Source organism: Teleopsis dalmanni, chromosome X, assembly GCF_002237135.1.
Source record: "Teleopsis dalmanni isolate 2A chromosome X, ASM223713v2, whole genome shotgun sequence".
NCBI lineage: Eukaryota > Metazoa > Arthropoda > Insecta > Diptera > Diopsidae > Teleopsis > Teleopsis dalmanni.
Window position 1 is genome coordinate 23,202,827 of NC_051848.1, and position 72,089 is coordinate 23,274,915.

At 28.6% G+C, this 72,089-nt stretch overlaps 2 protein-coding genes across 3 annotated transcripts; one reads left to right on the forward strand and one right to left on the reverse strand.

The window, feature by feature from the left end:
• Positions 1 to 4,506: 4,506 nt before the first annotated feature.
• LOC119688239 lies at positions 4,507 to 6,010 on the forward strand. Its single transcript, XM_038102919.1, has 3 exons — positions 4,507 to 4,787; positions 4,854 to 5,644; positions 5,999 to 6,010. Exons 1-3 carry the CDS (start codon positions 4,577 to 4,579, stop codon positions 6,008 to 6,010), a joined length of 1,014 nt encoding a protein of 337 aa, XP_037958847.1. The 5' UTR covers positions 4,507 to 4,576.
• Positions 6,011 to 17,949: 11,939 nt separating this feature from the next.
• LOC119689699 (excitatory amino acid transporter) lies at positions 17,950 to 41,071 on the reverse strand. 2 transcript variants are annotated; one of them, XM_038104588.1, is made up of 8 exons: positions 41,048 to 41,071; positions 37,085 to 37,529; positions 24,081 to 24,266; positions 21,973 to 22,306; positions 20,965 to 21,543; positions 20,037 to 20,366; positions 18,654 to 18,765; positions 17,951 to 18,237 (listed from the first exon to the last, which is right to left on the reverse strand). In XM_038104588.1, exons 3-8 carry the CDS (start codon positions 24,247 to 24,249, stop codon positions 18,082 to 18,084), a joined length of 1,680 nt encoding a protein of 559 aa, XP_037960516.1. In that variant the 5' UTR covers positions 24,250 to 24,266; positions 37,085 to 37,529; positions 41,048 to 41,071; the 3' UTR covers positions 17,951 to 18,081. The 2 variants fall into 2 exon arrangements, with proteins under 2 accessions (XP_037960515.1, XP_037960516.1); XM_038104587.1 differs by lacking the exons at positions 37,085 to 37,529; positions 41,048 to 41,071 and having other exon boundaries at positions 17,950 to 18,237; positions 24,081 to 24,753.
• Between the last annotated feature and the right edge of the window lie 31,018 nt (positions 41,072 to 72,089).

Here is a 72,089-nt window from a genome sequence, read left to right on the forward strand (position 1 = left end):
CGTGCACTGCTAACTTCAGATAATTTTGGATTATTTGATGGTTTTGTAAGCAAATCGTACTTTGTATAGCTTTGCTTATAAGGTGTATGGCTTGCATCAGGGCCAAGATTTCGTTTTTCCATAATATCCACGTATTTGAGTTTTTTCTCAGCCAACGATTTGAGTTCAGATTTTGAACATAATGCCTCTTGCTGTAAGAAAGCATTGAGAGTTTCCTGATCAATTGTCCGTTCAAATTGTTGTGATGATTCCAATTTCAAAGATGGAATCGTTTTGTAATCAAGTTTATTGTTTTGCAAATTGCTTTTGGGTGGAATACTTTTCTGTGGAGTTTTCATCGCATCATATCGCACGGATTTTTCATATGTTCGAAGTTTTCTCATTAGTTCGATGTGTTGTTTGTTTGGTACCTTTTTAGGTTTTCGTTGTGCTTTAACATTGAGTTTGATGTATGGTTTTGGTTTACTCTTTACAATTGAAGGGATTTTCTCTACTCCTTGAGTTAGATCCTTCCCTATAACGTTATACTTGCCGGATTGGCTAACATTGTTTTGCATAATTGAAAAATATTTTTCTACTTCTTGAGTTAGATCCTTTCCTGTAACGCTATACTTGCCAGATTGGCTAACATTGTTTTGCATATTTGAAAAATATTTCGCTACTCCTTGAGTTAGGTCTTTTCCTGTAACGTGATACTTGCTAGATTTGCTAACATTATTTTGCATATTTGAAAGAATTTTTTCCACTGCTTTTTCTAGTTCGCCTTCTGTAATGTTAAACCCAGTAAATTGACGTGATTTGTTGGTTTTATTGGAGTAAATCTTTTTGGCTTTTTCTTTTTCAAAGAAATTCTGTTCTGCAACAATAGGTTTGTTCATTTGACGTGGTTTATTATTCACTGCCGATTTGATTTTGTCTGTAGCTTTTTTCAGTTCATTTTCATCTAGACTTACTTTATTGATCTTATTTGGTAAAGGTTTTCCCAAAGTTTTTTTTTGTTCCTCTCCTGGAACTTTAAACTTAACAGGTAGAATCGGTTTCTTTGTTTTATTTAGTATACATTTTTTCACTCCCTTTTTCAATTTCTGCCCCGGGACTTTAAGTTTAACTGTTTGATTTGGTTTATTTATTTTTTTTGAGACGTTTGTAATCACCGATTTTCTACGTTCCTCTCCTCCAATATTATGCTTAGCTGATTGACTTAATTTTTCAGCTTTTTTCGACCTGTTTTTTTCTACTGATTTTTCAACTTTCTGTTCTGGCGTTTTGTAAACAGAATACTGTCTAGGTTTAATTAAATTACGTGACAGTATTTCTTCAATTGTTTTGATTGGCCTTGAGTGCTTTTCTGGTAATGCCTTAGTTGTAGATGATTGAGATAAGGCTTTCTTCTTACGACATTCTTCTTCATAACGTTGATCAAAGTTTTCAACATCTTCCACTGGTAGAGCATCTTTTGGTATATTTTGCACCCATTTTGCTGTCATTGCAAGTCTATATTTATCAACCTCGTAACGATCCCTTAACATAACAGTGTATGCAGAAAAATAAGAACTTTTGCTTCTGATTACTGAACACATTATTATAATTTTAATTCAAAATATAATTCGAAATGGAAGAATCTTGAAACTAGACTTTTAATTTGATACAGAAACTTTCATCTGGAGAAAAATATTTATAATGGGTTTAATATTTTTGAATTTATTTGTTTTAATTTTTTTTTTCAAAGCTAACTATTTTTATTATTATTTATTATTTTTTTATTCTACTATTTGCTAGCTAGAAATTGCACAAAGCTTTGAGGCTTTGAGACAACTTTTCAAGGTGCCATGGTACATAAGAACGAATGATATCCTCAGGTACCTCAAGATTAATCCGATCAAAAAATACATAAAGGATACAGCCTTGAAGGATACAACTTTTCAATAAATAACTGCGATTATGGATTTAGCTCAACTGTGAATATACTGAAGAGTATAAGAGAATGTCTTCTATTTATAAAAATCTTTAAGTTCAAAGCAACTGCAATCATAGTTCCAAAATGAGAATGAAATCCATAATCCTTAACAAGTCAACAATAATGGAATTGCTATGAATGATTTATTTCATTAAGGACGTTCGTCAACAACCTAATATAATACGTAATTGAACAACCTAATATAATACGTAATAATTCCCGTTTAAGTCGTTATATTTCTACGTATCTGTATAAATTTCAATCGTGTATTTCTTATTAGGTTTGCTTGAAACAAAGTACATATATGAATATCATATCTTAAGATTATTGCATATAGTACATTTATGACTACATTAGGGTTTTTTTAATTACTTTGATTAAATTACATTACATTAAATGCTTATAAGAATAAATATTAATATTAATAAAAAAAATATGAAAATTTGAAATGTAAGCATCATAATTGATGCTGACTGGGTAAATATATAAGAGAATTAATTCAATTTATAAACAAAAATAATACGACTTTTTAACTATTTATGGACAAATTAATATTAGTGAGCTTAATATAGATATTCATAAAACAATTTATGGTTTTTATATTGTGGCTACAATCCAACATGTTGATTTGCCGAAGCACTTGATTGTGCAGTAAAATTTGCAGAAAAAATCTCAGTACATTTCTATTACATTTCGTCTGTCCTTTTTAGCAGTAGCAGCCACGAATTTTTGCCGCTAGTTGTGCGGGGTAGTTAGCCGTACATTCATACATTGGAAGTGTGTTCGATTATGTTTGATCACTGCGTAAACATGCATGTTTCTGAGTACAGACTCTTTTGTTATATAAAAGTTGGTTTGATGTTATGAAAAGTATGTGAAAAGTATTTTCAAAAATCACAGCAATTCAAACCCTGGTGAAAAGTTGTTTATTCCATATTGCTTTCAAATTAAACTTATATATATATACATAAATTTGACCCACACTCAAGTGCTAAAAAATGTGACAGCACATCGTTACAATAACAATGTATACAACGTTGTGACGTTTAATATTAAGTACATTCTTAATGTACTCAATCGTTTAAATTTCGTTTAATGTATACCTTTTAATTCTATAAAATATTAAAATTTCTTTGAAACACTTTAATCAAAACAAAGAAACATATTATTTTAATATGATATACAGTCGAACTTCCATAACTCGAAGTACCATTTCGTAAAGAAAAGGTTCGACTTATGTCGACGTCGAATTAAAGTTTTTTTTTGTGATTGTAAGTAATTTGTTTTTCAAACCTAGTTGCACTCTTTTATCTTTTAATTATAGAAAACACGAATTACAAAAGTTCGCGTTATAGACGTTTGACTGTATATTTCATTCAAACTATCAATCTAACTACAAATTATTATTATAAATCATAGACTACAACCATAAACCACAGACTAAGACCACCTCTAAAACAATATTTATAATGCTTAGGCCTATGTTATGTAGAGTGTCACGAGCACGTCAAAATTGGTTCTTTCAAACTACGATGAAAATGTATGTTATGCAGAGTGTCACATCAGTTTGTCAATTTTAAATTTTAAACGAAATATATACACACATACATACAACGTGGTTTGACTGAGTGACGAGACACAAGTAATCTATCATGACCGAATTTTAACCGAAATTATTCATTTCTCTCACACTCAGTTTTTCATTTGTATTGAAAGCAATAACAATTTTATTTTGATGTGCCGTGACACTATACATAACATGGGTCTGACAGAACCGACATACTCAAAAAATTAACCGAAGTATGCGTTGAAAAAAAGTATTTGGACATGGCCCATGAGGGTGATGTCCCCTTTTTTACTAAACCACATATTATTGAACTTTATTCATATAGTATAGCAGATCAGCTGATTTTTCACAGCACAACTCAAAAATTACTACATATATGACATTCAACTTATTTTTTACATATTAATAATACATGCATCGGTGTCAATATTTTTCCTACATATATATATATATATATGTATATTATATACATACCTATATTCGTTTATATGTGAGTATATACTTTTTCAACAACTCATATTCTGCATAAGATATATTCTTTTTGCTTTGCATGTTAATTTTTAAGCGATACGTGTTCTATTCGATCATTCATGATAGATACATTCTATTATACCATATTGTATTTGCAAAATGATATCTTACTTAGCGCTGGATTTATATTCTTTAGAAATATTTTATTTACTTTGGTTATGTATATTATTTTTTCTTTAGGTATCATAGTGATATTCATATGAATATAAGGCACTGAAATAATTAGTTAGAAGCTATTTAACTTATATCCCATATAAGATACAATGTGCCATTATAGCCTGGACTTATTGCTATTTTCCATTTGATTTAACAAAATGTTAATCATATTAAGTTGTACACATAACAACATATAATATGATTATGTATTTGCAAACAAATTATAAATAAGTCTAAAATTATTATGCTCAATTAAAGCTAAGTGGCAACTTTAAAAAAATTTATCGAATCCTTTTTTAACGAAGCGCTTTAAACGCGTAATTGACTCTTCTTCAAACGGTAGAAATTTTGTGAGTTGTGTTAAAATGTCTAACGAGGTGGAAGATTCAAATGCAGATGCTGAACTGCAAAATAAGTGTGCTGAGAATGGCATGAAGACCAGTCCAGTAACTGATGCAAGCCGAGGTAGACTTACCAAGAAGTGGCGTGCCATTTTTAGTGGAACTATGCCAGACACGCCCACCAATCGAAACAAACGGTACTACAAAGCACCAACAGATGCTGACAAAATAGAGGGCAAGTATAAGCGTACTTACAGACGCACAATTGATATTACTAAACCTTTTTGTGCCACTAAAATAGGGGATACAAAAAAACGCGAAGATAGCGCACAAAAAGTTTTGCCAGTAACCGTAACTGATATAAAACCTATTGAAAGTAGTGACGAAGAAGCAGAAGCTGCCGATCGTGATGTACCGGTACGCGAGCGTACCACACGTTCTGTGTCTGTAACTAAGAGCTACATACCTGTGCCCGTAGTAGCAGCAGCTAAAAAAGATGTTGACACAATCATCGAAGAACAATCACAAGTAGAGCCTGCTGTGCGTCAACGTTCAACAGTTTCCTTCGATGAAGAACCAATTATGTCATTTGCGCCAGTTTCACACCATATTGATATATACTCTAAATTTGAGAAAAAACAATTTGACACAACTAAAGCCAAACAATATCCAGTTGGAGATTTTAAAACCTCACAACTTGTGACCCCAACTACTGGCTACGGTTCAAAATATGCTTCGCCCTTAAGTCTTGGTACTGCATACCTTTTAGATGGCACACCGTCGTTATTGTCAGGAAAAACGAACGCTTATTATAATGAACAAAGTGATGACACAGATTCATACGACAGGCCGTTTTTAAGTAACTTTGCACGTACTTTGGATCGCTTGAAGTCTTCACATGTGCATCACATTTCTGGCGACAAATACAGTGGTGGTCCACGTCCACGTAAGTTAATGGTACATGAGAAACGCCGACGTCCTTCGATCATTGAACCACGTGTTGAACGTTTCACAGCAATAGATAGGAAGTACCTTATCCGCCGGAACTTATTGATCACGTTAATTGCTTTGACGTTCATTGTTTTTATATATGTGTTTTTTCTTTAATTAAATATAATTTTCTAACGTTTATTTTATAATAATCAGTTAATTCAAATTAATAAATTTAAATGCATTAATAAAGCCCTACAAAATAATTTAGTTATGTTTTATTTATATTAACTTGATTGATTTTTATAATTTATGTTAATGTATTTTTATATTTTTGTATATAACTAACCTTAATATTAATGGCTAAAGATCGATAGAGGGGTTGGAATTAAAGTATATATTTGCCTTTAAGAAGGAAATCCATAATAAAAGTATATGGTTATTCCTGTGTATTACTGTATGTGCTTTATTTATGATACTTTATTAATATATATTTATTCCATAATATAATGTTAGAGGCAATTATAAAAATTATTAGATTATATATATACCACATATATATATATATATATATATATATATAGTATATTTTTTTTGGTACAATTTTATAACAATTAATTCGAAATTGAAGATTTAGGTAAAAAAATGAATTAGTCTTTGTGATAAATCGTATATTCGATTGCAAGCTAAAAAAATATTCATTCTTACAGTACATCACATATTACTCAGTTGACTATCTAGGGAAGAAACTGAATCCAATGATTCCAAACGAGTAGTAAACAAAATGAATATTCGTCGAGGAATTGAAAATATTTTCTAAGTCCTAAGAATGTTTGTCCTCATTATTTTGAAAATCAATTTCATCTACCAACTCATCTAGAAATAATTTCGTATTATTTGTGGCAAATAAAGTTTTGAGAGTTTTATGTTTTATGCTGGAAAAATAAAATTACTTCATCTTCTGTGTCAGAATAAGCAGTTAATAGTACGTCTTGAATTCACTTGGGGGAATATCAAGAAGACGTCATACTTTCAATAGAATTTCAAGTACTCTAAAGTCACATTAGATCTCATGATGAAATACTTTCAAAATTATTTCTAGTGACTTTCTCATATAAACACTTAAACACTTAACACGCTTGCTTCCCTCCATTGTAGAATAATAATCCTAAAAATTCGTTTCTTCCCATATAACAGATTATCAAATTCGAAATACTGCAATTCAATTCTGTCCCCAGTTTGATCACAAAGGGGCGGATGAGATACACATGTTTTTTCACTTCGCCTTTAATTTTATTTCATTTTTATATTTCATTTGATTAAAAATATTTGTTAATTTTAGTTTTTGTAATTATTTTTGATACTATTTATAATAGTTTATAATTGTTTATTGTCATTCGCAATCATTTGTTTAATAAAAAAATATATTTCCTAAGAATGCATTCTGACATTTTCAAATAAATTAAAATTTCCTACGTCACATCTATTCTTGACGCTATTGACGGACCAAATAAATAAGATGCATTCTTCTTAAACATTATTTAAATTATTTTTAATAACGTTATTTAATTTTAAAATTGCTTGTATAATAAAATAGCATAGACGATGAATCAACACACGTCATCTGTCTAGTTCTCTGTGTTCCACAAAATATTAGAGTTAATAATTATAAAAATATTTTGAAATTTCTGATTCATTCCATGTAAAAAAATTTTATATTATTTTATTATTTTTTTTGGCGATTTATATACAACTTTAGAACATTACGTGATTTTAACAATAATAATGTACTCATATGCATAGACACTCTTACTCAGTACATGTGGGGCAACGTGGGGACCCATAAATTCGCAGTCTACTCAACAAATGCAATAAAAAAATATATAATTATTTTATAAGCCGAACTTACTGGGATTATCTGTAATATTACCCAGATTGGAGTGGAATACGGTAAGGTACTCGGAAATATGGTCACCTCTTCGGTACACCATGTGTTTTTGAATCACAATTATTTAATATGAAAATTCATACTAAAAGTGTAATCATACCACATATGTTTTTTTTAGGGAATTTTACAACTTTATATCAGCATTTTTAAAATCTTGCATGTAAGTTTATAAAATATACATTTGCTATGTTCCAGAACTAATGAATTTGCTTCTTAAGAAATTCATTTAAATAAGTATCTTCCTATCTATTTTATGCTGGCCGTCTGTCCGTCCATTTCCAAATTATCACATGAAATAATGTTCGATTGCATATAAACTGAAACTAATCGGACTCAATATGATAACTACTACTAAATTGGCAATATTTTCTATATTATACTATTTTAAAATATAGATTATTATACAAGTCACACGTATTCGTGATGAAAGTATCTAAAATCAATCAAGTTAATATAAAAACCAATTAAGCTAAATATTTTGTAGGGCTTTATTAAAATTTGTAAATTATAGTTTATGTTTTTTAAAAATAATGAAACATCTTATTAATTGAAATTAACTGATTATTATAAAATAAACGTTACAAAATTATATTTAATTTAAGAAAAACAACATATATAAAAACAATGAACGTCAAAGCAATTAACGTGATCAATAAGTTCCGGCGGATAAGGTACTTCCTATCTATTGCTGTGAAACGTTCAACACGTGGTTCAATGATCGAAGGACGTCGGCGTTTCTCATGTACCATTAACTTACGTGGACGTGGACCACCACTGTATTTGTCGCCAGAAATGTGATCCACATGTGAAGACTTCAAGCGATCCAAAGTACGTGCAAAGTTACTTAAAAACGGCCTGTCGTATGAATCTGTGTCATCACTTTGTTCATTATAATAAGCGTTCGTTTTTCCTGACAATGACGACGGTGTGCCATCTAAAAGGTATGCAGTACCAAGACTTAAGGGCGAAGCATATTTTGAACCGTAGCCAGTAGTTGGGGTCACAAGTTGTGAGGTTTTAAAATCTCCAACTGGATATTGTTTGGCTTTAGTTGTGTCAAATTGTTTTTTCTCAACTTTAGAGTATATATCAATATGGTGTGAAACTGGCGCAAATGACATAATTGGTTCTTCATCGAAGGAAACTGTTGAACGTTGACGCACAGCAGGCTCTACTTGTGATTGTTCTTCGATGATTGTGTCAACATCTTTTTTAGCTGCTGCTACTACGGGCACAGGTATGTAGCTCTTAGTTACAGACACAGAACGTGTGGTACGCTCGCGTACCGGTACATCACGATCGGCAGCTTCTGCTTCTTCGTCACTACTTTCAATAGGTTTTATATCAGTTACGGTTACTGGCAAAACTTTTTGTGCGCTATCTTCGCGTTTTTTTGTATCCCCTATTTTAGTGGCACAAAAAGGTTTAGTAATATCAATTGTGCGTCTGTAAGTACGCTTATACTTGCCCTCTATTTCGTCAGCATCTGTTGGTGCTTTGTAGTACCGTTTGTTTCGATTGGTGGGCGTGTCTGGCATAGTTCCACTAAAAATGGCACGCCACTTCTTGGTAAGTCTACCTCGGCTTGCATCAGTTACTGGACTGGTCTTCATGCCATTCTCAGCACACTTATTTTGCAGTTCAGCATCTGCATTTGAATCTTCCACCTCGTTAGACATTTTAACACAACTCACAAAATTTCTACCGTTTGAAGAAGAGTCAATTACGCGTTTAAAGCGCTTCGTTAAAAAAGGATTCGATAAATTTTTTTAAAGTTGCCACTTAGCTTTAATTGAGCATAATAATTTTAGACTTATTTATAATTTGTTTGCAAATACATAATCATATTATATGTTGTTATGTGTACAACTTAATATGATTAACATTTTGTTAAATCAAATGGAAAATAGCAATAAGTCCAGGCTATAATGGCACATTGTATCTTATATGGGATATAAGTTAAATAGCTTCTAACTAATTATTTCAGTGCCTTATATTCATATGAATATCACTATGATACCTAAAGAAAAAATAATATACATAACCAAAGTAAATAAAATATTTCTAAAGAATATAAATCCAGCGCTAAGTAAGATATCATTTTGCAAATACAATATGGTATAATAGAATGTATCTATCATGAATGATCCAATAGAACACGTATCGCTTAAAAATTAACATGCAAAGCAAAAAGAATATATCTTATGCAGAATATGAGTTGTTGAAAAAGTATATACTCATATATAAAGGAATATAGGTATGTATATAATATACATATATATATATATATATGTAGGAAAAATATTGACACTGATGCATGTAATATTAATATATAAAAAATAAGTTGAATGTCATTTACGTAGTAATTTGTGAGTTGTGCTGTGAAAAATCAGCTGATCTGCTATACTATATGAATAAAGTTCAATAATTTGTGGTTTAGTAAAAAAGGGGACATCACCCTCATAGCCATGTCCAAATACTTTTTTTCAACGCATACTTCGGTTAATTTTTTGAGTATGTCGGTACTGTCAGACCCATGTTATGTATAGTGTCACGGGCACATCAAAATAAAATTGTTATTGTTTTCAATACAAATGAAAAAACTGAGTGTGAGAGAAATGAATAATTTCGGTTAATATTCGGTCATGATAGGTTACTTGTGTCTCGTCACTCAGTCAAACCACGTTGTATGTATGTGTGTATATATTTCGTTTAAAATTTAAAATTGACAAACTGATGTGACACTCTGCATAACATACATTTTCATCATAGTTTGAAAGAAGCAATTTTGACGTCCTCGTGACACTCTACATAACATAGGCCTAAGCATTATAAATATTGTTTTAGAGGTGGTCTTAGTCTGTGGTTTATGGTTGTAGTCTATGGTTTATAATAATAATTTGTAATTAGATTGATAGTTTAAATGAGATGCACAGTCAAACTTAAATTTGATAAACTGGTATCTAGAAAGTATGAATATTTAAGATTATTATACTACAATGAAGGTAGGCAAGTGTGTGTATTTGACTTACTTCACACTCAACACTGTGATTGGCTTGAATCTACATATACAACGAATTAAGTATTTATATAAGAAAGTCACTAGCCATAATTTTGAAAATAATTCATCATGAGATCTAATGTGACTTCAGAGAACTTGAATTTCTATTGAAATTATGATGACTTCTTAATATATCCCCATTTGATATAAACACATACTTTTAACTGCTTATTCTGACACAGAAGATGAAGTAGTTTTATTTTTTCAGCATAAAACATAAAACTTTCGAAGCTTTATTTCCCACAAATAATAAAAAATTATTTCTAGATGAGTTGGTAGAAGAAATTGATTTTCAAAATAATGAGGACAAATAATGAGGATTCAGTTTCTTCCTTAGATAGTCAACTGAGTAATACGTGATGTTCTGTAAGAACAAATATTTTTTTAGCTTGCAATCGAATATATGAGTTGCCACAAGGACTAACTCATTTTTTACCTAAATTTTCAATTCCAGAATAATTGTCACAAAATTGTACTAAAAAGTGTTGTATAAAACAGAGTTTACAGTATTAGGGCTAGCAAATATTATAAGCGCAAATACATATCTACAAGTATTTTTAAAAAAAAGGTACCAAATGTATGTATTTCTTAGAATCGACGTATACTTCATTTTGGTCACATTAAGAAAATCATAAATTGTCTTATTAATGTTAAACTCATCAACAGATACATACCCAAAAATAAATGAAAAGGATTATCAATATCAATAAATAGTAATTTTCTGATAATTTTCATAATCAAAAAAGTAAGCAATGTTAGTAAAAGCATTTGAACCGCGACAAACACAACAACGGCGCAACTGTACGCAAATCTATAATTTTGTATTAAACTTAATACAATTGCGTTTAGATTTCATGTTATTATATGTGCTCAACTATAAGCAAACCTTAGAAGAATTATAACTGACAAATGTACATGATGTACGTGATGCACAGCACAATACTCCTTCACGGCTTTAGTGTTGTTTATAAATCTTTCTTAAAAGTCTGTTTTAGTTGGTAAAAGTCGTGCAAGAACGAATGTGTTTTCCATCTACTAAAGATATTGCATATAAGATGCACATAAATTATAACTGAAATATCTCAACATGATAATCACAAAGAAAATGATAATATTTTCTATGGATTTGAACTATTCTAGAATATAGATCATTACACTTTCCAGCAAACATTTCCAGTCGCGGAAAAATCTGCCACAAATTATAATACTGAGCTTTTTAATCGCAGAAGAGCGAAGAACGTATTCGTGATGAAAGTATCTAAAATTTTTAATTTTTTGAAAGACTACTTTTAGGCATTCGAATTATATATATATATAGATGATGCTTCTTAAAGTGTTCAAACGTATATATGAAAACTTCTTAAATTTCGAAGCCTATTCTTCTAATTCTTAAAAATTTAAAGAATAACAAAATAGACTGCAGATAAAATTACTTGCTGTATATCAAGGTATAAGGTATACCAAGGTATTCCCATCTTCTAACAGCGTTAGCCCTCTGTCTTATCTTAAATGTATTCTTACCTTACTTTTTATAAGTGCGTTTAACGCTAAATTTGACTAGACAGCGTTGTTTGAGTCAAGTTTGATAGATTAAAAAGACGATAAGGACTTGGTTTTTCATAATGTACGATCACAGTCTAGTAAAACTAAAGTATTAATTAAATTAATTAATTAAATAAAACGCTAAATTTAGAATTGACACTACTATAACTAAGTGTCTAAGACAAAATATCAGTTGAAATGTAAATAAATTATATTATATTTATATAATATTATTATGTCCATTGCTAGTATACTCGACTTCAAACATTTGGATTTAAAAGTTTATAGGTACAAAAATTTGGAAGCTTATTGAGAATATTTGAGTTATTAAAATTTTTTAATATTTTATTGTATTTTCGGTTTGTTTTTCACCAAATCGTATAATAGCAAAGGTTCGATTACTAAGCAGCCTTCGTACATATGTTCCACCATATAATAAACCTCCATTTCGAAATACTCGAAGATTGTATATGTCATAGCTTAGAACACTACGAATAATGTTCGAAGCATTACTAGACATACGTCTACATAATATACTTAGTCTGTTCGACTAGATACTTGTAGTAACTTCGAGTAACTCTGTGTATACACAAATGCGTTCCACCAGCAAATTTTCGAGTAAATGAGAACATCTGAAAAAGCGTAATATCCCTGTCGAAATTGAATTTAAATTTTTGTATTGTTTATTTGCACGGCACTGGTATTCTCATCAGATTTTACACAAAGCTGTCCCACGAAAATCTATATAAAGAGTGTAGTTTGGCATTTTATTTATGTTTCGCTTTTAGTTTGTACTTTACTTGTGTTTTACTTGAGTTTTACTACGAGTAGCTCGTGTAACATACCTACTATATACTGTACTCAAATACTGAATAAATGCTGAATTTTAAACTAGTATTGCATTTGTTGTACCTAAAATCCGAATTTCTAAACTAGAAACAGTTTATTTTTATTTAAAGATGGTCATCATATTTATAAGAAATAGATTTTTCAGCAGCTTGGGAAGAATATTAAGAATCTAGGTTTAATATTAAGCAGATTTTATTGAGCTGACGTGCCAAAAATATTTCTAAATTACTTATAGTGGAAGTAAATTAGAGAAATTATTTTTTTTTCTTAATAAAACTTTAAACTTATATTATTTTTTCAATGTTTTTAAAAAATCTTAAATAAAACAACCATTTCCGTTTAATAGATTTTTATATAATTTGCATACAAATTTAATTCTACATTGCTATCAGTCTACATAAGTGGTAATTGTTTATATATATTTCTTTCACACAACATCGTATTTTTTTTTAATATACGTTTATATATATATAGGTATATGTATATACCTCTATATATATAAATATACATGTAATTAATTTATATTATATTTTTGTTTAGTGTTAAAATTTGATAGCAAATAGTACTAAAAGTAATTGATTTATTTATTAATAATTGAGAGGCAAACTTACAACCGTACATAGTTTACAATAAATATTTATTATGTATATTAAACTTAAAAAATTAAATTGTTTACAGATAAGAACATGAATATGAAATTATACTAAGCAATATAAACAACACTACTAATTAAATTTTGTGTCGATTTTATGCAATGTATATTTGCTTTAATAAAATAAATTAAATTTTTTCTTATAACGTAAAATTATTGTTAGTTATCGCGTATGCTAAGCTTCTGTTTTTAAAAGTTACTGTGCCTTCTTTGAATACACATATACAACAAATTAATTATAGATATATTTTTTAAATATATAGTAAATATTATTTATTCATATAACATCACAAATAGTACCACAATCACTTTTTGAAAATATTTACTTCAAAAATAAACTGGAATAAGAATATTAAATAATATAAGAAAATAAAATAAAATAAAATAAATTAAAATAAAATAAATTGAAATAAAAATAAAATAAATTAAATTAAATTATTTGTATTATAAACAAATAAAAAAAAAATGAATAAAACAAAAACGAATGAATATATTACCTAAATGATTAACTTTAAAAGTCTACAATAATAGTATTATAATACTGTATCTACAATGATATTATTGTATATATCTATAACTCATAAATTTGTTTCTATATATATTTTAATTGATGTGCTTTAAAATATTAATCATACATATATAAACATATTCTATGAGTTAATATGACAATTCTTATGATTCACCTAAATTGGAATAAATAAATTAAGAAATGAAAATAAGTAAATTAAAAAAATGTACAAATGATTTTTTTATAAAAGTAACAAGATTTTTAAAAATTTTTTAAATAATTCACAGTTAAATATATATTATATTATATTACGATATAATAATAAATTAATAACAAAATATATATTCAATTTATTCAATCAGTTTAAAAGTAAAGTAATATAACAAATAAATAGATAATTAAAATTAATATGTTGTAACTAATAATAATAAAATTAATGAAATTAAATATTATAAAAAAATTTATTTATTAGATGAATATTTAATGTGCAATATTGCAATAAAAATTAAAAGAATATATGAAAAAAATGATAATAAATAAAAATATATTGATTAACAACAGAAATATATATAATTTATTATAAATAAATTGATAAAAAAAATATATAGTACTATAATATAAACATAAATTGGAAATATAATATTATGACATAGTTTCGAGAAATAATACAAAAAATATTTCGAAATATAATATAATATTAAAATGTTATAATATATAAATATAATAAACTTAAAATTAAACAAGTTTTTTTTATTTAAATATGAAATATGTTGTAATGAAATCAGATTACTTAAAAATTAAAAAAAAACGAAAATATTTTTAATTTATTTTGTGTAAATATAGAATTTAAATTAATAAGACATATTATAAACATAAAAATACATAAAAACAAATATATAAAACATAATAATAATAAATTTGTATATATGCATATAAATTAAAAAGTTTTTGGTATTATATGATTTTTAATAAATAATTTTACAAAATATTGTGAAAACTTATAATGTTTTGATATGAAGATGTAAAGAGATAATAAAAATAAATAAGTAATATATTAAATTGCTATAAAAAGTAAATAACTTATAGTTATTAATATAATCCCTGTCGTTTATTAATTGTTTAAGATTTTCTGTTTACTAATTAGTAAGGAAAAAAAAAATGAAAAAAATTAATAAAAATTAAAGGAGTTAATAATGATTATGTAAATAGAAAGTTAATAATGAAGATATAAATAAAAAACTAAATAAAAATGTAATTAAAACAATTATCATTTGTAACTAAATACATAAATAAACGAACAAATAATTAATAAATGTATAAATAAATATATAATTAATAAATAAATAAATGAATAAGTAAATAAATAAATAAATAAACTATGAATAATGGAACAAAAAATTTATTTATAAACAAATAAATAAATGAATGAATTAATATATAAATAGGAAATGAACAAAGAAATGAGTAAATAATTAATAAATGAATAAATAAATTTATAAATAAATGTAAATGAATAATTATTTATTAAATATATAAATGGATAAATTAATACATAAATAAATAAATATATGAATAAATAAATAAATAATTTAAATAATAAAAAAATAAATATATAAATAAATAAATAAATATATGAGTAAGTGAATAAATAAATAAATAAATAAATAAATAAATAAATAAATTAGTAGATGAAGAATAAGTAATAAGAATAAGAACGAATAAATAAAACAATAAATTTAAAATGTAGAAATGAATTAAACATAAATAAATAAATATAATTTATAAATTGAAAATTTTTTATAAGAAAATTCTATTTGCCAATCTATATCTCGATTACTACCAAAAACTCAAATATATATGATTTCTTTTTTCTTAAACTAAGAAATCGTTTCCCGCATTAATGCCGAATAAGTCGAATAAACGAAGTTATATTTTAATTAATATATAAAAATAATAATTAATTAGTTTTTAATATTGAATGGAAACTATAAAAAAAAAATTAATGCAATGTGTGACTATGCATTATATTATAGTAATTATACATTTATTAAGTAATTTGTCACAAAAAAATTTACTTTTATGTGTAAGTGTATGTAATATATACATAAATAAATAAACATAAATACATAAAATTACAAATAGCTTTAATTAAAATAAATCAATTTATTGCAATAATAACGTAAAAGAAATTTATTACAGAATGCATTTTTTTTTAATTACATACATATTAAAAAAAATCCATTTATTAAATAATGCTTACGTTCATCAAAATGTATATGTTTATATATATTATATATTCATTAACCTATTTTATAATATATATGCAATCACAAATTTCTGATAAATCATATTTTGGTGGTATTTATTCAAATTCACTTAAACCATATACCTACATAATGATGTATGTATACTTTTCCGATATGGGGATTTAATAAAATTAATTAAAAATTAAATAACTTTATTCGATATGATACAATCGCCAAAAAAACCTGGATGCCAATAATATATAATGTAGTGAGAATATGTAGATTAATGGAAAAGATTTTATAAAAAATTTGTACTCCAGTACGATGTGAAAATGGAGAATACTTAGCTCTCTGAGATCGAGAATAGTATCACAAAGCTGTGAACTTGCTGTTTACTTGAGTGTTATTTCACCGATAATATGCAACGGCTCGAAAATATTTACCTCAACAGATGGTGTTGTGATGATATTAATTAGTTTGGAACTGAAAAGATTTGGGAGTAATCTGAGATGACAATCGAGAATACAGAATTTAAAAGAATATAAAGTTGAAAACTTAACAGGAAGGAAAAATATTGTTAGAGAGCAATGACGGAGCTGGATCGGATATCAGCCAGCATGATATTTTTAAGAATGACATCGAAAATTAACACCAATTTAGGACGTATATAGACAAGACGGCCAATGTAAAGCCAAGAAACTCTGCGATTAGAGAATTGTTTAAGAATAACTGAATCACGTAAATTAGTTCACAAGCCAAAGCTGGCTGCTAACTGCGGTGTTAAATAATGATGATATTGGGCTAAGACTTTTGCGATTTGTGAATTTTGAGTCCCAAAAATGTCTTTGAAATCATTAGCTATTTCTTACTAATATTTTGCAATTAGTATTATTTTATGATAATTTAATATCAGTTGCTAAGTATATTGTGGTTGGATTTTAAAAGTTGTGAAGTGAATTTGAATTTCGTTCATAATGCTCTTTTATCAGGCACGTAACCAGGTGTGCTTCAGGAACTAAAGTCCGACGAAATGAATCGAAGGCCTATATTAACATGTACGTATATTCATTATTAATGCATCGTGTCTGTTTGATAAGACAAATTTGTTTTTAAAATATTAGAATCATCTCAAAGCCTTGCCTGAAGTGCATTTCTGGCTACGGACCTGTCTTTATGTATCATTTAAAAACTATTTCTACTCAATAAAACTTATATGATTCTTCTGCATATATATGTACTATATATACTTTAAAACTATTCTATTTAGTGTTGCGCAAATATATTTTGTATATATTTTTTTTTGTTATACTTTGACACAATTGCGACCCCACATCGTGTAAAGGTGTACATACTATGTATACATATATTTAGATGTTTATGTATAATTTTATATAAATTCTATTAAAAAAGAAAACAGTACATTTTTTTTTGTTTTTTATACTCGTAAATGTTAGAAAAAAATTATTATCATTGTTTATATAGGATAAAAGTACAAGTACAAATACTAATTCAAAATACTATTGGTACGGGTTTACTGTTACAATGAGTATATTATGTTTTATTTGTGTAATTTCAGTGTATATTTCAAATTCTTATATATCAAAACTGTGTCTTTTCAAATTTTATTAAATCAGTACTATTTTTATATGTGTTGTGTTGATTCTTTTTCCAATTTTTATTTAAATAATAAAATGTTTATTTTATTTATATATCGCTTATTACTTATTGCATGCCCCTTGCTATATGGGTATTTAGTATTAATTTTGGATTACTAATGATAAATTTTTTTTGTTTTAAATTCTGTGATTAGAGTTACCATTTTGTAAATGGACATTATTCAAAACATTATTCATATCAATCACCACTGAATCGGATTTATCAAAATTGCTGTCCAGTTCAGTTTGCCCTTCCAATATAACATGTCCATTGGGAGTGGATACGGGTAGTTCCTGGGACGTATTGCAATTTGTTGTAGTCATTGACGAATTTGTTGTTGTTATTTTAAATTGGTTACATAAAGTAAAAAAGAAAATAAAACAAGTAGAATACTATTAAAAAAATTGCTCCATGATATATATAAGTCAAGAAGCTTATAGTATTTAAATACATTTAGCAATAAATACGAGTACGAATACGTTTTTTGGCTCAGCGGTTTGACGTAGAGTGCAGTTGTGGGTCAACTCATCTGTAAGCGGATTTTTAGTGATATTTCGTTTCGTTTGTTAATTATTAATTATTTGTATTTTAGTTTTGTTTTACCATTTATAACAATTATACTATGGCTTTAATTTTTTTTATTTAAATATATATATCAATACCTTTTCTGTAAGCGATTGTAAAATTAAATATGCGTTAACTATATTACCTGATAGAGTACAGCAGCATCAAGAGCCATTAGCTCCTTGCGCGAGAGTTCCTCCACGACGGCTGCAGCGTAGCAATCGCCTAACATGTTGTTGGTGGTACGAATGCGATCACTGAAATTTAAGTATAATTATAATTATCATAAGTATTCATTTAATTTAATCTACTTCACATAACATAATAATGTAATTACTTTTTTAATTAATAACTTTTATTGGTAATTTATTCAAATATAAAAGTCACTTAATAATTATTAATAACGACAGTGTCAGTAGGATGACTCTAACTTGGAGAGAAACTAACTTGGAAACGCTAAGTAAAGAGTTTATAACAGATAATAAAATAGCATCAGAAAATTTCATCAATAGTAAGCTTAATATTTAGGAACCAGACAACATAATAACATTTACTTACTAAACAAGCTGCAAAGATTGACTTGCGTATGTAGAACGCGTATGTATAGGTAAGTTCATGCGAGCTTGTTCAACGGCATTCGTTAAGGTCCTTCCAGAACCAGAAGTGGAAATTTGCATAATATTTAAGTGCGTCGTTTTCAGTATTGAACGAAAATACCAGGGAAAATGTATCACAATACTGACAGACAGCCTAGCGGTTATCAAGGCACTAAACTCGCATCAGGTGAAAAGTTTAGTCTGCTCGGCGAATCAAATCAGGTGTCCATACTTTGGATACCGGGACATGCTGAGGTTTGCGGAAATGAACACACAGACGAATTAGCCAGGAAGGAAGCGCCCAGATCGATGATGAGACTTGAAACTTTCTGTGGTTTAGGACACAGTGCCATCCTTTCTCTTATAAAAATGAGAAAATCAGAACAAATATAATTACTGGCATAATCTTTAGGGATTAATACAATCAAAATCACTTATTGGTGCCTATAACAGTAGAAAGATAACAGGATTGTATGAACTTGGAATCGTCAAAAGAAAACTTGGAATCAACACACGGAATCTTTAGAGGACTATGCAAATTAAAACATCAACTTACGAGACTGCGCATATATATGGATGCAAACTGTGTAGAATGAAGAGTCAGTGAACTAGTGAACATAAGAATATGATTCCTAGGAATGTATACTCTTACGTAACAGACAATAAAACTCTGTGGAATAGATGCTATACTACTTTTTATGGACGCAATAGGGCTTCAAAACTTACTCTAAACCTAGAAGGAGGCACAAACTGCTGTGCAGGTATGATTTATTTAATTAATTAATTAAACGCGTCTTTTTAAACTCTGGAATATCGTTCGAAAAACTTGTAAAAATATTAATGTTTTTGGACAGGGCCTGTGATGTAATATTTAATACTTGAAAGCATTGTTTATTTTCTAAATTGTATTGTAAAAAAAATAATGTACTTACACAAACCAATCTACTGCAAAAAGCAAAGTAACATCCTGTAAGGGTGCATCAATGGCTGACAGTACGACCAACAACAGAACTAATGCTGCACTAGGTACACTTGCTGAACTCATAGAAGCTGCGGTAGATGTCAGTAAAACCGTGACCAGTTCACCAAAACCCAACTCCATGCCGCTCATCTGTGCGATGAAAATCGAAGCAATCGAAATATAAAGGGCCGTGCCATCCATGTTAATGTTACATCCGATGGGAAGTACGAATCGTGTGATGCGTTGATCGACGCGTAACTTCTCGTTCAAGCAACGAAATGTTATCGGCAGGGCTGCAGCACTGGTTGTGGAACCACATAGAGATCGATCAACATTTTGGAATTGATTGGCAGTAATTGATTGTTGTCATCGACGAAGCAGTGTTGCAGCGGTGGTGATGAGTGTGTTGCAATTTTTTGCAGTTATTTTAAGTTAATGATTTATCACAATATTTTTGTATTAAATTTTATTTATCATTTCGATAAATTATATCACAGTTTAAATTGTATATTTAGTCGAATTTATTTATTTATTTTTTTTTATATTAAATATTTATTAAATATTTTGTTTTTTGTTACGTTTTTTTTTGTTTTTTTAATGAAAATTATAAAATTTTCACAACAACAACGATCAAAATCAAAATCGGAAAACCAAAAAGAAGGAAAAAAATATTTGTAGCGTGGATATTTAAGGATTTTGAGTTGCATCGATATATAATGAAAATAACATACACATATATACTTGTATATATATGTATATAGATATATAATATATTCATGAAACACAAGAAAAAATTCGCTCGATGCAACTTCATGTAGCTTAATAAGTTTAAAGTTAAGAGAGATAAAATCTAATAGAGTAGATAAAATATTGCTTATTAAAGATTGTGTTTGGCTTACGTTGATGCTGTCGCAAATGCGGTTAGCATAGCCTGCACAAGTCCGGCGTAAAATTTGTATGGATTACGTCGCACGAACACAAAATAGATCGCTTGCATAATAATTAACTGATAGATGAATACACCCAACGTTATGGTGAGTATGAACCATATTAGTTGCTCCATAACTAAGTGTAAGTTCGAGACACTTAATATTTTGCCGGCTATGACGGAACTGATGCCTATTGGAGTTAGCCACATGACACAAGTTACCATTTTCATGACGACCTCAAAGACAGCGGAGAAGAACTCGATTACAACTTGACCTTTTTGACCGATTGTACCCAAAAATGTACCAAATACCAAACAGAAAAATACAATCCCAAGTGTATTAGTCCCGCTACGATATTGCACAACACGCATGAGAGCCGGTTCAACGTCTTGCTGTTGCTGCAACAATTGCCCCTCGGAGGTCTGTTCTACATCGCTTAGGGTATCGTTAAGTGTCTCATTGAAAGTTGACATAGTGCTAGGCTTCGGCATATAAACAGTATGTGCTTGTTGAAAAGAAGCTTGAAAGAGATTTTCTGGAAAAACATTTCTAAAAAGAGAAATATATAAATATCAATAATTTTTCTCTAATCTTTGTAGTCAAAAAAATTGAATTAAATAAAAAATATGTTTATAAATTTTATATATTTTATATAAATTACATATATAAGAATTATGTACAGTATATATTCATAATCAATATGACTGATTTGTTTTATTTTGGTACATGAGGAGTATAGATTATTTTATGTCAAGCTATGGCAATCAAATATTCATTATTTGTTGCTTATTTATAGACACGAAAATTTCTCAAAATTTAATTCCTATAAATATGCAATAAAATCATCTTTTAAGTTTTCTCCAAAGAAAGGGGGATGAATTTTGGTAGATTTTAGCAAAAATAAAATGTATAACTTAAAATCTTCTAAGACCTTCTAAGATCTTCTAAGACATTAACCCTAACTTAATGCTAACTCACCTTCCTAAATCCAAGAGACTATCCAATAAATTGACAGCACGTTTTTCTGTACCGTGATCATTGGCTTTATGCAAGTCTGGATCACCGGGATGGATTAGTAGAACTAAAGCAATGCCGAGTATTGCATTAAACAGAGAAGTCGAAGCAAAGTATACTAAAGTACGTAAAGCAATTTTGCCGTTCATACGCGCATTCAAGCTTGCAGATCCGGCAACTAAGCTCGATATAACCAATGGCAAAATCATCAACTTTAAAATACGCATGAAAAGTTCTCCAGGATATGAAATGAGCATAATGGAATCCTCATGTAAGTTCATAGGGCGCAGACAAAGTCCTGAAAAAAAGTGAATAAAATTAAATAATTAAGGGTTTGAACAGTGATTAATTACGACAAACAACATTTTATTTTTAATTAATTATTTTTTGACTGTCCATGCAACAATTTCAAGTAATGAAAAATATTCAGAATATCTGGAATATTTGTAGGTTTTATTGGTACGTCTTTGATTGAACAACAAATAGCTTTTTTAATGCCATTGTTCACTTGATATCAGTACAAATATACATTAAGAATAGTGTTTAAATATCTGCTGTTAGACTGTTAGGGTGAGGATGGGTGAGGACAGCAGCGAAAAAATGTGTGGGTAGTTAAAAATTCTTGTCAGATCTCAAGATTTAGTTAGTTCAAATTGGGTAAGAAAGACACCAGTCAACTGTTTTAACTTAAGTGAAATGTAAGTACTACGTGTCAGTATTCGCAGCTCGGTCTGTATTAAGACGGCATGTAATGAGATTCGGTCTATTTTATAATGTTTTTTGTTCTGATTGTGAAATTGCAAAGCAGAAATAAAATGTGTTTTTTCTTATATCCTACTGCCTATTTTTTGTCATTGCAGGACTCAAAAACGTTGGAGTTACTTTTCTTGCCATTTTTAATAATTTCTCAAAATTTTTTTTAATTTAAAAGGTTATGTTTATGGACTCGATTGTATGGTTCACTTTTACTTAAATGGGAAAGTTGTGCTTTTTACACTGTTGTCCGTGTGCTGAAAACCTTATTACAGTCTTTATATTAATATTAGTAGTTCTCCTGGTGGGGCACATGAACAACATTTATCTATAGTTAGATAGTAGGATATTATTGTTCAAACGACTTCAGCCTAACCGAGAAAAAGGGGTTAAAATATTATTGAAGTAAATCATACCGGTTGTTAGAGACGACTAAAATCTAGAAGGCAGCACCCGATGCTATTTGGATTATAAATGGTAGTGGATTAGTTTCCCTTACGGCATCTGACCGGAGGTGAAATCAAACTGGTTCAAATTTGTTGCCACGGGGATGAGGACCTACAGTATCGGCATCTGACCGGAGGTGAAATCAAACCGGTTCAAATTTGGTGCCACGGGGATGAGGACTTACAGTATCGGCATCAACCAATTAAGGTTGGTCTTTTTAAAGGAAGCATCATGTTGGTGTTAGTAACGCACGTAGAATGGCAATAATTGTTACTTTTATTTGATTGGAGTTACATTTTATAATCGGACATTGGGACCGAAAGATTTATAAAAATGCTAGATGGACTTCTCTCTTGCAAAGAGAAAACTATATCCAAACATAGATCTTCAATTGGCACGGGCGTACTGTTTTATAGTTCCAGTGGGGCTTTTATTTTTGCACTGTGCTGCTACGTGCGTTAAAAGCAGTGTACTGTTGTAATTTAATGGGAGGTAATCACGTTAAAAATTATGGTCTGTAACCTAACTTAATTGAATTCAATGGGTTTAATATTTTCAACTGCATTTGCAAGGTAATAGGCCAATATCAGTTATTTAAAAATAAACTTTTATTGCTGTTATGTAGAGCTATTTTCACTTTTGTATTTAAAAATAGTTCGACTTATTTTTAATAATTTATTTTTATACTTTATTAAAATTTTTTTTTGCTAAGTTTTAGTGCCATAAACTGGTGGAATACATTAGAGCGCTACTATATCTATATATATAAATATATATATGTTTAACAAAAATCTACGTTTTTAGCCCCTGAATGTATAGTAAATAGACTAACTTTTTTTTATATAGTTATGTATTTAAGACTATGTACTTACCAATAATAACGCCAAGCAAAACACCAGACAAAGTCACCAACAACATTAAATTATCATTCAACCACTTGCGGTAGCCGGTCAGCTCACGTGGCGCATCACTACGTTCGGTTGTTTTGTGTGGCATTGAAAGGTCTGTGCCATTGCCGGTTGTGCCACTTGGTGGACCCATTTTTGCAAACAAATAATCTGAAAATTTTTCAGGTTTTTCCATTGTTTGCTGACTAAAAATCAGCCAGCAAAAAAGCAAACGAAACCACACACAAACAGTAGGTTATCACGCTCTCAACTAACGGGGAGTGTGTCTAATATAAAATGGACGTGAAAATGTATAGAGATGAGAATATAATGACAATGGTGTTTTGTTTTCGGATTATGTTGGAAACACGCTTATAGTTGTGCTCTCGTAAAAGGTCTTTCACAGTTTTTCGACAGGCAATTATAGGCAACTGCCTTTCCCTGCTTTTGGTCGTGTTAAACCTGTTGGTATTGGGGTTGAATGTAGTCGTAGGTATGGAGCTTTATTTGTTAATTAAGTATATTAACGTGAAAACACTCATCGATTGATTTTCTATTATTATTTTTATCGCTTTTGATATTTGTGATGTATACTCTACTTTGGTATTAATTATAAGTTGAGACCATTGAGAAGGTTAAATGGAACACGTGTGCTTATAGAATTATTTATATGTCAATTAGTTTAATTAGTCAAATTTTTTTAAGATTGGCTTTTGGTAAAATTTGTATTATATATTATGCTTATAATTATTATTATATTACTAAGTTCTTTTTGTAATAAAATTAATATTATTGATTTTTTAAATATTTAACATTAAATTTTAAAATATTAATTAAGTAATCCATTGAAATAAAAGTGATGATTTTTTAAATTTTTAAACTAATTAATTAATATATACGCCAAATTAGTATCTGACTCTGACTTGACTTCGGGTTACCGGTGTGGTGTGGTTTTCTTTTGTTGTGGAACCCAGCTTTGGAAATTAGTAGCCGCGTCCTGGACGTCTACTGATGTATCTTGCTGTAGTATTGGCTCCGTTGTTGTGATTTTTTGGTAAACTTTTGTATGAATTGTCTGCACTATATGTAACTGCTTGGGTTTAAGGTTTGAACAAAGTCTCAAGGCTTACGTTTCAGTACGTCTTTAAAGTGTACTTTTCGGTGGGATCTTTTTTACAAAGATTGTCAAAAAAATTATTATTTTTTATTCGAATTAATATTTATATATTAATTGTCAGTTAAATGCTTTATGTCCGTAGCTTATTGAAATTCGTGGCAGTTATGCTACACTGAAAAAAATTGTTTTGTTCAGCCTTTTATGAATATATATATATTTTACTTTAAAAGTTTTTCTTTGTTTTCTTGCAATTTTTATTCAAAAATTGACTTCTCTTTTTAAATGTAAAATAATTATTTACTGATGTTTCTTTATTATGAAAATCGATTTTTCAATTGCACACATACAATATTTCAAGTTGGAAAACTTTTGTCTGTGGTTGCAATAAATCTGTGTCAAGTTGCAGCAAATGCGCTATGCAATTTTCGTAGATGTACACTCTTTCCACAAAACTCTTGACGCTGAGATATAGAGAAAAGTGGTATTATTAAATTTATTGCCAAAAAAATTAATTATATGATTCTTTTCTAAGAAATTTGCTTGAATTATTTAACTTGATTTTAATAACAATTCTGTATAGAAGCAAATTTGATATTTTCGACTATAGATATTCCTTTCCGCGATGCCAAAGCTTAAAATCCGCACAACTTCAACACTTGAACGCACTTCAACGAATGAGAGTTTTCCATCGTGCAGCGGCTTTCATACTTGAATTTTCTGCCGAATGAAGCTTTCACGGATGCACATTCCTTGCCGGCAAAATGGTGGAGCTTTTCTTACTTTTTGCTCCAAACTCAGTTGAAGGAAAACAGATAATCGACACATGCAATGGTGTTCAAAAGCTATTCCAACTTCATTTTCTGCTTTGTTAAAGTAAGCTTTGTACGCATAAGCTTTTCAATGCCAACTGCAATATACTCAAGCCTGAACTTCTAGAGAGCTTTTCGATTTTTTTTGGTAATAATAATAGTATTAAAATGAAAAAACAACATTTTATAATAATTAAGTTAGTTTATGTAGCTGTGGTTTATGCGTTGGTTGTAGTTAATAAAATATAAATATGTATAACACAAATTAAGTGTAAGTTGACTTTGTGTGTTTAACATCTAAAACTCTTATTCGAAAAATTATATACTTTCAACGGAGCTTTCTAAATGTTTTCAACAGCCATTGATGATGGATATTTTAGGATCTCTGAAATAGTTGTATGGTTGGCCCACGAATTCGCTTGATTGACGGTTAAAGTATTTTTTGGATTTAAACATTTTCTCATTATTACTCATTTTTCTTCAAAAAATCGAACAAAATAAAATAATAGTAATTTTTAAATGTAAACATAAGCAATTTTTAATTGTTAAGTAAAAATAATATTTATATGACTTATCTCTAAAGTAAAACTTAAAATCAGTCAATTTTTAAAATAGTCGTGTTAGCAAACATTTATATTTTTCAGAAATATATATGTCGCATAAAATCCCAGTTAAATCAAATCACAGTCAAATCACATCTGTCCAATTATCTTAAACAGCTATTAATTTCAATGTAATCTTGCTACTCTGGCAATATATATAAAGCGTTATATATTATTCCCAGATTTACCAATCCAAAATGAAAAACTTGATCTTGATTGAAAGTTTACCCCAGATTTACCAATCGAAAACGCTATTAGTTCAATATGTCCACCTGTATACCTTCTATGGAAATATTCGACTCGTTTCCACACAATCGTAGATTCATAGTAATATATATATACATATATAGATGATGTAATGTAAAAATAAATATATTTGAAAATATTTCTTAAATAAATAATAAAAAATAAATAATTTTCTTAAATGTATTTGTAAATAATTTCTTTCGAATATAGGTTGTGATGCTTACAGCACTTAAATAACCTATTAAATTATTTAAGCGTATTAATTTCTAAATTTAAATTTAAATTGAATTAACTTCAACTTAAAAATCTTTTTTTAGAATATTTTCCTTTGTCTTAAATAATTTTTTTTTTTTTGACATTCTTTTGCAATATTTTTTATTTGTAAACCGAAAAACGTATTTCTAATTTTGTACTGAACAACTCAAATGTCAAGTGGCAATCAAAATATTGTGTACCGCCCACACACGTGGGGTCATTATCATCAGTGCATTGTAATGCAAAGTTGAGCGAAAACTGAATAACTGGAAGGTTTAAAGAAAGGCCTTGAAAGTTCCATTCAACATATCAACCACATTCTACATTTTACGTCCCGTTAGGGTGCGAAAGGCACGAATAGAAAGACATCCATCAATTTTGACGCTGTAAGAACGCACTTAGCATTAATTAGAATGTTATCGATTCATTTTCTGTTATGCTAAATTGCAATGGGAGTGTCGTGTAAGATTATTGATAACTGTGCCATATCAATAAAATGTCCGATAAGTGCTTTAATCACATATAAATTACTGTAGTTAAACTGGGAAATTGAACAGCGTTGTAGTTTGATTGCGCCGATAAGAATAATTCATACATTTAATGACTTCAATCAACTTCAGACTAATCCAGCAGTAATATGTCTGACTAATTTAAAAATAATTTTAACATATATTTTTAAAAACATATCTCTAGTGCATGTATGTCGAATATATTTTTCAATAAACTATGACTAGTTGTTTATATGTTATTTATTAATCTATCAACATTTTAAACAGCATCTCTTTATTAAGAGAATAAGGCAGAGACATGTTTCAAATCTTGAAAATCATGTGAATCCGCTGGTTAGACCTCATGCTAATAAGACAAATTCTTCTAGACTAAAACGGAATGATAGACCTGCCATACTGCATTCCTAAAGGTTATCCTGTTTAATTCAACTTATGTGCCGTAATAACTGGTAAATTAGTATCGACTACTTATTCTGAGTCCCCTTAAAATAATATACAATTCATTTTATAATTCATTGTAGTATGTATATATAAAATAATTTGTATTATAATGTTATTAGTTTTTAAGATTCGAAAACTTATTGTTAGGCTTTAAATAAAAGCGATTCAATAAAGACATATTTTCAACAAAAAAATTTTTTTTTATTAAGTAATCTTTAAGAAATTATTATGCAAATGCATTTGATCAGCGTTCATAAATTATTTATATATATTTATTCAAAATTTAATGTTTAATGAGAAATATTTACCAAATTCCACATCGTGAAACCCCTAAAATCACATCAAACACTTATATTTCAATAGCAATTAATAAAAATTAATAAAAATAATAATAGGATCAGGAGCAAACCACCAAATTGTGGCAACCACCAAATTGTGGAGCATTGACATTTAAGAAATATGAACAGATGGACTCATACCAAATATAATCACTTGGCTCAAACGGATTTTGGAAGACACAAATTACTATCTCGCTCAGATGCTGGCCGGACATGGATACTTTTGCAAGTACCTGTACAAATATACCCGACTTCATTTATGGCGACGGAGGCTGTGCGAATGTAGAGCACTCCTTCTTTTACTGTAATGGGTAGCTTACATTTAGCGAAGAGATAATACCGGAAATTGGATCAATAAACTCCGAGAATATAGTGAAAAATATAAGAGTAAACCAAGAGTACTGGCGAACGATAGCGTGATATGTGATTCAAGATTTTAAAGCTGAGAAACTACATCTAGAAAGGAGAAGCAGATCAGTCCACATTTTAAAAAAGAGACTCTTCTTTCAGTAGAGATATAGTTATGATTTTAGGTAACAGCGTGTTTTCCATGTTAAAAACTTTTAAGATGTACTTAAAATGGATTTCTAAAGTGTACAACTACAGTGGGGTGTGTTAAGCGTTAATCGACATATTGTTCTTATAAGAAACGTAAACGTTTTTCGACTTTCTCATATTAGAGAACTCTCTATATCTGTGCTGAATAGCACATTATTGATCTAACATTAGCTGCGTAGAGTTTACATTTAGTTTTGAATGGTATATCTTTGTATTGAAAAATATTTTTTCAGTAGCAGTTAGTAACTATTTTAGGTTTTCTTAATTTTTTAGTTGGATATCTATTAAATGCAATACACTCATATTCCAAGATTTATAATTTTATATTGTAATTATATTAACAATTAAGATAATAGTTATCCCACTTATTTGTTTATTCTACATGAGATGCTCCCTTAGGTGTTTCTGGTGTGCTGATATCCTTATTGGATATATGCAAGATTCTTTCGGGACATACATACGAGATATAATCAGAATTAATTGAAGAAAACTCAATGGGTTTCGCTTTTGCAAGAAATTTTTTGTGACTCAAAATGGTTGGATTGGACTGTGACATAATTAACCTTTTCAGTAATGAGCTAACATATTCGGTGTTTTTACATGCACTCGTAACAATTCTTCTGCCTCATCAATTCATGAAGAAATTTCAGAGTTTCCGTGCCAAATCTGTTTTAAATTGTATGACTAAAAATAGATAAGTGAAATAAAAATAAAAATGAATTAGAATTAGAATTAGAATTGCATGTTCTGAATTGCTGTGCATATCTGTCCAAAAATAACAACCAAAAATCTGAATGTGAAAAAATATTAAATCGGTTTTTAGGACTCACGCCAAATTCGTATGTAATGAGATTCAGTCAACAGAAATTGAAAAGAAACTGTAGAAATGAATACAAAAAAAACATCTCTAAGATGCAATGAAGAAAAATGTTTGAAATTCAAATTTGTGAAATTGCTATTTGGCACTCTCATGTACACTTGACTTTGACTTTTATCATACATAAGTTGCAATTTATCTCAAAGTGCATATTGCACTATTGTTTATTTATAGAGTGTATTCAGTATTCAGTACTCAATAGATACTTTTAATTTATTATCTATATGCACTTATAGTTTTGCGTACATTAGTGGAAAAAAGCTTTACCTTATATCTTTTGAACAAAATCTCGTAAACAGATTCAACCATAACCGCGGCTATATTCAGTATAAAGTGTTTAAATTCTTAAAACATGAGTAAAATAAGTAAAATAAGTAAATAAATAATAATAGTTTCATGTATTAAAATAATTTAGACAATTAAATGAAAATATTTTTCTAGAAATTTTAAAAATATTTCTAAATAATTAAGAGTGCATTAAATGTATTAAATTTTTTTTAAATAATAATTTCATTTTATTTTAAATAGTTTTATAATTTAATTATTGTTAATTTTAGTTGACAATGTTAATATTAATTATCGCGAAATTTATTTCTATTCATTCTCTTTAAAATGCTTTGAAATTTATTTTGATTCATTGTGTTCATTTGGCCTTTTTAGATACTCGTATTTGGCGTATATTTTATTTTCAGAGCTAAATTTATTAAGACGATACATCTATTAGACGAGAAAATAAAATTCAATTTTAAATTTATTCACAGTTCTATTCCTTCCGATTAGTTTCAAATATTTTACAAAATTATTAATTTAATTATAAGAATTTTTAGTTTTTAGTAGTTTATGACGTCAGCAACTAACTAAATTTGATTAATGTTTTATTCTAATATGCTTTTAATATAAATGGAAATAAATTTAAATTGGTTTTAAATGATCTTCATCTGCAGAAGATCATTTCATTTCATCAATTCTGCAGAAGTTTATGATCTTCATTTTAATACATAAATATTTAATTTAAAAATAATGTACTCTAAATGACAAGCTCTTATTTAATGTCTTTAGATAAATACATTAAAAAAGTGAATAATACTGCGAATCAGTGAAGGTGAAGGTGTGTCAATATCCAATCTTCTATAAAGCGTGTACTCTTTATCAAAATTATTGAGAATTATCACAATTAACCCAAAAATCAAACCGAACTTTTCTTGCCACATCCAAAGTAGGTCCCATCAAGTCTAATAAAAACACATGAGCGCTTGAACTAATCATCCATACATTTTTCATTGGCTGATTTGGGTGTGGCATTCAAGTTCTTCAGCGATTTGTTTTTATATCTTTATATCGCAATCAACTCAAAATGTTTTCCTCGAATAGGTAATTGTACCTCCGGGCCAAGTCAGTTGATCATGCTGTATGAGTATAAGCAATTAAACCCGATACTGTTGTACAAACGAAAAAGATATTTTGGTAGGTATCATATACCGGACGAAGAAATAAGAATCGGTGATGAAAGAGACTATTTAAAGTCGCTTAACTTAATAGCAATAATAATAGTCTATTACATTCGTTCAAATTTTTTTGCAATCTGTAGATTTATAGGTTATAGTATGAGATACCACTGCAAATGATCTAACTAAATTGTTTAGATTTTTATCAAAAACTCTAGCAAAATGTTAGCTTTGTGTCACCGCAAAACACTCAAAAGTATAATTGAAAAACCCACTGATGTAAATACATTGAAGAATATACAACAATTTAATATTCCATGGTAACGTAGTATTGGACATGAAATCTATAGTTTTCACAAGGAATATATTTTGGGTTCAGATATAAGCCTAGCTTTCAACTAATTTAAAATATTTTAAATTTTTATATGAAAGTATATTATTATTATGTTGAAGCTATTTGAGCCAGTGCACTTGAGCACTTTTACTCTTACTTAACAATCAAAAACCAACCAAAGAATCATCACGGGATTATTGACCGTTCACTGTAGATTGAATCATCACCTAAAGAAATTAGGAATTCAGACCATCTCAGACTACAGATACTGTAGAGTACAGAGGGAAAAATGCACAAGTGGAAGAAACACTTAGGAAGATATTTCATGGATCATAAGGATTCAAGACTAGGAATGATAGACTTTATACTGTCTTTCATTAAAGAAATCTGACTTGGGGAAACACTCTCTTCCGACTAAGGGGCACAAGAGGTCTTTTAGGTCGCAGTGCACTACTCCTTTTCCAATAATAATAATAGCCTTTCGAGTAAATTTTTTGATTGTCTTTGTGGCAATTTCTAATATACCTAACAAGTGAGACCGATTTATGTGGCTTATTTCCGGATTAAACCGTTTTCGTGTTTTGCGTTAGATTGTTGAGTAAATTTTTTAGTTATTAGATTCTGTAATGCCATTTAATGATCACTTATTCTTTTCATTTTTCTAAATAAATGTATGGTCCTACATAGTTTTGCCAGTTTATCGCCGTATTGTTTTCATGAGTATTAACGTGCTCTGTCATGTAGATGACATGGATGAAAATTTCTTGCTGAACATTAAGACCATAAAGGCATAACATTTTCTATTCTATTAAGAAATTTTAAAGCATTCAAGACATTCACACATCACTTAATCTGCTATAAATTATTGTTCGTCCTTCTGAAATAAATTAATTAATTCTGAAATTTCGCAAAACATCAAACAAAAATATTATTTAGTATATATTTTATCGTTAAATGCATGTGTTTTTCTGCAAATTTATAATTTGACATATTAACTAATATAAAAATCTATTTCGAGTTCTTTAAGTTGTTTGTATTACTTTTAGTATAAAATTTTTATTTGTCAAATCATTTAAATAGTTCTGTTTAAGTATTCACGTGTCATTATTTTTTTTTTGAATAAAACTAAATTAAAAATTATTAAGTGTCTCAATGTGAATCGTTTGACGTCATTTATAAAAATGAAAGCAGAAATGAAAATGAGAATGAGAACATCATTAACCTGCAGTAACCCCAAAGACACTTATAAACTTCCTTGACAATGGCCTTTCACAAAAACCATGAGAAATAAACAAACTTTATCGACAGAAGGAACAGGACTGGAAATTCCTTGACAAATGCCCTTAACCTCAACCTCAACCATGAGAAATAAACAATTTTTTTGACAGAAGGACGACTTCGCTATTAAAATCAATTATTTACTTCTTGTAGTACTTCTTCTATTATTGTTGGGCTGGGCGTATATGGATGTACACCGGTAGTTAAATTAGTTAAATTGACATTATAAAAGTATCTATAAAAGTATCCGCTATGGCATGCAATCATTTAAATGTCAGTGAATTATTATGTTTATTTTTGTTCAAGGGGTTAACCTGTAAATACGTTTGTTTTATAAATATCTTTAAAGTCTTTAATGTTTAAGGTCTATAGATTAGATTGAAATCCAACTGCATAAAGAGTATTACACTTTTTTTTTATTCAAGTGTGCTTTCAAAATATTTTTACATTCTTAAGATATGAAGAAAACACTTAGAAAAATGTATATTCAATTATTTTATTCAATATTATAGTTGTGATAAGGCCACTATATCGATTATAAGTTATTGTAAGAAAATCGGAAAGATAGCAAGCTCTAAGTCATATTTACATCCTTAAGATAAAAAGAAAAGAGAAAAATTTGTGTTCCATATTTTTATACAATATAATAAGATTCGGTTAAGATACCAAGTTTTAAATAGTAATCGTATTTGTGTATTGAGTCTAAAAAATTACTTAATAAATATTATTTATTATTCGTTAATATAATAAAAATTAATATTATTTTTCAAGAACTCTCTGGCTTCTGTTCCCTTTGGGTGACATATTTCGTCTATCTTCCTGCTATATCGGTTGATGGGCTCAATTCCAGAATTTAGAAAATCTAGTGCAGACACAATCATGAAGAATTTGACTAAATAAATTTATCAACTTTAATTTTAGGAGGATCTATTCAAATATATAATTAAGCAGCCCGTTGTAGGATCTAACACTATGTAACGAAATGTATCCTTTAGAAAACTTTTGAATTAATAGCTTTTCTACATTATTGAAAAAGAAAGATTGTTATACGAGTGTCAGATATTCTCAAAAAAAAAAACAATAAATCAGACAAATTTATTAATCTTATATTAACTATTCTTTTTGTATTTCTATAATTTCCAGTTACACTTATTAGACGCCATAGGTTAAGTTTGATCAGATTAGATAAGGTTTATAGGCCGCGTGTTCATCGACCAACTAAGAACAATAGTTAAAGGCGGCTATATTTAAAATTCACAATGAATTTAGAATAAAAATTTAATATCATTTTGAATTTAAAATGATTTTAAATAAATAAATATAGCGATTAACCTTAAATTTACTACTTCAACATTTTTTTTGTTTAACAAATGTATGAGGTACGAATTATACTAAGCAATTCGATGCTGATTCGGAATTAACAGATATATTTTAAACTTAAATAACTTTATTTTTACCGAAAGCTACGCCTTTAAAAACGACAAAGAAGCATTCTTTTTAGTATAGAAGGATTCGAATAGCAAACAAAAGGCCACAACAAAAATTTAGTTAATTAATTGAAGTTTGACTGACCATACAACGCTGTTTTGAGTATTGCCGAGTACTCATCATCACTGGTCTTAGGAAATATTCGGATTTCTTTTTAATTAGTTTATAGTCCATATAAACTAATTATAGTCCATAATTTTTTTGAACTGCAAGTTTCAGGCTTAGAAGTTGTGCCTGTTAAATTAGAAGTGATGACTAAACGTGTTTTTCCACTAGTAGCTAAGTCTGCACACAATTTCCATGCTCAAGTTCTAGGTTTCTTGTCACTCTTAACTTCTTAAGTGACACTTAAAAAAGCACTTGCCGTGCTTAAAATTAGAACGAACTTATAAAAATCAGATATATTTTTTCAAACTGTAGTTTGGTTTGTAAAACATTTGAGTGAACCCCTTTAAATTGAATATAAAAATAAATAAGTCCATATTTTCCAATTGCTAGCGCACCAGCCATGAATACGCAAGGACAGCACATGCTTCTAATCTGATGACAAATCGAAAGCAATATTTTTTTTTAAATATGGAAGAAGTAAGGATTTTTTAAAATATTTAACTGAAACATTTTATAAAGCATTTACTTTTTTAAATCCAATACAGAAAAAAAGTATCCAAATATTGCTCCGATAATGAAGTTTATTGCAATATTTTGATTTATCATCGTCTATCCCTCATCAAGAGATGTCTGTTGTTTTGCATTATCTCGGTAAATTTGATATTGACTAGATCGGTATCATCCAATCCAAGCCATAAAAAATTGTTAAACTTTTCTCTGTTTCCATTTTCTATTGACGGTAACTTTTGTGAAATTTTTAATTTCCAAAAAACATAGCCCAATTATTATGTCTAGAAAATAAGCCAATTGTCAATACACCAAAATTACTTTTTGTAGATGTAAATCTTAGCAACAACGTTGAATTGAGCCTTGATTGTTCTTCATTTTTATCCATGCTTTGATTCACTGTTGGGTTCTTAACCTCACATTTGTGTAGCGTTTAGCAAAGCTTCAAGCACTACTATTCACCAATTAGAAATTGTACAAAGCCAGGCTCTGAAAAGACTTTTCAAAGTTCCTTGGTACATTAAGACGAATGACATCCTCAGGGACTTTAAGAATGATCCCGCCAAAAAATACATAAAGATAGAGCCCTGAAATTATTTACGAAAACTGACAGACTTACTAACACCGCATTATCAAATCTCAGAATGGTTACAGGCTCCTCGGGGAGGTATGCAGATCTGAGGTCAATTATTACTTAGTCTGATGATGTGATAAATAATAATCCAGTCAAGGCGCAAAGAGGGGTTTTGAAGAAACCTCGCAGTTAATATAGAGTAAAAGTGCTCAGGTGCACTGACTCAACTTCCCTCAACATAATAATAAATTGTCTAAAAATTATACGTCAATAGTTAATGAATGTTGATTGGTTTTACAGTCCAACTGGGAGCAGTAGGTTTAAGTTTATCTAATGCCAACTTAGAAAATTGGCAGCCATGTTTACTTTAGTACCCACCTACTCCCTCACCTCGTACTAAAATTGATTTAGAAAATTTTTTAATTATAATAAAGTTTAATTTTAAGGTGGTAAGGTATGAAGAAGTTTTTTTATACTTGATGTATATCTACTGATACACTGATGCATTGAAGGAGTAATATAACTACTCAATAATTTTAATACTTTCAGTGAATGCGAGTAAAGTGCTTAGAAATTAAGATCTTTTCCATATCTGCTGTCGTGGCGCGGAGTTCGGTTATTATTTTAGTAAGTTTCATAACCCAAATAATAGTTTAATATTAGGAAATTATTTGATAAAACATTAAACGCTAAGCCAACAGGCATATAAAAGAGTAATGTACTTCAATTCAGAGAAGAACTCCAGTCCAGTCGCAAACTATTGGGTTTATATCTGCATCGCCAATTCATTTTCTAAGCAATAGAGATATATCTGCATAAAAATGTATGAGACATAATTTTTACTATAGCTATATAAAAGCCAAACTAGAATTAATAGTCAGTAGTATAACATATTACTAAGATATCTAAGTACTAATTGGAAATATGAAAATTTTACATTATCACTAGATTGAGTTGAGCAGACCTTATAGTAGTCTGTCGATATATTATTTTTGTTTATGATTGAAGTAAGTGATTGTATGGTAGCTAAGATTATTGTTTAATAAATAAGATATATGTATAGCTTATGACAAATGGCTGTATTAAGTTTCTTTTAAAAGTGAACTTTATCAATTTTAAAAATGCTCAAAGAATTCTTGAATAACTGCCGAGTAAGTACAGATACTTTTTCCAGTGATTACTGAATGGCATCGATTTTTTCTATGTCCTAACTAATATTTTGTATCGATATTTTTTTGCAACGACATAACATACGCTATGACTAAATGTATATTTAATATAAAATTGTTTGAATAACTGTTGCCTATGTATATATTTACAAGACGTGGACTTATATAAAGAGTCTAATATAACAGTTAAGCAATCAACATAAACAGGAAGTGTGATGTCTTGTTTTCTTTATAAGATATTTACATATCCGCTTTAACATTGAAATTGATTTGTTGTGTATGGTTTCCCTTTGCTTTTTTTTTGTTGTTTTTTCTAGTTTAGATTTCTACTCACCTTTAACAATTAACCACAATTTACCCAGATTTGCGAATTTTTACGCCAAAGCAACAACTAAATTGGCAAGAATTTTTTTACAATTTTTTATATAATTTTTTTTTATTTATTTATTTTTCTTATTTTTTAAGACTCTTGAATTTGTAACACTTTTTCTATTTAATTTATTTTTTTATTTATTTTTTTCATCTACTTTGGCTTGTGACTAATGACGCGATGCGAGAACGGAAAATAAATCAACAAATTGAAGCGCGGAAATAATAGAAAATTCATTAAAATTTTTAATAAAAATACAACCAGAATTTTTCATTGGATTTCCAATATTGGCAACACTAAATGATCGCTAATGCAGTTAAGTTGACGAGTTTCCTCAACAGCTTATGCTGCAGTTGCATTAATAATTTTAAAATTCTTTGCACTGCTGTCGCCGTTTTAGAAGTTTTTACTGTAAATTTGTAAACAATTATTATTTATATAAATATAAAAATTTGTTTTATATTTTAAAATTATAATTTAAATAAATAATATTTCTTTAGTTGGAAGGATTCAAATAGAAATGAAGAGATATCATTTCATTATATTAATAAATTGTTTATATATGTTGAGGCTAGTTGAGTTGAGTCAGTGCACCTGAGCACTTTTACTCTCTATTAACTGCGAGGTTTCTACAAAACCCCTCTTTGCAAATTGTTTATAAATAAATAAATTTATTAAAATAAATGAACTAAAGTTTTTGTGATTGTCTTTGCATTTCTATTCGAACCCTTCTAACTTTTAAATAATTTCTTTTCTTTTATAATATTTATTTAATTTTGTTATTAAAGTTTGTAATATAAATTTTAAAAATTTTTTGTATAAATATAAATTTAATGAAATGCTTTAATAATAATTTTTTTTTTATGTTACTCATATTATTGTGTACAGAGATTAATTAGCTTAATGCTTGTTAAAATTTTTATAAGTAAGAGAAGGAGACACCATTGTTATTCCTATCATTCATATATTCCTATCAATAATGCCTAAGAAGATTTCTTGGTCATGAGATAAAAGATTGAATGGAAAGTAGTCCATTTTTAATATTTATCAACAAATCCCCTAATCTCAAAAATAGTTCAATATCATCTATTATTATTTAAAGTCAATTATATCTCCCTTCATATGATAGCACATATCACATTGTATATGAGTAAATTAAGAATACAAAGTTTATGTTTTTTTGTGAAAATTTTCAAGCTTTCTTTTATGAGAATTTTTTTTTGTACATATTTCAAATGTGAATAACTTAGCACTTTACTATAATTTTTCGCTAAGAAAATTTTCTTTTATCACTTAAGATTTTCCTGCAATCGTCTTTTGAAGCGACCTATTTACTGTTATTATTCACTGAAATAAGCAGCACACCAGTGCGTATGAGTGATATTTATAAATTGCTGTTTAGATAAGAAGAAATTATTTTACTATTGAAACATGCCGTATAAATACGTTCTCGAGCAACTAGTGAAGAAAATGTCCTTATGTCCCTTATGACCTATAACATACTGATCAAGTAATTGATTTGCATTACTATCGTTTAAGTTTGTGGCATTGTAATTTCAAGAAATTAAAAAAGGAAGTCAACTGAAATGATTTCGTAAAAATATATGTTTATTCATCATAATTATGTGTGTAGGGTGTACATCCGAGAAAAAATGGTAAGATCTCGGATAAAGAGTTTTATTACATTCACATAATAATGTTGATATTGCATTACCATGTTATCACTTCCACTGAATTCTATAGTATTTTATTCTTGTGATACAATTGATCCCAAAGTAAAAAGTATTTAGCCTTTTTTTTTGAAAAAGAAAATGCGGCAACAAATGATTTTAACGTAAAAAAGTGGTAGAAAAAAGGGCAATATAAGTACTCATGAACTCTTTCGAAACTATATATTAAACATAGGTATGTCATTGGTTCATTCATAAGTAAAAATATTTCTCTGTTTTTATGCTAGTCAAATGTGCATAGAAAATTCATTTCAATTTTAATGGGTTAGTAGACAAAGAGATGCCTGTTGTCCATTATTCAAATACTAGACACTCTTTTGGACCAAAGTTGATTAAGTTAGAAGAAAGTTGGAAGGAAACTGAACACTTCATCTACCATCACTACATCTGAACTGACTGAGTTCTGGACAGATAAACCTTTTTGCGGCAATTTGTCTCAAGTACAACACTTTAATATTTATATAAAGGTTATGAAGTTATATTAAATAAATATAAATGAAGGAATCTATTATTTCCGACAAGTGTATTAAATATACTACGATATGTTAAAAAGTTTTATTAATCTATCGAAACCGTAATGTAATAAAAACTTATGCTCTATGATGGGCATAGTATTTTTGGGAGACAAAGAAACTGTTCGATTTCTATTTTTTAATTTATTTTTTAACTTTCTGGAATATTATTAAAGATTAATTTTAATAATATTGAATTTTATTGAAGAATTTTTTTCTCACGCGGTATATTGTTCTAGTTATTGATTCCAAAACGTGCATAAATTAAAATATTCTGTGACAAATATTCTATCTAAGTAATGAAATTATAAGACATAGACTCGAACGAAGACACAATAAGCAAAATGGATAAAGTTGGTTGTTGACCATACTCTAATAAATAGAGCGTCATTACTGCTGGCAACTTAAAAGAGCACTTTATACAACTTCTTTTCTATATCTTAATTTTCCATATTTTTAATAATTATCTCAATTATATCAAATCTTAACCATTCTCAACGTAGTAATAAATTATTTAGATTATTTATGAGTGGGGCATTATATATTTAAAGCTATTGAATCCTTATATCCTTAAGGAGTTTGATCCTTATATTATCAATTAATTAATTATATTAATTATAAGATATCTCATAACCTCATCCTTATAGAACTCAAACAATTGGTAAGGTCTTAATAGAAGCTAGCCTCATCATTATCAAACTCATGCAAATTGTGAAACAACATTATTAGCTCATAACTTTATCCTTATCACACTCATGCCAATAATAAGCTATAACCATGGGTTTTATGAGCTATAGAATTATATTAACATTATACATTATGTCAATTTATGTTTTTAAAAATCTAATTTAAAATCATAATAAAAACGTTTATTTTTATTTAATTTTTAAAAATCCATCATTTTTACTTGATGATATTAAATATTTTAATATATTTAATATGACTTTAATTTTATTTGTAAAATTATAATGGTTTATTTTGTCATCTTAGTTTTTGTATGTTTATTTTATTTATAAAATTTATATAATTTATTTATTAATTAATTTATATTAATTTAATTTAAAATATATTTATTTATTTATTTTTAAATTTATTTCATTTATAAATTTTAATATAATTAATTTAATTTTACATATTAATTTAATTCATTAATTTAATAAAAAATGTTTGAGTTTATTGAAAATTTGCGTTAGAAAAGTATTATATATAATATTATTAAATAATATGTTAAACTGAGTCTTAATTATTAATGATATATTTTAATTTAGTTTTGAATATTTTGAAACTTTAATTGAATTTATTAAGTTTTTTGAAAAGTAGAATTAAATTTTATTAATTAATATTTGTTTTTGTTGATATTTTATATCGCTTTTCATATCATATCATTTCATTTCATTTATGTCATATATATTTATGTGTTTAAAGTTAGTTTTGAAACTTTCATTAAATTTATTAATTTTTTTAAAAAATACAATTAAATTTTATTATTTAATATTTTTTTTGTTGACATTTTGAAAATTTTTTATTACTTTTGTATTAATTTTTTACACTGATTTTAAACTTATTTAATTTGGTTTGTTATATTTCTATAAATTATAATTATATTATTACTTTAAATTTTTTTTTCATATTTATTCGTAGTATAAGTATTGTAGCTAAAAAAGTAAATAATAATATTTGCCAACCTTTTTATATTTTACAAAATAAAGTTTTTGCAAAAATGCAAAAATATTTAATAAAATTATTAACTTTAAATTTATTTAATATTTTTTTTAGTTTTATACGATATTTTTGATTAACTAAGTTTCGAGATTTAAATCAGATACCGAAATTTTCACAGGAAGCGCGGCGCGTTCCGTTCGGGAGCTGAACTGAGTATGTGAAGATCAAGAATTTGAATCTTTCGGAACAAATCTCGACGGCAAACACAAAAAAGGGAAAAGGTTGAACCTCTAAGAATCGCAGAATAAAATGGCAACGTTGTGATCAAGTGAGACCGTAAAATGGTTTTATTTGAATTTTACTTATTTATTTTCTCAATGTTTTTATTTTTTTTAGTTCTTTTCTCTTTCATTTTTCTGTTTGTTGTGTCCCAAATGCTCTCAACAATTTTTCAATTTCATTGAATGAACGACCAAACGAAGACAGCAACTATGAAGCAATAATTACAAAGCGACTACACGACCAAGTATCCACGCGACCAGTCGACCAACCAACCAACCAACCAACCAACCACACAACCGTGCGAATCAACGACAAATCGTCAAACAATTGTGTGTTGCAGTGTACATGGGTTGCATGTGGTGTGTGGCGTGCGGCACAACGTGTGGGAAAGTTGTTGTGTCTGTTGAGCAACTCATGAGGAACTAAATTGAATTTAGAAAAAAAAAAAAAAATAAATAAATGAATTAAAAAAAGCGAAAGCGAAGGAAAACATACAACAGAGAATTTGTTAAAGTTTGTTTATTGTTTTTTTCTCATTGCAAATTGCAATCGCAACAAAACAGAACAAGAATTGAAAGCCAGAACCGAAAGAAATCTGAAGAAACATGTCGGATAGATAAGCTCATTAATGACGTTACATGGGAAATTTCTAGTACGAATTTGGCAGGTGCCACTGACGAGAAATGTCAAAAGGGGTTAAAATTAAAGGTGATTGCATGCAGCTAAAAATTGTGGCCAATATTTTCGATTTCTAGTAAACTGTGGCATATACTGCTAAAATAGAATAGACGCTACACGCCTTTTCTGTGACACACAAAGAAATAATTAATCCATGACTTTGACACTTGCGACAAGGTCGCATAGACCGCTTCGCAGAAATCTTTAACTAATTTCTTGGTACTAACTGTTCTATTAATAAATAAAAATATTTCTTTGAAAATTAAAAAAAATAAATAACAAATGAAATATTTAAAATAAAATAAATTATATTTAAAATCACAAAATAAAATATTAAATAATAAATATGTAAAAAAATTGCTAAGTATTAAATATCTAAATATAATAAAATAAAATAAATAATATTAAATAAAAAAAAATATTTAAGTAATAATAAAATAATAATATATAAGAAAATTGCGAGACTCCTTAATATTAAATAATTACATATAATAAAAATAATATTTATATAATAATAATAATAATAATAAAATATTTAAATAATATAAAATAAGATATATAAAAGATTTGGATTACTCCTCAAATATTAAAAAGTAATATAATAAAACCGAATAAATAATATAAATATAAATAATAAAATATTTAAAATAATATAAAATAATAGAAATATAAAAGGATTGGATTACTCCTGAAATATTAAATAAGTATATATAATAAAATAAAAATAAATAATATAAAATAAAAATAATAATAAATAATAAATTTAAATAATATTAAAAAATTATAAATTAAACTATTAATAAATATAAAAAAAAATTCAAAATAATAAATAAATAATAAAAATAGAAGAAATGGATTGCTCCTCAAATATTAAATAAGTATATATAAATATAATAAAATAAAATTATATTATAAAATATTTAAGTAATATAAAAATAATAAAAATATATAAGATGGATTACTCCTCAAAATAAATAGTAATATATAAAAAATAAAATAATAATATGAAAATAAATAAAATAAATAATAAATTCTTAAATAATAATATAATAAAAAATATTTAAATATAAAATAATAAAAAAAAAACAAATATTGCATTGCTCCTTAAATATGAAATGTGTATATATAATATAATAAAATAAAGAATGTTAAATAATAAAAAAAATTTAAATAATATTAAATAATAGTAATATAAAAGAATTGGATTGTTCCTAAAATATTAAATAAGTATATATAATATGATAGACACATTTTCGTTCTCATATTAAAATTATTTTGTTAAAATATTAAAATAAAATTCCAATTTAAAAAAATGCTAAAGCTATTAAGTCAGAAAATTAATTAAATTAATTAAACTTCTCATACTAATAGTACATTTATTTTTATACTAGTTCACGACATTCCAGTTACTCATTCAAAGTTATCTTTAAAATTAATTTTGATGTTAACTCACAAATTAGTAAATAAATAAATATTTTTATACCATATTTCCAGTGTCTCGTTTAGGCAGTTTTGCTCATTAAGGACGCTAATGAGCATAATTTACCACAAAAAGAGCTTTCATATAAATTAATTCATTATAAATAAATAAATTTTAAATCAAATTTAAAATAAGTTTCCCATTATTATTTAAAACTCATTATTATTGACAATTTCAATTTGGAAGATATAACTCTTTGCGTAGTAATGTGCTTTTGTATAGGCTGTATTATTTCATTTATAATATTATTTAAGCGAATTCAAAACTTAATAATGCCCTTAGACGTGACTTGAATTATGTCTAAGATGAATGCATCTTATTTATATATTTGGTCCGTCAATAGCGTCAAGAATAGATGTGACGTAGGAAAATTTAATTTATTTGAAAATGTCAGAATGCATTCTTAGGAAATATATTCTTTTTATTAAACAAATGATTGCGAATGACAATAAACAATTATAAACTATTATAAATAGTATCAAAAATAATTACAAAAACTAAAATTAACAAATATTTTTAATCAAATGAAATATAGAAATGAAATAAAATTAAAGGCGAAGTGAAAAAATATGTGTATCTCATCCGCCCCATTTTTTAATGAAATTTCCTTTAGTTTCAATAAACTTATTTTAACCATCATTTATCGATGGTTATGGATGCCATCTTTGTTGGGGTTTGCAGAAAAGTCTGTAAAATACTGCATTATGGTAAGTATCTTTATGGTATCTTTATAAAATAATGAAGAGATCATTTCTTACGAAAGAATTTTTTGAGGTGTGGGGGAAGTCAAAATTCAGAAGTTGATTAGTCGATGGCATAGGTAGGTAGTTGGAACAACACATACTTTATTTGATTGGCTTTGACGATGACTTTTAAGACTATGTGAATAGGTGAATTGTCTTGATAGTAAATGATTTGTTTTGCTTTAAAGAAGTTTGATTTTATTTTTATGTATTTAATTGATATGATAATTATAATTGACATAGTAACTGTTTATTGAAAAATTTAGTGAAATTATCAAAATTTACAAATCATTCTTAGAAGACAGTCTTTAGTAGAAGATAGAACTTTGTTATAGAGAGGAATTCGTTAATGAGAGGTTTGTTATAGAAAAGTTCGCAAAAGAGAGGCTCAAATATATGAAAATCGCTTTCTCTTTAACAAAACTTCGTTATGGAGAGGAATTCGCTATAAAGAGGTTTGACTAAATATTACCATAAACTTGTAAAGTAACAATTTCCTGAAGTGGTATAACAAACCACAATAAGATTTAATATTTCAAAAAAAAGAATTTTTTAATTAATTGATTAATAATCATATATACATTGATTGAATCATATTTATTCATAATAATAGAAATTAATTAAATAAGTAAATTAATAAATTAATAATTTATCATATTAAATAATATGCATTTATGTGTATGTTATATGTATCTATATGTGTATTATAACTATGAATAAATGCATTAAATCATTAATATATTAAATCTTTAACATATTAAATTTAAGTAAGTTAATTATAAATGAATTTTACGTGAAGATATCATTTTTATCCTCAGACAATTTTAAGTTGCGTCAGTGTCTTCCGAAGTCGAATATTCTAATCTTAGCACGTTTTTCCGCCAATTAAATGGATTTGCTTCGACTTCGGGGGTGAAAGCAGATTAACAACTACAGTTGGCATCGATTTCAATGGCTTACCAGGTAGTTGTCGGCAACTAAATACATATGGATCAGAAGTAATTAAGAATCTAAAAAATATATCAAGCATTGTTTTATTAATGTTATAAAATAAAATATACGTTCAATTTGGAAATAAAAAGAAAATATTATTGTATAATTTTATGTGTAAAATTGATTTAAAGGTGTTACGGTGCGTATGAGTGACGTATAGGAATTCTAATAAATAAAATTTTTTTTAATTACTTCTAAAAGCAATATCATACTGGATACATTTATTTTTTAAGTAGAATTTATTGGTTAATCAAAATTAGAACTAAAAAGAAAAAATTTGTGTGAAGTACTCTTCTTATTTTCCCTTATTCTTATTTTGTGATGTGATGCATAAATTATTTTTTTAGAAGTACTTCTAAAAGTAATATCATCCCGAAATTTATGAGTTTTATGTAGAATTTAATTATTAATCGAAATCAAAAATATTATATGAGAATATTTGTAGTATATTATTTGCAAATTCATTCAATGGAAATATGTTTTGTGTTTTTTGAGAGAAAAAAAAATTTGAAAAAATTTTAAAAATAATGCCATAGTGAAAAACTTTAAACTGAATCTAATAAAAATATAAAAAATGAAAATTTAGGGCATATATTTGGAAATACTTATATATAAACAATATTATTTGTTGAAACAATTTTCTGAAATTTTAATCAATTATTTTTAAATTGCAACAAATTTCAAGTTTCTAGCATTTATATAGCCTGAGATATGGCTATTTTAAAAAATGTGTGTAATGTTAATTCTCAAAACTCTATGATTCCATATCTCATAGCAAAAAAAAATACAACATTTTTTCCCAATATACGGGTATTCTTATTTTATCAAATGAGTTCATAAAAAAATTTCAGCCAAATCGGAGGTGATGTGATCATTTTATGCCAAAATCCATCCGGTTTGTAAAACAATGACCCATATTCACAGTTAAGCTAAATCCATAATCGCAGTTATTTATTGAAAAGTGGGGCAAAATAATAAACAGCTTGACACAGTAATTCTCAAATCGGTTCAGTTCAGCTCAGCTTCAACTGTGAAATGTTACTTGGAATACACAAAGCAATTTATCTATTTATGTTGTTTGCATAAATAGAGATGCAAAGTACCAAGACGAGCGTTCCTGTGGATTTCCGTGTCTCGCTAATTTACAATCCAATTCTTGACTTTCACGAGTGTAATATCAGCATTATGTTCCCTGCTGGTTCTCATATCTAAGATAATTTTATCGAATGATTCTAAATGTGTGTTTAAGTATTCTTGTGATAATTTTCTTTCATGTAATTTATAAGTGGTATATGCATTATATGAGCAGCTCAAAAACAATATGATTTAAATATCATTTCGTTTAAATTACATTTTAAGTAGCCACCTTCAAGTTCATTATCATTATAGCATTTAGAATATGGAAATAAATTTTGACTCTACATTTTTAGTGTATTAAATGAATATACCGAAAAGTTTTCGGAAATTCTCATTTAAAATTCGCGCGCTGTATATTTTTCGATATTTTAAGTTTATGTAGTTTGGCAGCACTGTCCTTAATTACTATGCCCAAAATGAGCGCGATCTGTCAGACAGTTCGTTTACGGCAGCTGTTGAAACCAGTTCACCTCAGTAGTGCGTTGCGAAAAAAACAATGGAAAAAAATATTGATCAAAGAGTTTGCATCAAATTTTGTGTTTCGAACGAATTTTCGTGTGCAGAATCGTTGCGAATGCTACAAAAGGCTTATGGGGAATCAGTTTTATCGAAAACTCAAGTTTATGAGTGGTACAAAGCCTTTCAGGACTGTCGTACGACCGTCGAAGACATGCCGCGTTCTGGACGACCTTCGACCTCTACCACCGACGAAAACATTGAAAAGGCAAAGGAAATCGTGTTCAAAAATCCTCATGTGAGTGTTAGAGAGATAGCACGAGAGCTAGGCATCGGTCGTGAGATGGCTCGTTTGATTTTGGTGGACAATTTGTGTATGCGACGTGTCAACGCTCGGCTTTTTCCGATTCACCTCAATTTGTTCCAAAAACACCATCGTGGACAGGTCTCGTTAGACATGCTTGATCGTGCCAATTCCGATCCAACTTTCATGGAACGCATCATAACGGGTGACGAGACATGGGTCTACGAGTACGACATGCAAACAAGCCAACAATCATCGGAATGGAGAGGAAAAGACGAGCCGAAACCGAAAAAACCACGCCAAAGTCGCTCGAAAATCAAGGCAATGCTGATTGTTTTCTTCGATATTCGTGGTGTGGTGCATCATGAATTCGTCCCTGAAGGACAAACAGTCAATAAAGACTATTATTTGACTGTTTTAAGACGTTTGCGTGAAAATATCCGCCGTAAACGGCCTCAATTGTGGAAGGATAATTCATGGATTTTTCATGACGATAATGCTCCCTCGCACCGAGCCAACATTATCAACGATTTTAAGGCCAAACATTCAATAAATACCATCGAACAGCCCCCGTATTCACCTGATCTTGCACCGTGTGACTTTTTCCTGTTTCCCAAACTCAAATTACCACTCAGAGGAACGCGTTTTGAATCCATAGAAGACGTAAAACAGAATTCGCAGAGGAAACTCAAAGCCATACCGGAAAGCGCCTATAAAAAATGTTTTGATGATTGGAAGAAACGTTGGCATTTGTGTATCGCTTCTAATGGAGCATATTTTGAAGGAGATAAAATAAATATTGATGAAGATTAAGAATTTTGCGTTTTATTTAAAATTTCCGGAAACTTTTCGGTCACAACGAATATAGAGTGCAATATGTACACAGAATAATCTGACCTATTTAAATAATTTTTGGGAAATCTTATTAAATTCTGATCGAAATTAATTACACTTGCAAATATAGAGATATTTCAGAAGACTGATTTGTTATATGTGCCTATAATAATTCTTCTAACTTGTTCTGAACAAATCTGGTTAAGACTGTCAATAAGTTGAGTAATTAAAAAAAGTATTTTTATTTAAACCAGAAACGAAAGGCTTAAACCTCGCATTGTAGTAAAATTTGAATTAAGATGAATTAAGTTTTATGAATTAAGCTATTAATACATCGAAATATTAATTAAGATATCAAAATATTAATTGAATTGTCGGCTAATTTAATGACTGTTTTAAATATTGCCAAATATACATCAGCAGCGGTCTTTGAAAATATTTATCGCTTGCAATTATGCGTAAAGAACCGTTTAGATTGAAAGTAATTAGCATTCAACGTATACTTTGCTCAATTTTAAATATATAACGATGTTTTATGGGTAGAGTTAAAAATGTAGAGTCAAAATTTATTTCCATATGCTAAATGCTATAATGATAATGAACTTGAAGGTGGCCACTTAAAATGTAATTTAAACGAAATGATATTTAAATCATATTGTTTCTGAGCTGCTCATATAATGCATATACCACTTATAAATTACATGAAAGAAAATTATCACAAGAATACTTAAACACATATTTAGAATCATTCGATAAAATTATCTTAGATATGAGAACCAGCAGGGAACATAATGCTGATATTACACTCATGAAAGTCAAGAATTGGATTGTAAATTAGCGAGACACGGAAATCCACAGGAACGCTCGTCTTGGTACTTTGCATCTCTATTTATGCAAACAACATAAATAGATAAATTGCTTTGTGTATTCCAAGTAACATTTCACAGATGAAACTGAGCTGAACTGAACCGATTTGAGAATTACTGTGTCAAGCTGTTTATTATTTTGCCCCACTTTTCAATAAATAACTGCATTTATGGATTTAGCTTAACTGTGAATATATTGAACAGAATTAGAGAATCATCAATCCTATAAGTACAATCTTAAATTTTTTAAAGTAGCAAATCGGAATTTTAAGTGTGAACTTTGCGAAAAACATTGTAAATGATTGGAAATCATTAGAAATATGGCTGGACTTAAAAACTACTACATAAGGAAACCTCTTTTTCACTCTCTAGAAAAATAGAAACGATGAGGATACGGAATCGTTTGATAAGTTCATAAAGATACTTCTAGATATTAATTTCTCTGTGAACTTAGAGACGACTTCGTCACTGCCTCTTAAAAAACATCAATTTATATAATTAGTAGTCAAAGAGAAATCCACCAAGTGGTAAACTAATCACAGTTTCTAAGTTGTTTTAGTTATCAAAGAATCAAGTGATGATTCAAAGTTTTGTAGAGTTTATTACTCATTGGCTTTTTCAATTTTTAGTAGTAATGTAGGTTTAAACATTGTCCCATTATCGTGGACAAATGTTAGTCTGATTTTCATTTTTAATGATTCCGTCTCGCCTAATACAGACTATGTAGTGGTGAAGAGAACAGTGATTCTGCATTAAACTGTCTCATAGTCAATATTTTCGTACTCTTTGTTTTTGAACCTTCTGTATTTGAGAAAGTTTCTGAAGATTATTGGTTAATTTCTTAAGAAGGTTTTAGCGATGGCAAGTATAAATATATCGGTTTTTAGAACATTTATAATAATACGTAAACGTGTAGTTAAAATTAAATTGAAATACTTTCGTTGAAACTGAATTGTCTTTTTTTCTTGTGGAAATAAATATCTTCCTTTGGGTTTTCCCTTAATTTTTGAAGTATCATTCGTAAACTAATTTTCTTTACTTTGCAATAATCAGATTTTCTCATACCGTTTTCAAAATATTCCAGTTAAAGCATTTATTTATTAAGTTGTGAATTAAAGATTTTTAGCTACATTAATTTTTTCGATAAGTGATCTTAAGTTTTTTAAGTAAAGAATTAAAAATATATAGTGTTATGATATTGTTACGAATATAAAGATGTGCTGATATTTATCAGCACTTCCACTCGGAGGCATGTATTGCCCATTGTGATATCCTCAAATATTATGACGGTAGAGGCGAGTTACTAACCTTTGTTATCTTTTATCCTTGTTAAAATATTTGGTTTTCCAGATTAAGTTGAGGAAATCCGATAAGTTTGGTTTTGTTATCTCTTCTAAGCCAATGAAAAAGCGATCTCCAAGACATTGATGTCGGATTGTCTGCAGTTCTGGACAGAGACACAAGAAGTGGTTGATGGATACAACCTCTTTGTCATCTTGGCAACTCCTGCATAATTCACTTGTTGGAAATCGCCACTGTTAGAGCACAGGATATTAATTCAATTAGCTTTTATTAGTAGTCAAAACATGACATTTGTTGGAGCTGTTATTAAAGTTTTAATGTCCATAGACCACTGTAAGTTTTTTATTTTGTTTTTTGAATTTTGTCTTAAAAAAAATACAGGTACTTATGTATTCTAAAAGTGTTACGCATTCTAGTATACTCTAAAGCTTAGAAAGCTAATTCGAAAGCTTTTTTCAAAACTTTTGGCCACTAAAGCTTAAACAACCAATATATCGTAAAATTCTATGCAACTACCGTTTTAATAAGCAGCGCAGACCATTTAGGATTATGCTAGCTGTCTATCGAAACAGTTTGGGTTTAGGTCTCTGGTAGCCGCCATTCTGTTTAGGAAATCATTACGAAGAGAACCCTTAGTTGAAAGTGTATTGGTATTAACCGAATTAGGGGCAATATATTAGGAATCCAACTACGGTGTGATCCGCTTGTCGTAAAGTTGTAGCGATTGATAAAACACTACTTTATGGAGGACTCTTCTTAAAAGCATCTCATATATATGTACATTATTTTAATGCATTTTTTTATGATTCATGTATTCTTGACAATAAGTTACTTAATCTAGAATTTTGTTTTTAAAAATTATTTAAACATCCCTGAAAGTTTTTTTATATTCATTCATAATATTGACTCAAATAGGTTTTTTTTTAAAAATAAGATTCAATAATATAATAACTTAATAAGCTAAGATTTTTGATTTCAAACAGACGTTTTTATATTTTTTATTAAATGAAATAAACATCAGTCAATCAAAATATATTATGTCACTCCATTAAGGTAGATCCCATAGCGAATTATAGTAGTTTTATTTTTATTCTAGAATTCTATTATTCTATTATTATTCTGTTATGTATTGTGAATAACAGTAGTTCTAGCCCTAAGTTAGGGCTAGACTTAATCCTCTACAAATATTTGTCCACTGATTAAGATATAACCTTCAATTACTTCTTCTAGCTTTTAAGACAGCAAACCACTTTAAATACTTTGCCATTCTTGAATTGTAGTTCTCCTAGCAGTTTTCATTCTAGTAGAAAAACGAACCCACATATGTGTATAACAGGTAGTGAATACATTGCTACCAATTGGTCTACCAATTTGCAGAAAAAGATAATTGAACCAATATATTTTATGCACGGGATTTATTTAGTATTTTTATTAAATTTCATGAACATTTGAGATACACGTTGGACTCTATAACTGGATTCTACAAGCACTAACCGGCTTAATTGTCGAATTATACAATAGAACTTTGTTGTTGGGAGTTATATTTAAGGCAGCCACTAAAATTGTAAAAGTTTTAGATTTAATTGGAATTTTTCACTTTCAATGCGCTTTTTCAACGTTTGCCTTCTGTGCAGATATCAGGCACATCGCCAGAACTTCTTCCCGAAATAAAGTGAAAGACTAACAAGCCAAACGCTAAACAAGTATTTGAAAAACTACCAATTGATGGGCGTGATACAGGCAGAAAAAAAAAAATAGATAGATGATATAATATGTGATTTCAACAAAATGGATATACACGATTGAAGAGGCATTGACTTAGACTGAGAAAAGTAAGAAACATTGCTGAATAAAGAACTGGACCAGAATGGACTTTAATTAAATTTAATTAATTTAATGCACCAAATTTTTTTATTTCCTTAACATTTCAGGAACAATTTTCACTTTTAATATTTATCTTTGGAGAATCTGATATGAACATATTGCTTTTAATTCTCATCATTTCAAAAAAGTGCAAAACTTTTCTATTTCAATGTTTTTCTAAATATTATAATTTGTTATCGGGTTAATTGGTCAAATTTAAATAGAAATAAAAAAGACACAAATTTATTATTTATATTTAAAAATCGTTTATAATTTATTAAAAATAATTCTTCCAATAGTTCGACTATCTTCGATAGTCATCGTCAGGGAAAAACTAAATACATTTTAATTAAAGACAAATTAATCAATATTATAGAACCTCTCCCTAGGTATGTGATAATTTTTAATATCATTATTTTATGGTCTCAAGTTTCACACGTTTTGTTTAAACTTCAATGCATTGACATCAAAGCCTATTCATGTGTCTGAAAACTCTATTTGAAGATATTCAATTCTGCAGTCATCTACAACTTAACACTCATTTTTTTTTGTCATCTTATTTCAATAGCACTTCGAAATGAAATTATTACCAAATTGGTGACTTTACCGGTTTTTGTTTTCAAACTTTTTGTACTTCTACTGTAGTGACATTTTCCTGATATATATCCATTCACTTCCTGTGAAACTATTTTTGCTAATACTCCTATTATGCAATTTTATACAATCAATATATATACTGTTTGGAGATTTCTGTTAAATAAAAATATTTTTTTATTCACTACTTAACTGAAATTTTATTTTAACGACAATATGACGTTAGTAAACATTTTACTTAATAAAAACTATTATATTTAATAGGGAGCTTTCGAACAGTAGTGAACTACAACAACCAAAATTATTTTTTTTATTCCTTTAATTATTTTAATTTTTGGCTGATCATACAGCTGTTTCGAGTACTGCAAAATACCCATCATCAGTGGTCTTAGAGTTGTTTTTTATATATAATTATTTGTAAAGTTTTTTTTTTGAGACTGCAAGTACCAACAGTTGAACTAGTAACCAACTAAATTTGAAGATGTGTCGGTGTCCATTAGCCAATTGACCCAAAGCCGTACTTGATCTTGTGAATGCATTCTAACAAACATAATACACGATTAGTATGTCCTGTATTTTGAACATTTAAAATCAAATTTTAAAAATGATTTGTTGTAATACATAGCACACCACGGTCCATTTTACTATGAATCTCGTTTCGATAATGTAACAAAAATTATACATTTTAAACCTCAATTTCAACGTCTCGAAAATATCAAAAAATATTTTTGTAACTGGGTTGCTTCTTCTACGTTGCGTTCTTCTGAAACAAGTTTTTTAGAAATAGTAATCATATGCTTTGTAGCGTTTGGGAAGTAAGTGACCCTTTCGGAAAGATCAATTATGTATCACACCCCATATTTTTATTTTCATAGTTCTATCTATTGTGCCCCTAAATTCGTCCTGTAGATTTTTTAAAATTAATGCGGGTCATCTTCTTCATCGATATTGTGACTTTAACAAGGAATGGAAGGAATATTGAAAATTTTAAATTCTTGATTTAAAAATAGAGATGACGTGACTCTTAGTTCTTCAATAAAAATATTAGAGAACACTAACGTCCCAAAAAGTTTCATTTTTATGTAGAATGTAAAGATAAACACAATTCAAAAATAAAAAATAAACATTTTTGCATCAATTTTCTTGGAAAATGGTTTTAATGGTATTACGGTGCGTATGAGTGACGTGTAGGACGTCTAAAAAAACAATTTTTTTTAATTACTTATGAAAGCAATATCCGACTGGATATATTTATTTTTTAAGGTAGAATTTATTGGTTAATCTGAATCAGAACTAAAATGAAAAATTTTTCTGACATATTCCTCTTTTTTTTTACTGAAAAATCGTGTGCAGGTGTTTGGAGTGATGTGAAGGATAAATTAATTTTTTGAAATTGCAGAAAATGTATTAAATTAGGAGCAAGGTTAACCTAATACAACATATAATGTTTAAGCATTATATTTCTACTTTTATGTTTATTTAAAAGTCATAATTCTTTTTAAGTTTGTTTTAATTCATAAATATATAAAAATATTTTATATTGATATAACTGTTTTTAATTTCATATATATGTCTACTAACGCATAGTATATATTAAAAAAACAATCGTAATTAGATTTTCATTATTTAAATTGTTTACTTGTATAAAGTAAAGTACAATTGATCTAAGAGAACTGGTTATAGGCAGCACAAATGAATTTTAACCTAAAGTGCAGTACAGATAGGTCTTTTATTGAAACATTTACGCTCTGTAATTTCTTTATTACGAGTACGCAGAATATTTTGCAGTTTAACTTTAGGTATTCTAACATTAAATTACTGCAGTAAGTCCTTTCCCTTTTTTAAATGGAAGAAAAGCTAGAAAACCTAGTCAATAGCGGATTTCAACCGCCCTAAAAACTCCCATTGTCCGGACAGAAAACTCTATCAGGAACCACCGTTAGGTACAACGCCTTACGACTGCAGTAAGCACTATTTTGGTCCGATTGCTATGATAAAAAAGTGCAATATTGATTTGGTCCCATATCACGACACTTAGTAGTTATCTTTGTAATATTGGTGTCGTAAATCAAAGTACGATAAGTTATCTAGTCCCCCTAGTCAATTAGTGTTTCTATAATGTATTAATTTGTTTGGATAGAAATATGAATGCATATATATTTATATATATTTATATTTTGTGTAGTAAATCATTTTCTATTAAAAAAAAAATGTAAAGATATACCATAAATACTACTGTGTATCTAAGACACTTAATGAAGGTTCGGATTATTCAAAATGAAGAATATGCAGGAAAGGATATTTGTGTAGCATTTTGAAAATATTTGAAAATATTAGAAATAATATTTTCTTAAATATTTTTTTCTTACTTAGAATGAATGAAATAAAAAAAAAAAATTTGCATATTATGTTTTCCAGATAAAGTGAAGTCATCCTTTTGCTCTTTGAAGAATTTAACAATTTGTCTATGGAAAATCTGTCGGCCAACTAAAAGCAACGCTTCGGAAAATATGTAAATTGGAATTGTGGAAATCAAAAGGCTATCAAATTAAAACTTTACCTTAATCGTTCACTTATTTATAAACATTTTAAATTTATGCAATTTTTTGTACTTTAATTTCTTGCTATCCGTATTTGTGCTACGTTCGACCTTACTACAGATACATCACATTGCGTGCATATAAAAAGGATGTGCCGTCTCCTGTTATAGAGCACAGAATCGCTATGGGTTCGCAAAGGAGTATTGTCTGCAAACGGATTTGTGAAATATTAAATTTGACTGGCTTGCGCAGTCTATAGTAAGAATTGAAGTTAATTTTCCTCTTTCAAATAGGCAAGGGTCACTCAGGCTTCTTGTTGTTCAGCGCCTAGAAACATCAAGTTTTTTTCCCTTTCCCTTTTCCTTTCCTTTCCTTTTCTATTTTTATTTTATTTTTGTTATTATTTTGTGCTTTTATGTTCTTTTATTTTGTTGTGCATTTGCTTACATCCTTTTGGGATTATTTGCTGAAATCGGTTTTAAATCGTGTGATTTGATACAATCATGCTGACTGGTACACCCGTACTTCTGTTTGTATTTACTCGCCCATATTGTGTAAGTCTTACTCGCAAGCCGCTTGGTACAACCCGTTTTTGTAATAGTCTTTATGCTCTATTCATGAGTAAAATTGAATTTCATAAGTAATACATTCGTTTGTGTTGTTGCTCCTCTTTAAAGCTAGGCGAGTCCTTTTTGTGCCTTGGTTACATTTTATTGATGGCATCATTTTTGATTAATAATTTTATGGGAACACATTTGTGCATGATTAGACTTAAGACGATTACATTTAAATATGCCTTGAATATCAACTAATTCATTTCAGAATTCAAATAAAAGTCAAAATTATTTTAATCCTTAAGCCGGTTACATTTCATATTAAATGTAATGAAATTTATAAAGGATATATAAGTGCAATGTTACAAATAGTTATATAGTCAAATATTAAGTCCAAAATATTTTCATAATTGTTTATCAGTTATAAGTTTAGTCTATCATTAGATGAACTTGCAGGTGATACTTTCACATGTTGAACTTTGGTAAAAGTTTTAAACAACAAATGTGAGCTGATCCCATACTTTATTTTCTTCTTAAGTTTTAGGTAAATATGTTGAGAACATTCTCAATATCAGTTGGATATTGAATCTTCTAACCCAATAATCTCTTTCTGCTCTAGTTCAAAGCCGGACATGAATTGGCGATCGAAAAAATGGACTTTTGAGCTTTGTGCTCTTGACGGCCTATTGATGATATACCAAATCGGTCTTCCTTAGAGGGCAAACCGACGGAGAACGGGGTGAAGTCTCACACAGACTTTGGTTTCTGCATACAACTCGTTAAAAAAAATAACCTAATTTGTTAATATGAAAACATAGTCTCAGATTACTGATCAAAAAATCGGCCAACAACATCAACTCTATTTTACTGAGGAGTGACGTGCTACCGTAGATCTACCGATGTATGAACTATATTTGCCGGTTGTCAGAAGAGTTGCGCTTTCAGCACCTTAACATTTCTGCAAATAGCATTTTTATCAGAGACCTTGTAATGAGACAATGGCAATAGCAATGACAATGAGTCCCCAGACAATCTATAGACACACAGATTTACAAGTTTTAAATATTCAAATTGATGAGTTATTTGCAAAAAATGTTATATCCAGAAATAATAGCGCAGTAACTACTTTTGTTTTTTATCGAATAATTTATAGTATTCAATTTGTGAAATAAAAACATAAATAAAATTTAAATAATAATAAAATATATTCACAAGTAGAATGTGAAACTATCTAAGCCAAATCTTATTAATAATTATTATTAATGAGTATACCATTTGTTAAACACTAACAACAGATATGTTTACCAGCTAATATCTCAACATAATGTCCACATGTTTTCTATTGTTAAATATTGGAATAATTTTCGTTAACTGACCTAGTTTTTATCCAACCATCGAATCAGTTACTCAACTTTATGGCCACACAATTTTTATTAAACTAATTTACGAAAAATGTGTGAATACAAAAGAAAGTCGAATCAGGAAGAAATGAAGGGAATTTTACCGGGTGCACATGCTCTCTACTGGGAGGGACTGTATTTGTAACCTAATGACTTGGACATTTGTTTTCCATGTATGCAATCAACTCATCAACAAAGAAGCTAATGTCATCCCCAAATGGCCTTTGTGTCGATGCCCAAGAACTGAAATCCTCTTTTTTCACAGCCATTAATGCGTTCTGTTGTGGCGTTTATGTACTTGTACTTCCCATTAGCTAGGAATTAAAGCTGCTCCTGTGCGAAAGCATTCAAGTCATTTCATTGGCATTAACCATAAAAATAGCTACCAACACTTTAGCTTAATTGCCAGATATTAAATAGTTTTTCTGACACATTAAAACCGACAATGATGCAGCATTTCTGCTACTCTAAACTAATCCGAAAGTGTCGGTGAAGAATTGAACTTTTTGTGCATCTTCGAACATATTGCAGCTGAAAAAAATTGTGTTTTACATTTGGTGTATTATCTTAAGTGTAATTGCTTCACGGTATATTAAGACAATTTTTTTAAATTCCTAAGATACTTACGAGCACAAGAAAAACACACTGACTAATCTGCAATAGTTGCTGTTAATAGTTCACCATAAATGATAGGTGTATTAACATATAAGAAGTGTAGAAATATTAGATAAAGTCCTTAAACTTAGTCCTCAAAGGAAGACGACGTTTTTGTTGGTCTGAACATGAGAAGCTCATTGTCGATTACAATCATTATTGATTAGAATCAGAGCATTTCAATTTCTCGGATATATATGAAATAAAAACTGAAATGAAATTAAGATTAATTTTTTCTTTTTATATTAAAAAGATTAGTTTTTTCTCCAGAATACTAAAACGAAATATAAATTTAGTATTTATGTCTAACTGTATGATATTATGTATTTATATAAAATACATATATTATATATGTGTAACATATATTCTAATAAATAATAAATAATAAAAATTTTTTTTTAAGGTTGCACTTCACGTTTTTCAACTTAAATCAATTGATTTATTTATAATGAGCTTATTTATATGAAAGCTATTTGTCTTGCAAATTATCTTCATTAGTGGTTCTAATGAGCAAAATTGGCTAAAATGGAAATAGGAACATGTTATTATTACCTTTACTTATCATTTTCAACTTCGACTACTTTAATTCATTTTCTCAATTGTGTGTGATATATTAACCTTAAAAGACAATCATGTTAAGCGTAGTAACCTAATAAGGTATCGTGACTAGCCACTACTGTGTGCTAGCATCGCTAGTGACGCTCGGGTCTATGGCGGGGGAAACTACTTTAATGTATGGAGTAACTGCTGGGCTGGAACTTCCAATGCGTCTGGTGGGCTGATGATGTGTTCATAACCAATAAAGTGGATATGAGCCCATGAGGGTGACGGTACTCTAATTCTGATCTGGAAAAACGACTGGAGGTGCAAATGAAAACAATTACTATCGATGAAACTTATAAACCCTTCTAATTTCGGATTGCACTAGCAACTGATCGAATCACGTATGGAGGAAATGTGTCTTTATACTTCTATATTACGCAGGGCATGAAACTTTATTTCGGAATTCTGTCATTTGCTATTGGTGTGAACGGTGATATTACATAAAAGTTTTAAACTCTCCAGACTAATTCAAAATAGTTATCTTCCTGATCAACTCGAATATATTAAAACATTTTTCATAATTGTCGTATGTAATATATTTGGGCATTTTGAATTATTGGAATGGTATCGAAACTACTTTCTTTTTTAATCTATGTTTATTAAGCGTATAGAATGATAACTGTTTTTGATAAAGAATTCTCGTATCGTGATTGCTTTGTGCGGAGAAATATAATGGTGCAACAAAATCCAACCGCTTTACCCATTATATTACAATTACTCCCAAATTTTTACAAAATTTTCGAATAATACTTCATGTTCAGCGTCCAAGCCACTGGAACTAAATTAGTGTAAATAATTGCTTGTGAATCAAAGAAAGCACTCGGAATCATCTTGATTTTACACTTCGGAAGCCATAATTTTGTCTTTTTTGACTATTTTGGGGGCTTTAATGCAATGCTCTGATGTTTATTTTTCTGCTCGTATTAGATACACTACAATTTATTACCAATTAAAATAACTGACCGCCATGACAGCTATGGCGGACTCCTTTGGGATATTTTTAATATGTCATTGCAATGGAGAGCTACAATCCTTAAAAGGATTATTTATTAATATTTATATAAACACATATATAACAATTACATAAAATGTTTTTTAATATAATATACTAATAAATATATTTACACAATGTGATTACTTAAATTTTATTTCCATTTTATTGAGAAATACTTAAGTCTGTGCAAGAAGACTACACACATTTTCTTATCATTTAACCTTAATTTATTTTGAGGCATTTTTATCTGAGAGCCTGTACTGCATTCCATTGGCTTTCAATATTCTCAGCAAGTTTAAATATTTAAAAATTTGTTATTAGCCTCGTTATTCCTGCTTAAAACGCCACTTTAAGTAGCTGAACGTGCCCGGCAGGATAATTAAGCACACCTTATGCTCGGCTCCTTCACCTCATTGGTATTCCAAGCAATTTAGTTTTACTGCCCTTTTATTATCTTGCAACAAAGCGAACATGTTAAAGGGGAACGACAAACAAGCGACTTCGAAAAGAGTTTGCAGTCCCACTGCACTTGATTTTCATTCCGCACACTTCCGGTTCTAAAGAGAAAGTGGAATAATTGTGGTTGGCCCTTGAATTTCTTCGGAACTTGCATGAACTTTGAGCACATTTTTTATAATTTGTGGTGTCTAACAATTTAAAAGTGAATTAGTTGCTTGCCTTTGAACAGTTGTTGCAATGGTTGTTGTTGTTGCTGTTGCTCAACAATTTTACGGTTGATTAACAGCCATTCAAGATTATGCAAAGTAAGTTTTGAAAATCAATTAAAATTTTAATTAAAATTATTAACTTTCAGAAATATGTCATTAATAAAAGCGAAATAGAATTAGAGCCCAATTGTAATTTGCTCTGGCGTTTTGTTCCGAATAATGCCGAAGGAAACGAATGGAGAGTGTTATATATGGAGGGTCCTTTGAAATTTCACAAAATAGTTTGATTGTGATTATGAAAGAGGCAAAATAATTTTAATTGCTTAGTTGAAAATTTTAAAATGAGTTTTGCTTAACTTTTAATATTATTTTATATTGTGTTTTCAATTACTTAATTTTTATTTAATCCACAAAATTGACTTAATTTTATTTAATTGAATCTATGAGTTTAGAATGTGAAAAGGATTTGGCTTTAAAATGGAGTTAAGTAATGTCGTCATAATTAATTTTTTCTGTTGGAATAGAGTGCAACCTAACATAAGATTTTCTGTATACGTTTCGTATCAGAATATTCTTGATAGAAATATATTTAATCACTTAAGGCATAAATAATTCTCATCACAAAATTCTTTTTTTTACTTAAGATGAGACTAGAAGACTCATTCTTTCTATACAAAGACGCAATAATTTCACATCAGAAATTTTATAGCATTTTGTTAAAATAATAGCACACGTCAAGGTATGATATCTAATATTCATCAAGTAGAAGTAATCTAAACTATTGCTAGTTAAAGAAATAAACTTTATGCTTATCAAAAACAGTACACGTTTAAAGGATTTGTTGTGCGAAAAATATTCTAAAACTAAAAAAGGTTTCAAATTTTTAAGAAAATTGAGGTTTTTACAAACATCACCATAATTTTTAAATACACATTATTTTAGCACATTATTACGACATACAATTTAAGAATATTCATTAGATTACAAGTTATTGAATAAACTACGAGTATTTAACTAAATCGCTTTGAGTCATTGACAATAATTTGAAACATACTTTTTTCTGAGTAGACTTTTTTGGTCTTTATATACTTTAATAAATAAAATAAGTCAATATTTTAAATCATAATAAAATAATTTGAAATTGAATATAAATATATAGATGCTTAAATCGAGACTGAGTGAAAAGTATGGGGAGTCAGCCACAGATGTGTTGTTAGAATGCCCTACGCTAGTGCACATACGGAATAGCCTCCTGGAAATGTGTACTCTTACGGAAGAGGCAATAAAACTCTATTAAGTAGGTCCCATACTGCTTTTTATATAGACCTGCTCTCAGTCCTGAACGAGCACAGGACCTGCTCTAGCCGCAGTGCCACATCCCCTAACAGTAACAGTAATAGTTGCTTAAACAAATGAAAACAAAAAATAAAATTAAGTCCAATCATATAAAGAACCTTCAATGTATTTAACAAAATATTATTTTTTTTCTGTTTAGTTCTTCAGTTCCAGAATTTTTATACTGTGGTCTATAAAATTCATTACAATATTTTTAAAAAAAACCTTGTAAAAATATTAAATACTGAAAATATTAAATACTATACTAATAATTTATATTTTTTAATGGCATCACTTATCGTCAGAAGTTTCAAGACTTCTACATTACAATAAATTATAAAATTAAAGTTTATTATTTCTTTCTTTTAAATAAGTTATACTCATATATGAAAAACATAAATTTTCATATTACAATATTTATTCTATGGCGAACTATAGCAATATATACTCGTGTTAATGAATTTTTTCATCAATATCAAAATTAATTTTGCGCTATAAATTTTTTTTGTAAAAAAAATTATTCATATTAAAAAAGAAAGTGTGTTTTATATTCACAAAATAATGGGTTAAAATAATAAATAAGAAATTTTTTTTAAATGCATGACATAATTTTTTTCGATTCATATTTTCAATGAAATATAATTAAAATGCTTGTAACTCATACGCACCGTTGCACTTTTTTGTTAAGCAAATAATGTTGAACGATGTACATGTTAAGGCTGATGGAAAACATTTTAATTTATTTAAATGCTGTCTGCAGATAATTTTTTTTTCATGCAATTTTAAAAGTCAATATTTTCAGCATTTCATTCATAGATAGTTTCCACATAGTCAATAGAGTTGGCACACATAATAATTTTATGTAAATGAACTAATGTATTACATACAAGATTTGTGCGTTTAAAAATAGAATGTAATTAATTATTAAAACAATCTGTATAAAACTCTAGTCAAAGCTAAATAGAAGAATTTATTGCAATAGGAACCGCTAGTGTAATGAGTAATAAATGCTTAACCCGTGGGCTTATGTCAATGGTAAATGCAAACAAATACAAAATTTATGAAACCTTCATGCATCCTTAATCTGACTTTAATTTTTAATTCGAAACAAATTTAAGTTGAAAAGTACGGCTTTGGATCAGTTGGTTAATGTGCGCTGACTCTGAGCTTCAAATTTGTCTGGGAACGAGTTCGATTCCTGGTACTTGCGGTCTTAAAAAATTATTTACATGAATTATTTCCAAAACCACTGGTGATGGGTATTTGGCAATACTCGAAACAACTGTACGGTTAGCCTAAAATTAAATTAATTAAAATAATATAAAAATAAATTTTTGTTATTGTAGTTCAATACCTTTCGAAAAACCTCTTTATTGAATAGTTTATGCAATTATGATTTGAACCAGATGGAGACATTATGATGACTGTAAAATATTTTATAATTATATTTAGTTTCATTAAAATATTAAATGCATTATGCAAAAATACAAACACAATATATTTTTATTTAATTGAAAATATTGAAAATATCTGTATTTGTATCTGTGTCTGTATACGTTGAAAAAGTCTTACTACTGTTTGAAATACCACATAATGCTTATAATGTATGTTAGCACCATCCTCTCTCATTATTAGCACAAATGTGAAAATCTAAATATGTATTAAATCTCAAATACCTTATGATTACTGGAAATTAATTTAGCTTCAAGCATTTGTAAATTAATTATAAAAATCCTACATAATTCATTTTAAACTCTTTTTTTCTATTTAGAACAAAAGTAATACATACTTTTACAAAAAGAACTACATCCAATCCCTTCGGGTGTTCTTCAAGATAGCGTAGTAAATCATATACAGTTAACATTATTTACCGCTGACTTACCACTGTCGTACAATATAGCAGCTGATATTCATGCAAATAAAACAGTCGTATTGTTAACATAGTCAAACTGTAGTGAGGCAACAAATCTACTAGAATATCTGTTGAAAATGCGAAAAGGACTTGCAATATAGAGATTTAAGTCCAATTCACTTAAATCTATTCAAGTCATCTTCACACATTGTTTGCTGATCGGTAGATGCAGTTTCTTCTATATAATTAGCTATTATTCACCATTTCAACAATCTTTACATTTTGGTCATATCTGAGCAAAGAATTACTTAAATGAATTATTTAATATATTTTGGTGCTTATTTCAACCAGAAACTCATACGACGAAACATACTTATTTCACCAGCTGAAGCAATTGAGGACCTAATTTGCATCACTCTATTGGTTGATTTCATTCCAATTAAAACTATCTTCAGGAAACCAAGTTTTTGTATATAAAACAAACATCAAATCAATATGGAACTATATTTAATATGGACAGTATTTAACTTTTGGAGTCTGGGTCTAAAACAAACATAGGCAAATAAGATAGCTGCGTGCTGCTGTTGCACTCTTCTACAGTAGTAATAAAGTCACAATGAAATAAATCTTACTAATGAAGTGATTTAAATCTTCCAAGAGTATACTGAGAAATAAAAAAAAATAAATAAATTCAAAGCTCTCCAGTGACCTGGAACCCAGTAAGGGCTTACCTTTTTCCGAGCTGCAAGTAACTGTAGAAATCTGAACTAATAAGAAATATTCATGGTTTTCCCATATTCACAGTTTTCACAGTACGGCTTTCAACGCTTTCCACTTGCTGTACTAGGAAGTAGAAATCGTGTCTTCGAGTTAATTCAGTTTCCTGTTTCTCGAGAATCGCAGACTGCAGCTTTATTTAAAAGAATATCTTTGTTTGGTTAAGTCTTTATAAAGAATATTGTTTAAATTTAACTAAATTGAATAATTTTCTACATTTTTATCATATTTATATTAGACGTTTTTATTATTTTTTTGGATATTCTGTTTTGTTGTATTTTGTTTTGTTTTGCTTTGTCATTGCACGGATATGCAACCCACAATAGCTTTGCAACACTTTAATCGAAATCTCGCAGCTGTGCTATTGCTATTTATTGATATTATTATTATTTTTATTATTATTTTTTGTGCACGATAATCATTTTATTGATTCCACAAAGTAACTCGCAGTACGAGTAGCTAGGATATGCTACGATATTAAGCATCGCACAAGTGACGAAGGCCAACTACGAGTACCATTCCGGAACGACGATTTCTATAATGTCACGTTTCGTAAATCAAGGCACTACCGTACATCGCCGCACATCGCCACACATACCTAAACCCAAACCCCAACCCCAACCTACACGCAGCAGAACCGCAAACAAATCTCACGACATCAATAGACGGTGACACGCTTGGAATTGTATTCTCTTCTGGATGGTTTTGTGTAGTGTGTATTGTGTAGTGTGGCGTATGTTGCGCGCTGTGCACTGTGCACTCTTTGTTGTGTTTGTGCTTTTTACGTTTCATTAGTGCTTATAAGTATGTGCATGTCTGGGCCAATAATTGTGTTTCAGTGCCCTTGAAATGTATCTGAACAGCCATGATATTCGGTTTTGTTTTGTTAATGCCGTTTTTTATGCTGTTCTGCGTTATTCACCGTGCCTCTCTTTGTTTGCTCAGATAATTGTTAAATAATATTTCCGTTTCCGACTTATTTCGTATTAAGAGTCAAGTACACTGATTTAGTATTAATATTTCAGTTAAGTACTTCTTGGAGTCAAATTGCACAAATTGCCCAAATTTACGTAAATAGTTTGCTAACTAAGCCAAAAGCTAGGAAAATTGCTTCTTATATATTTAGTGGAAAAACTTTAGAATTCATTCTACATTTTATGCTGATAAACTCAAAGTTTCTAACTTTATTTCCACGAAAATAGTCTTAATAAAACAGAGATGCCATAATACTATTAATGCATGTATGAGAATATGTTAGCAAATTATTTTTCAAGTTGACTTTAGTTAATTTTCTGCTCATAGTACGATAATAAAAAATTTTTTTTGTATAAATTTCATAATGATATGAATAAAGACATATTTAAGGAACATAACATATATATCAGGACCACAAATCGTTACTGAACTCAAAACCGGAAAAGCCATCATTTTTGTCGGAACGAAAACCGAAAACCATAGCCTGTTTATTTATTCACTTTATATATAAGATATATTATAGTTAGTATAATTGATACATCGCCAGTTTTCCCGAAAAAACAAGCGACCATTTGTTTCGAAGTGCTTCGAACCCGAACAAGTTTTGTTGGATTTCGTTCCGATTCAACTTGAAACACCCATAAAGTCAACTACTGTTTACGTTTCAGCTCATACGCATATACGAGTATCCAAAAGATGGGTGGAACCAAAGAGAACAAAGCTTTCTCATGGCTAAATGAACAAATGACCGTGTAGTATTTTATTTATGCTATAAGAGTTATGTTATACCGCGACATTAACATAGTTAACCGCATAAAAATTCAGCAGCTTCGTTGACTTGGTCATGTCATGCGAACTGAAGAAAGTGCTCCGGCTTGAAAGGTGTATGGTTCAATATCCGCAGATGGAAAACGCGGTAGAGTACGTCCGCATATTCAATGAAAAGATCAGATGACCAACGATTTGGGAGCGCTCAGTACTAATAACTGGCGACAAACAGACACACATCAGGCTTACCAAGCTGTAATGGTCAACTAAGTAAGGTAAGTAAGTCTGGAACGTGTTTCAATAATTTTACAAGAATTTTACTTTATATATGTATACAAAATTTAATGATGAAATGTAGAAATTTATAAAAAATTTCCTTACATATCTTAAAAATACATAGTTAATACCAATAAAATAAAGTTAAATTTGTTTAAATATCCAATTTATTTCACTGAGTTATAATTTTCTAATTTTCAGCACATCTCACACCTGAAAAAATCTTGTGAAATCTTGAAAAACGGTTGAAAAGATAAAAAATGCAATAGTAAAGTATTTCGCAGTCTTTCTGGCAAACCACCAAAAAGATGGGATTCATAGTTAATGCTTACATTCCAAGCATAAATATAATAATTTTCCTCTAAATCGTTTTATTTTTGTATATATGTATATGTAAGAGTTATAATTCTTCTTAGGTTTGTTTAAATTCAAGTATATATATATATTGTATCTTAACACTTTATTGAATTTAATATATACATATACTTTACGTTAATATAAGAAATGCATAAATGAATATTAATATTTGCTCTCCGTAACAGGTATGCCCACAATACTATTAACTGCTTAAGTGATTATAAATCTGGATGAGAATATAATTAAATCTTTGAATTTAAGTGTATGCCTTTAAAATGATGGTTGAAGTATAGGCATCATATTTGTAGCAGATAGGACAAATAAATCAAAGATATGTTTGAAAGAAAGGAAAAATTTAATAAATTCGCTATTATACTGTAGTCTTTTAAAATTGTTATAATAATTGCTCATTTACTATTAAATATTTAATGATTAATCAAAGAAACAAACAAAGAAAACTAAGTAATCCATATACGGTTTTAAAAAAGGATTATTTGAGGTGTTGAGGAGTAGTTACTTTCTCTCTTCGTAAAAGCAGGAAATAAAATAAAATTAACTCTAAAAAATTCCTTTAAAATATTTATTAGGAAGATATTATATTTATGCATGGATAAACTATATCTTTATGTAAATTTCAATAAAATTTTGCTAAAAATTTAATAAAATTTTCAAACATTTTCATTAAGAATCACAATAATTCCTTACTATGCAAAAAAGACAATAATTAAATCAAAATTTTAGTAAATTTTATCTTACAATTCATTGAAATGTATTCGAGAGAGAAAAATGAACAAATAAATTCAAACCATAACCCTTCGATTCGCAGTTCAATAGGAAAAAAGTAACTAACAAATTAGAAAGCTCATATTTCATTTTTATCCCTTCGGCACAACTGTCAATTTGTCTATTATGCCTTTTTGCTTACTCGAATCTGGTTGCTAAAATTAAACTCTTAGGTAAGTAAATGTATACTCCTCCTTACCATCCTTGGCATCGCACATGATTGACAAAGAAAGAGTATCCACACGAATGAATGCCATACATTTTGAGATATGAAAGCCAGAACAAATACGAACACGACCCAGGCATTATCAGCTGTTCTACCAAATCTAACAGACTTGCTTTTTTCATGCTTCCAATGCCGGTTCATCATCATCCTTTTTTACTTTCAATTAAATGCATAACAACAACAAAGAGTTGGCAGTCTGTTTTTGCTTGAGCGGGCTTGCCGTGAAGTACATCGACAGGAAGCAACACAACGCAGTGCAGGCAAATTGAACGGAAGCTGAAAGGAATTGAATGTGCCTTCGTTCAACTAATTTTTTATAATTATAAGTCAGGATATGGAAATAATCTACATACGACAAGTAGCGCTACTGCAAATTTGAATCAAATCAACAAATTTGTTGGCTGAACGTACATTCATTCTTCTGTGGAAGGAGGTTCATTGCTGAAATGTTGGAATTTTTTTCTAACATTGACCGACCTTTCAAACATTGTCCTGGTTGTGGTCTTGTGTTCATTCTACAGTAGCAAATGGCACGCTAATCATATGAAGTTACAATAAAAACAGGTTATTTAATGCTCTAAGCAGGAATAGTAAATAAAATATATGTTTTATGAAATGTTCTCTGTTCATTGGTGAGATGGAATTAAAATTACCTAATTATTAGAGGGTATTTTGTTTCCATTAACTAAATGATAAGTCTTATGAGTTCTTTTCTCTTTCTTTTCTTTTCTCTTTCTTTGAATGAAACAATACTGAATTCTACCAGAACGATTCTTTCTGAATTTAGAATTCTTCTGATATAATCAGCATCTGTTGATACCACTAGTAATTTCTAAAAGAATTAGAGCAGTGCGATTTTGTAGAAGAATTCAGACTACCAAATCGATATCGAATCAATAAGAGTAATATATTAGAGCATAAATATTTTGAACTTAAGCTACGAAATACTAACTTCAATAGTATCCTAGGCCAGGAAATGTTGGACGATACATACTTATTGGCATTTGTCTACAATATACGTGGAAGCAGTGATAAGGGCACGAAATACAGAAACTCAATCAATATTGACTTTGATGTGAGCCAAATCGATATTGAATCAAAAAGAGTAATATACAATAGCACAAATATACTTGTATTTAAGCTGTAGACTAATTATTTCTATAGTATTCTGGACCTGGAAATGCCGGACGACAAATACTTGGTGGCATTTGTAAACAATTTAGCCGCAATGATAAGGGCTGGAATTCAGAACAAGCGCAACAATCAAACAATTTACCAGATTTAGAGAGAGCTAACCACTGTCTCTTTTCGCATCTAAAAAAAAATCTTCTTATCGTGGGCAATTTAGGTAAATTAGGGCATTTCTAAATTAAGTATATTGAAACTGAGACAGATTATACAGAAAAATGACGACATTTGTACAATTTAAAATCTGTTTTTTTTATTTTCTTCTGCAATACTATTAAAAAATTTATCTAAATTGATCTAAATTGATATCATTGCGGATTTGAAACTCATCGTTGATGCTGTTGCTATAGATATACAAATATTGCTCTTTTAATAAGGGTGGTTTGAAGCAGTAGTGAACTACAACAACAACATCTTTTATTATTTTAATTAGTTTAATTATTCAATCAAAACAATAAAAAAATTTTGTATTTATGATTCACTACTGTTCAAAACCTTTCTATTACATGTTATAGTTTCCATTAAGTAAAATAGTCATTTTTAATAAATTAATTAGTAATGTGGGTTATAAAGACGTTTTTTGTTTCGAAAAGTAGTGAACTACAACAAAAAAATCGTTTTTTATATTATTTTAATTAACTGAATTTTTGGCTGACCATACAGCTATTTTGAGTATTGCCAAATATCCATCATCCGTGGTCTTTAAAATAATTCTTGGTTTTAATTATAAGTAAATAATTTTTTTTGAAACTGTAAGTACCAGGAATCGAACTCGTGCCCTGCTAAATATAAAGCTCACAGTCAGTGTTCAGTAGCCAACTGACCCAAAGCCATACTTAACTTATATGTTCGCACATTGCTCTGTAGTTTTTTGTTAATTTGCTGTGAAAGTTTATTAACAAATTTACTTGCTGTGTTCTATTAGAACGAAATCATAAACCAAATGTAGATTAATTAAATTAACTAATTATATTTTTATTTTTTTTTCTTTATCAAAGATAGAAAGGACAAACACAAAAATTTATTTAATTTTATTGAAATTTGGCTGACCATACAACGCTGTTTCGAGTATTGTCAAGTACTCATGGTCAGTAGTATTAGGGAATAATCGAATTTTTTATATAGTCCTATATAAAATAGTCGGACTATATAGTCCATGTATTATTTGTTTGGTCTGCACGTGTCAGGCTTAAAATTTAATTGTTAAATTTCAGTACTATTCTGTTTGTAGAGACATTAGTTGTTGCATGTTTTTTTTAAAAATGGGTTACATATATATATTTATGTATGGATTATATATATCTCAAAAGTTAGGTTAAACTTAGTTGAAATATTTTCGTTGTGGAACTACTTAGCATAAGAATTCGTCATAAGCAGTGATTATAATTTTAGACTTATGAAATTTATAAGCTTGCCTTTAAAGCAAATTGTAATTTAAACTTTTTTAATTTAAAAATACTTTTAACATAATTTTTTTTAATCTTCAAAATTTCAACATAAAATGGCAGGATAATAGGCGCTTCAGTACTCGACTCGAATGTGAGCATACATAAAAGTTGGTCTATGTGGCAAAGAAAAATTACCATCTGCTTAGCAATTACGGAAATTGCCACAATTTCAAATAAGACTATTAATAATTTACTTTACGGAGAAAGGATTCTATTCCATGAAAAGTTGAGGAACACAAGAGGAAGGCAAGTAATATTAAGGAAAAAAGAAATTCAAATAGTAACACGGTTAACCTTAAAAACAAAAATGTTAAGTCAAGGTAAGTTAAAAAAGAAAGGAGCAAAATTAAAGCACAATTTGGAAATGAGGCGAAAATGCTTCGCTCCTGAAAGGAAACAAAAGGAAAACAATACAAAATCATGGCAAGGTTAAATTATTCCCCAGAGGATATTTAGATGCGTTTGTGTGCGTACAAAACTGTTGTGTTCTTGAATTTTTATTATAGCGTTAAAATGCATACTCACATCCTTTAAGGATGCCAACTCGTACGAAAACTCACAGAGGTAAGATTTGTTGAAAAAATGCGTATAGGTGAGAAAGTGTAAAGTAAGCGTGAAAATAATTGAATTTTTGATTTTGTCTGTGAAGAGGTGAATTAAAGTGAAATTACCACCAGTGGAGGAGGCACAACCAATTGCGGGTTCATCCTTCGCTAACCGTACACTTGAGAAGGTGCTCATATGAGAATGTGGGCTGAATATATTAAGCTACAATTATAACAAAACTGTTATATGTTTGGTGTTTCCGGGTTTTTGTTTTCTTGTTTTCATTTCTATAGTATTTTAGTATGGAAATAGAAATAATATACCTAATAGGATTAAAATGAGTGTACCTAATTTTAGTAATAATGCTGAAATTAAACACCTTAAGAAACCTTTTTATGTTTATATATATATATCTCTCTTATGAAATTGTATGTAGATTATTAGATTAATCTTAAAACAAATGTTTTATATGAGTATAGAGAATTTAATAGCGTTATAAATTAAGTGATTTACAATTTGCATAAAACTAATTACATATATATTTAGTACAGTGTAATAGAAAAATTTTGTAAGTGGTGAATTTCGAACTGTTGTTTGTCAATAACAAATTAGAAGAAATAAATTCACTTTCTAGAAAACACACACATAATAGATTAACAGATATTTATATCACCTTTTAGAACTTATATTCTTTGAACTGTATTTTATAATATGTGTATTCTTTTGATATGAATGTTCCAATAGAAGAACTTCTGGTTGCTTAAGAATAACATGCAATCAATGCTTAAATCAGTATGACAATTAAGAAAATTTAAAAAAAATTTGCGTTTAATAAATACGTAAATTTTAATTCATAAAAGTATAAATTATTTTTAAGCTTTATTCATAAAAAAAATAAAAAAAAAATATAAAAATAGCAAGAGGTGAATAATATAGAAATAAGGAGAATACAAAGAGAGCGACGCATTGACCAAATATTTGAAATTTTTGATAGCTCCAACTCTTCAGAAGGCAATACGGGATCGTCAATAAATCAGTTAATATAATTTTCAAATATTAAACATCACTAGTAAATTCTAAATGAATAGTATTTAGTAAGGCATCGAATGGTACTGATTTGCAACAACAAAAATTTTTAATTATTTTTATTTAATTAAATTTCTAGTGATCAATCAGTGAATTTGGAATTATTTCTTATATATAATTATTCATGAATAATCTTATGAGACTTTTGAGCACCAAGCGTTGAACTCATACTCTACCAAATTTGAAGCTCCAAGTCAGCGTTAATCAGCCAGCTGATCCAAAGCCAGCACATAATAGGTAAGCATGCTATGACACTAGATTTATCCAAAAAAAAATTTTTTCGTGGTTGTAGCTCTGGGGATGAGAAGGAAACTGTGCTCTATCTCATGTGTCAATGCATATCTCTAGCTCAGAGAAGATCTATAATCTTTGGGCACACTTTTATTACTGATCAGAACGAACAGTCAATTTGCTAAATTAGGGACTTAGCCAAATTTATAGCAGAGTCGATGCCTGACCTCTTAGTCTATGTACGCATCAACTCTATTCCTGCGTTACCACAA

Coding starts and splice junctions, on each gene's coding strand:
- LOC119688239 (XM_038102919.1), top strand. CDS start 4,577: ATGTCTAACGAGGTGGAAGATTCAAATGCAGATGCTGAACTGCAAAAT. Junction 4,788..4,853: donor AGATGCTGACAAAATAGAGG/GCAAGTATAAGC, acceptor CCACTAAAATAG/GGGATACAAAAAAACGCGAA.
- LOC119689699 (XM_038104587.1), bottom strand. CDS start 24,291: ATGGAAAAACCTGAAAAATTTTCAGATTATTTGTTTGCAAAAATGGGT. Junction 22,307..24,080: donor TTTGCTTGGCGTTATTATTG/GTAAGTACATAG, acceptor ACTTTTTTTCAG/GACTTTGTCTGCGCCCTATG. Junction 18,766..20,036: donor TTTGCAGTAGATTGGTTTGT/GTAAGTACATTA, acceptor CTTAAATTTCAG/TGATCGCATTCGTACCACCA.